Source organism: Hemiscyllium ocellatum, unplaced genomic scaffold, assembly GCF_020745735.1.
Source record: "Hemiscyllium ocellatum isolate sHemOce1 unplaced genomic scaffold, sHemOce1.pat.X.cur. scaffold_144_pat_ctg1, whole genome shotgun sequence".
Classification (NCBI taxonomy): domain Eukaryota; kingdom Metazoa; phylum Chordata; class Chondrichthyes; order Orectolobiformes; family Hemiscylliidae; genus Hemiscyllium; species Hemiscyllium ocellatum.
Genome location: NW_026867776.1, coordinates 762,557 through 834,645, shown reverse-complemented (window position 1 = coordinate 834,645; position 72,089 = coordinate 762,557). Strand labels below are relative to the sequence as shown.

The window sequence follows — 72,089 nt, the reverse complement described above, 5'->3', positions numbered from 1 at the left end:
AATTGAAACATATAAAATAATGAATGGAATGGATAAAATGGAAGTATCGAGTTGTTAGGACAAGAGGGCATCACCACAAGACTAGAGGCAGCAAAATTAAGACTGAATTGAGAAGCAACTTCTTGACCTCTATGGAATTCATTGCCCAGGGAAGTAGTTGATGCTAGTTCAGTAAACGCTTTTAAACTAAGTTAGATTTTAATAAAAGAAATAATTAATTAAGGGGCACGGTGAGAATGTGGGTAAACATTTCTGCATCCAAGAAATGATCATCCATCATGTTATTGATTGGTAGTGCAGGCTCGAAGGGCAGGATGGTCTTCTCCTGTACCTAGTTCTTATGTTATACATTTCCTCCCTCACTCGTGACTTGGAGGTGTTGGTGTTGGATTGGGATGGACAGAAGTAAAATTCACAGAACACCAGCATAATGGTCAACAGATTTATTTGGAAGCACTAGCTTTGTTGTTTCTTCATCAGGTGGTTTTGAGATGATGTCGTGTCATTTTTAGCTTTTGTCCCTCACTCTTGTAACTTAAGAACAGCAAAAGCCTCAAAGCAGTGCGCATGCTCCAGACAAAAATGGGCCCCGGGGATTGATGTCAGCGGCGGACCAATGGAAAGGCAGGGACAGAGCTGGAGGACCTGGCCGGGCAGTTGGTCCTCCGACCAATCGGAATGAACGAGGGGTGGAACTAGACTATACCACGTGATCACCCTCGCGGTCGGTGTGGGATGTGCGGGCGGAGGGCTGTCGGTAAGGAAAGAAATAAGCAGCAGAAAGCGGGAGGGAAATGGTGTTGGTCTGAGCTGAGAGGTTTTACAAACATTTGGTGCACATCAAAAAACACAAATTTGAAACTTAATCTCGTTTTTGTAGTAAACGGGAAAAGCCTCTTCGAGTGATCGGTCCGAGTCAGCGCCGCCATCTTTATTCGGGGCAACGATTCACTGGACACGTGCGGCCGCCATCTTTGTAGGGGTCAAAGTTCAGAGGGGTGTATGTGCAGCTCTCCCTGACAGAGAGTCATAGGGCAGGATTTACACAGAGCACATTCACACCCAGGGAAATGGATTTTTGTTTTTCTCTGGATTTGTTTTGTCATGCATTGTGGGCGGCACGTTGGCACAGTGCTTAGCACTGTGTGGAGTTTGCACATTCTCCCCGTGTCTGTGGGTTTCCTCCGGGTGCTCTGGTTTCCTCCCACAATCCAAAGATGTGCGGGTTAGGTGAATTGGCCATGCTAAATTGCCCGTAGTGTTAGGTAAGGGGTAAATGTAGGGGTATGGGTGGGTTGCGCTTCGGCGGGTCGGTGTGGACTTGTTGGGCCGAAGGGCCTGTTTCCACACTGTAAGTAATCTAATCATTTAAATGATTTGGATGTGAATAGAGGCAGTACATTTAGTAAGTTTGTAGGTGACACCAAAATTGTTGATATTGTGGACAGTGACAAAGGTTATCTCAGAATATAGTGGGATATTGATCAGATGGGCCAATGGGCTGGGGAGTGGCAGACAGGGTTTAATTTAGATAAATGTGAGGTGCTGCATTTCAGAGCAAGACTCACACACTGAATTGTAAGGTCTTGGAGAGTCTTGCGGAACAAAGAGACCTTGGAATGCAGGTTCACAGTTCCTTGAAAGTAGAGTCACAGGTAGATAGGATAGTGAAGAAGGCATTTGGTATGCTTCCCTTTATTGGTCAGAGCATTGAGTAAAGGAGCTGGACGGGGCATTGGTTAGGCCACTTTTGGAATATTGTGTGCAATTCTGGGGAAGGAGGCACATAAACTTGAAAGGTTTGAGAATTATTTTTCAAGGATGTTACCAGGGTTGGAGGATTTGAGTTGCAGGGAGAGGCATAATAGGCTCTGGCCATTTTCCTTGGATTGTCATAAGCAGCGGTGTGATGTTAAGGAGGTTTCTTAAATCATGAGGGACATGGATAGCGTATAAAGACAAGGTGTTTACCCTGCGGTGGTGGAGCCCAGAACTAGAGGATATAGGTTTAGGGTGTGAGGGGAAAATTCAACAGGAGCCTAAAGGGCAACAAAGATTGTAACATTTCAAAGGCATTTGAATAGGAAGGGTTCAGAGGGATGTCGGCCAAGTGCTGGCAAATGGGAATAGATAACGTTAGAATATCTGGTTGGCATAGACAGGTTGGACTGAAGAGTCTGTTTCGGTGCTAGACATCTCTGACTGTGGGATCAGAAAAGTGAACACAGCTCGGATTCATCTCTGAGCTCCTTGATGTCCACTTGTTCACTATCTAGCTTCCTCAGTGTCTCGTGTGTATTTTTGCTCTGTGTAGTATTTTACTATTACGTTCACAGAACTTTTTGTAAATGAATTGTCCACTGCTGCCCGGCTCCTGATCATATGCTTAGTTATCAGGTTTTTCTTTTCTACAATATCTTTGACAGTCAAGAGTTCTTTTTTACCAATAAGTGAGTGGACTTTCCTTCCATTTCTGACGATCAAATTCTGCACCATTTTCATTCCCTATAATTCATATTGCACTCCCGGAAACATGATGTGTATTTCTCCTTCCACAGATACTAGTGATCAAGGCCAAAGCCCTGTTGCCTGTTGAGAAGGTGATGTTTGACTTCCTTGTACTGCTGCAGTTGGTGTGGTGAAGGTGCTCCCACAACGTGGTTGGGTAGAAGACATTACAGGTTATTCACTCAGCGATAGTGAAGAGTAGAATATATCTGTACAAATCAACACGTTTTTAATTTCACAAAAATATTGGGAACCTTTGACATCAGGCCACAGCTGGAGAATATTTTGTCCGGTGACCAAAACCTTTGCGAAATAAGCAATTTTTCAGAAATGACTTAAAGGAAGAAAGCAGATCTTAGAGGGTAGGAATTCCAGACCGTATTGCCTTGGAATCTATAGAAACAGTCACCCAGCTGAACTCAAAAATAAACACATCATTGGGAGTCTAAACTAAAATGAATTATTGAGATGTGAAAGGATATCTGGTGCATGGAGATAGGAATGATTACAGCCAGGAATTAAATCAAGGGTGTGAAAGTAAATTGTTGTTGCTTATAATTGGGAGCCTTTTGATGGATCAGCAAGTTCTGGTACAAGTGAACACTTGGGCGGTAGAGTTTTCAATATTCTGGAGATTATAGGGAGGGTGAATGTGGGATGCTGGCCAGGAGTGGGTTTACATAATGAAATCTAGAGTTAACAAAATAAATGAATGAGAGTTTCAGTAAGTGAGCTGAGACTGCGGTGAGGTCAGGTGATATCACTGAAGTCAAAATAGTGGTCTTGTAGTGGGACTGGGCTACCGCCCTCGCCTCCCCTCTGGAATTCATCTGTTTGTCAGTTTGTGAATCAAGTCTGTAATAAGATCAGGAACTGAGTGGCCCTGGCAGAACCCAAACTGGGTGTCACAGAAGGTTATTGCTGAGCAGCTGCGTGACAGCACTGTTGATGACACCTTCCATCACTTCACTGCTGAGCGAGTGTCGACTGATGGAACGAAATTGGCTGACATAGCTCTGTCCTGTGTTTTTGTGTTGAACATCCCTGGGAAATGTTCCACAATGTCAGTAGGTGCCAGTGATGGAGCTGTACTTGTCTTAGTGAGCAACAAGTTCTGGAGCACAGCCATCAGTATTATTGCCACGACGTTGTCAGGGCTGATACACTACTTCTCCATTTCTTGATCTGATTTGAAATAAGTTTTCAACCAATTCGATTCACATCTGTGATGTCAGAGACCAATGCAGAAGGCTCATCCACTTGGCACTGCTGGCTGAAGATTGCTGCAAATGCTGTTGTCTTGTCTGTTGCTTGAATGTGTGAGACCCCTCCATCAGTAAGGGTGGGGATATCTGTGATGCTTCCTGCAGTGAGTTGTTTAATTGTCCATCACCATTCCTGACTAGGTATGGCAGAACTGCAGAGCTCAGATCTGATCCATTGGTTGTTGGATCACATAGTTCTATTTAGTGTTGCTTGTGCTGTTTGGCATGCAGGTTGGGTAGCTTCACCAGGTTGGCACCACATTTTTAGGTATGCCTGGTATTGCTCCTGGCATGCCCTCTGGAACTCTCCTTTGAATCTAGGGTTGATCCCCTGGTTTGATGTTAATGGTTGAGTGGGGGATATACCAGGCCATAAGATTTCAGATTGGGCTGGAGTTCAGTTCTGCTGCTGTTGTTGGTCCACAGTAAAGCAGAAGTTGCAGTGTCAAGAGGGCTGATTTTGTGGTTATACTTTCCAGCGCATTGGTTCAGATAATGTGGTCCATCCAGTTTCATTCCTTTGTTGAGACTGTGCAGTGATTAATACAATGAGTGATTGGGTGGGCCACTGTCAGGAATGCAACTTTTACAAACAGGTTTTGTGATTTACACATAAAAGAAGTGAAACTATCATGGTATTCGAACAGATAAAAGACTCAACAGACAATCAAGGTATTTTTCAATGTATAATTTCAGTTACACCACAGTGTAAATTTTTGCTCTAAATTCTGTGTCTTAGTATTGTGCCCTCCACAATCACCTGATGAAGGAGCAGTGCTCCGATAGCTAGTGTGCTTCCCATTAAACCTGATGGACTATAATCTGGTGTTGTGTGATTCTTAATTTAGTATATGACAGCACTACTAACAGGACTGCATGTAAACAGGTTCAGTCCAGTTAATCAATACATTCGGAAGGATTTCCTCCAAGTTTGATGATGCAATATTAGTCAAAACCGTCAACTCCAACCTGCAATGTTGCTCTTAACAAAAACTTCAGGCTGACAAAGCTCCCCACCCCACTGCAATGTGGTAACCAGGCCCGGCCCAGGAACTGGAACTGGGACACTTGTGGACTGTGATCTCAAAGGAAGCGAGCAAACACAATTCTGACAGATTAGTCCTCAAAGATGAGTAGCAAGTTTGAGACAAGGCAGGTGGTATGCCATCTTGCATTTAGCTTAATTGCATTTCTTATTTACAGTCGTGTTTTGCAAAGTATAAAGAACTATTTTTTTCCCATGGTTGGGGAGTTTTATCCCAGTTGATCACAGTTGCTGCCTCTCGCTCCCCAAGTCAAATCATAGAATCTACAATAAAACAATAAACTGCAGGTGCTGGAGATCTAAACCCCAGAAACAAAGTGCTGGAGAAACTCAGCTGTTCTGAGGGCATCGGGGAAGAGAAAAAATGTTACATTTCAAGTTCACTGACTCTTTGTCTGAATGGACAAAAGATCATGAGACTTTGAACTTACAATGTTTGATTCCCCTCAGAGATGCTGCTGGACCTGCGGTTCTCCAGCACTGAGCTTTCTATATTGAACTTTAGTATTTTTCCTATCTGTTTTGTAAATAATCTCCAAAGGTGAAAGGTTCATTGCGAACATGAGCATAGTGCCCACACTTGAGTTACACAAGCACGCCTCAGTTTAAAAACAAGATTTACTTCAAAGTAACATTCCATTTCAAAATTAGCCAAGTTACACCAGTAATAAAGCTCATCCACCCAATGGGGCACTTCAGCACAACATCCTGCAGTGTTGTACACAGCCAGCTTTACCAAAGAATGATTACATGTCACAAAATTGAAGGCCGAGAACATGTCTATTTAAAGGAGCTGAAATCAAATTCTCAATTTTTGGAAGGCTTTTTGATCAAACCTGATTGAACATTTAAATCTCAAAGCATAATCTTTGCTTTTTTAAACCAGGTTTGTGTGAAAGATCCCACATCTTGCTAAAAGTTCAGTTCGGTCTGATACATAGAGCCAAAGGTCAAACAAACATCACATGTTCCATTCACTTCTACAAAAGGCTGACATCACATTTCTTCAGGATTTAAAGAAGTCTATAAATTGTTTGTAAAATCATGTCACATTCAAGAACTGGACAATAAAAGTCACTGTATGCAATAAGAGTGAAGCCTGTGACAGCAGATTTAGCTTTGGAGGGCAGTGTGTGCGCTTTCTAAATTCTGGGAGCACTTTGGGAGACTGCTCCCAGATGGTGATAGTGAGCATATCTGGAATGCACTGTTTAGATTTGGGAATCCTTGGGAGACGATCTGTAGTTTCAATAGTATTCGGCTTGTGTTGTTGGTGTACAATAAGAAATTCATAAAGTTATTTATGTATTGTTGTTGACTAGTTGAATGGTATTCAAATCTGCCAGTTTGCCTTCAATAGTGTGAATGCATCTATTGTAAATATTTGGAATATTCCAGAACTGCCCAGTGCTTGGCAAATTCAGGGGGGACAAAAATCACTGAGCAATTTCAAATTAAGAATCCAAGAGGACTTAACCACTGAAGTATTCAATTCAAATAGTTAAATGGAGTGCTCACATTTAAAATACCTCTTATCCATAGGAATGGATGGACTGACAGAATTGGGACCAAATTCCTAGCTGGGGAGTGTGAAATGTGCTTTGATAAAGTCACCTGCATTTACCAACAATAATTTGGCAAGCTTGGAAATTTAAAAAACAATACGAGCTTCATTGCTGCTCCAGTCGGGTCCCAAGCTGTGTGAAAACAATAACAATGTTCAGGTTTATTGCATACACTCTGAAACACGTGTTCCTTCTCCAGATCCTGCAAGTTTCCCCAATGAGCATAGTCCATCCAAATGATGTTGCTAACTTTGGCCAACTCATTTCTTTCCTAGCCTCTATAGCCTGAAGAGTGACTAGAAGCAATTACTCCACATACGTGGGAACATTACCGACAAGGATGTTTTCCTTCAGAATTGACTTCCATATATTCAGTGTCCAAACAGATAAAAAGCTTGTTATCTTTTATAGAGCAATGATTCAGTGGGAGTAAAACACTAACCTTTTCTTGCTTAACAATCAAGCTGCCTAAATTTTTTTTAGATTAGACTTACAGTGTGGAAACAGGCCCTTCGGCCCAACAAGTCCACACCGACCCGCCGAAGCGAAACCCACCCATACCCTTACATTTACCCCTTACCTAACACTACGGGCAATTTAGCATGGCCAATTCGCCTGACCCGCACATCTTTGGACTGTGGGAGGAAACCGGAGCACCCGGAGGAAACCCACGCAGACACGGGGAGAATGTGCAAACTCCACACAGTCAGTCGCCTGAGTCGGGAATTGAACCCGGGTCTCAGGCGCTGTGAGGCAGAAGTGCTAACCACTGTGCCACCGTGCCGCCCAACATGAACACTTCTTAATAGTTCACCAGATCATAACAAAATATTTTGTGCAAAATAAATCACACGATACATAGTTATTCAGAGAACAAAACAAGTTTGTTCATTGAAGAACCCAGAGGAAAAGGTCATGAAATAATATGTTTCATATACCTCAATCATCATTTCAAGTGCATTCTCTGCATAAATTTTCCTTTTCCTCCTCGAAGTATTCAACTTGTTGAATAATTGAGAGAATGAAGTCACCGTTGTACAATACATAATCAGACCCTTCAGTCCAACTTGCCCATGCTGACCGGATATCCAAAATTAATCTAGTCCCATTTGCCAGCATTTGTCCCATATCCATTTTAAACCCTTTCTACTGATTATCAGTTTATTTTACTTTATCAGCACTTGAAATACTGACATTTTCTTTTCTCCCAACATTGGTTAAAGAAATCATAACTTCATTCATCCAAGTTAATTTTGTAATCTTTCACAAAGAAACAAGTGAGAACAACATACAGCTGAGTGCAAACCAAAATACTGCAACTGCGCGATATCTGGGAACACTCTAAAGGTGAGGCACTCCAAAGTAACCTGCAGTCTGGCCAAATTGCAGCAAAAAGCTGTTCAATTTTATCTGCAAACTATTGAATGCAAAATCCTCCTTGCCCAATAATGAGGCAGCATTTTGGGATGTCATTTTTAAAATATATTATTTTCAAAGTTACTCACAACTAAGAGTGATCACTTGGTGCTGTCTGCACAACACAGTACGAAAAGGAATTAACAGAAAACAAATTAAAAGCCAAATTCAGAGTCACGAATTCATTGATATTGCATGTGTCCAGCATTTATAAGTAATCAATTTTTAAAAATAAATACATTTACTAGCTACATTTGAATACAGTCAAGTTTCTTACTGAACAGTGACAGGATTGGACAGAGTCCGCATGGATTTAAGAGAGGGGAATCATACTTAGCAAATCTACTGAAAGAATCTACAGAGTCGAATATTAAAGTAAGAAATGGCAGGACATTTAGAAAAGCTTATCATTAAACATGGTAGACTGGGTTTTGTGAAAGAGAAACTATATTTGACAAATTTGCGACAGTTCATTGAGGAGATAACAAGAAGAGTTGATAAAAGGCAATTCAATGATGTTCTGTATTTGGATTTTAAAAATGCAAATGATAAGGTGCTACGTAAAAGGTAATTGCACCATTTAGAAGCTCATGGTATCGGGGTAATGTATTAGCATGGATTGAGGATTGGTTAACCACACTGGCTGTTGCTGAGCCCTCACTTGCAGTTGGTCAAAGCACAGCAGGCCAGGCAGCATCTCAGGAATAGAGAATTCGACGTTTCGAGCATAAGCCCTTCATCAGGTGAAGGGCTTATGCTCGAAACGTGAATTCTCTATTCCTGAGATGCTGCCTGGCCTGCTGTGCTTTGACCAGCAACACATTTGCAGCTGTGATCTCCAGCATCTGCAGACCTCATTTTTTACCCTCACTTGCAGTGCTGTATACAATGTTAGCTCCCATATTTAATAAAGGATAAACCAGCATCAGAGACCATTCAATTAGCTGCTTCGAGCATGAAAGGGTTGACCTATCAAGAATAGATAAGCAGGGGTGATCTTATGCAAACAAGATTCTGTGGAGCTTGACAGGGTGCATGTTGACTAGATCTTCTAGCACCAGTGAAGTCTCAAACAAGGGAACATTTTTTTAGATTAAATTTCCAGTGTGGAAACAGGCCCTTCGGCCCAACAAGTCCACACCGACCCGCCGAAGGAAACCCACCCATACCCCTACATTTACCCCTTACCTAACACTACGGGAAATTTAGCGTGGCCAATTCACCTGACCCGCACATCTTTGGACTGTGGGAGGAAACCGGAGCACCCGGAGGAAACCCACGCTGACACGGGGAGAACGTGCAAACTCCACACAGTCAGTCGCCTGAGTCGGGAATTGAACCCGGGTCTTCAGGCGCTGTGAGGCAGCAGTGCTAATCACAGTGCCACCGTGCCGCCCACATTCATCTTAGAAAAAGTAAAGAATTTTTTTCTCTCAGTGAATGGCTAGAATTTTCTCACCCAAATTTTTGTGAAAGTTAAACGTGGGAGGGGAATGGTTGGGTTATTCTTCGGAAGGTCAGTGTGGCTTGTTGGGCTAAAGGGCCTGTTTCCACACAGTAGGGAATCTGTGATTTTATCTCAAATTATTTTAAGAGAGGGGAGATAGATTTTTGAAATATTGAGCAGTTGAGGGCTATGCGGATCAAGCATAAAAGAGGTGTTGAGGTCTGGGTTGGCCCAGCCATGATCTGATAGAATGGGGGAACAAGCTGAAAGGGATGAATGCCCTACTCCTGCTCCCGATTCCTTGAGGCTCCATTTCATGTTTTTTGTCTCCAAAGAAGAGCGTAATACAATGTGCTAAAGATCTCAGATGTTGTGAAAATGGGGTGTTTATGTACTGATTCAGATGGCATTGATTCATCAATCACAGCTATACAGTCATGAGGAGGAAGGCAATTCCCTCCATGAATAAAGAAATTCACCTGACCCGCACATCTTTGGACTGTGGGAGGAAAACGGAGCACCCGGAGGAAACCCACGCAGACACGGGGAGAACGTGCAAACTCCACACAGTCACCAGAGGCTGGAGGACCGAGCGGGCTGTTGGTCCTCCAACCAATCAAAGTGAATCAGGGGCGGAACTAGACTAAACCACGTGATCACGCTGGCGCGCGGCGCAGAGTCGCTGTAATGAATGCTCGGGAAGTTATGGAGCAAAAGGATAGGTAAGGTAAGGAATAAAGAGGGAAACGGGAGAAAAACTGTATGAGCGGAGAGTTTGTGCAAACAAAATGTGCACGTCGGAAAACACAAATTTTAACGTCCCAGTCTCGTGCTTGCAGTCAGCGGGGAATTGTCTCAGCGCGGAGAGAGAGCGCCGCCATCTTTATTCGGGGAAACGATTCACTGGACACGTGCGGAGCCGCCAGCTTTGTAGGGGGCAAGGTGCAGCCAGGCGCATGTGCAGCCTTTCTCTGGTACAGAGTCATTGGGCAGGATTTACACAGAGCACATTCAAACTCAGAGAAATGGATGTTTATTTCTGGATTTGTTTCATCATTCAGTTAAGTTGTTTGGTATCGTAAATGAGTTTGCAGGTCATACAAAATTGGAGGGATTTTGGACAACGAAGAAGGTTACCTCAGATTACAATGAGATATTGATCAGATGGGGTATAATTTAGATAAATGTGAGGTGCTGCATTTTGGAAAAGCAAATCAGGGCAGGACTTATACACTGAATGGCAAGGCTCTGGAGAGTCTTGCAGACCAAAGAGACCTTGGATTGCAGGTTCATAGTTTCTTGCAAGTCAAGTTGCAGATAGGATGGTGAACAAGGTGTTCAGTATATTTTCCTTTATTGGTTCAAGCGTTGAGTATAGGATGTGGAAGGTCATGTTGTAGTACAGGTCATTCGTTAGGCCACTTTTGGAATATTGTGTGCAATTCTGGCTTGTCCTCTATCAGAAGGGTGCTGTAAAACTTGAAAGGTTTCACTAAAGATTTACAAGGATGTTGCTGCGGTTGGAGGATTTGAGCTGCAGGGTGAGGAATAAAAAGCTAGGGCCGTTTTCCCTAGAGTGCCATTTTGAGCAGAGGTGTTATGGAGGTTTATAAAGTCATGAGGGGCATGGACAGGATAAATGGACAAGGTGTTTCCCCTGGAGTAGTGGTGTCCAGAAGTAGAGGGCATTGCTTTAGGGTCAACAGGGAAAAATTTCAAAGGACAACTCTTTCATGCAGTGGATGGAATGAGCTGCCAGAGGAAGTGGCGGAGGCTGGTACAGTCAAAACATGTGAAAGGCATCTAAATAGATATATGATATGATTAGGAAACGTTTACAGGAATATGGGCCAAGTGCTGGCAAATGAGAATAGATTAGGTCAGGATATCTGGTTGTCATGGATGAGTTGGTCCGAAGGGTCTATGTCGGTGCTCTACATCTCTATAACTGTGGGATCATAACAGCTTTGGGGTGGCATGGTGGCTCAGTGATAAGCACTGCTGCCTCACAGCACTAGGGTCTCAGGTTTAATTCCAGCCCCTGGTGACTGTCTGTGTAAAGTTTGCACATTCTCCCTGTGTCTGCGTGGGTTTCCTCCGCGTGCTCTGTTTTCCTCCCACATCCAAAGATGTGCAGGTCACGTGAATTGGCCATGCTAAATTGCCCATAGTGTTAGGTGCATTAGTCAGAGCAAAGTGGGTCTGGGTGTATTACTCGTTGGAGGGTCGGTGTGGACTTGTTGGGCCGAAGGGCCTGTTTCCACACTGTAGGGAATCTAATCTAATCTAATACTGCTCTGATTCACCTCTGGGCTCCCTCATGACTACTTTGTCAATATCTAACTTCCTCAGTTCTGAGCAATGGGTGTATTTTTGATCTGTTTAGTACTTTACTATTACTTTTATAGACCCTTTGCAAATGAGCTTTTCCCTGCGGCCCAGCCCCTGACCATGTGCTGCTCTATTATCAGATTTTGTTTTCTAGAATATCTTTGATAGTCAAGAATTATTTATTCCAATAAGTGAGTGTATTTTCCAGCACCACTCTAATTGAGACTTTGATCTCCAGCATCTGCAATTCTCACTTTTGCCACATACAATCAGCATGAGATTTCCTAGCTGCTAGTGCTCAGGGCCCAGTGCACTCACCCCTGAACCTGTCGGTGAGTTATTTACACAGTTATACATTCTCCAGCAACACTGAGTCCTAGCTGAAATAAACTGGTAAATTGACTATCTGCACTCAAATTCCCTGGTGATACAATCCTCTGAGTGATAGTCTGCAGAGAACAATGGAATCCATGAATCCCCATTGCATGGGTCAGGGTCAATGATAAAAGTTTCATTCTTTCAAAAATGGCAACTCCTCAATTCCTGCATCTCATAAAACTGCTTAAAATAAAGAACACTCGAAACGAAGGCTTTGATGAGGTGAGCTGTGGTCAGTCTCTAGATCTGGATGTTACCAGATGCAAGAAGAGTGCTTTCTACCAGAGCATCACTAGGTCAGTGTCAGGCACATAGAGAGAATGGGCAAATAGATGCATATCTGAATTCACACCTCCCAGCCTGGGAACCTGAAGCTGTGCTCATCCATTCCGGTAAAGATCTCTAGAAACAGGACATCAGAGCCAGAAGACCGGAGGTTTCCTATCGTGTTGCTACTATTTAAGGAAGGCAGTAAGGAAAAGGCAGGGAACTATAGACCAGTGAACCTGACATCGGTGGGCAAGTTGTTGGAGGGAATCCCGAGGGACAGAATGTACGTGTATTTGGAAAGGCAAGGACTGATTAGGGATAGTCAACATTGCTTTGTGAGTGCGAAATCATGTCTCACAAACTTGATTGAGTCTTTTGAAGAAGTAACATGGAGGATTGATGAGGTGTGCGGTATATGTGATCTATGTGGACTTCAGTAAGGTGTTCAACAAGATTCGCCATGGGAGACTGGTTAGCAAGGTTAGATCTCACGGAATACAGGGAGAACAAGCCAATTGGTACAGAACTGGCTCAATGATAGAAGACAAAGAGTGATGGTGGAGGGTTGGTTTTCAAACTGGAGGCCTGTGACCAGTGCTGGGTCCAATATTTTGCATTGTTTACAAATTTGATTTGGATGTGAGCATATATAGTTAGTAAGTTTGCAGATGACAACAAAATTGGAGGTTAGTGGTCAGCGAAAAAAGTTACTTCCAATTACAATGGAATCTTGTTCTGATGGGCCAATGGGCTGTGAAGTGGCAGATGGAGATTAATTCAGATGTATGCAATGTGCTGCATTTTGCGAAAGCAAATCTTTGCTGGACTTATACACTTAATAGTAAGGTCTGACAGAGTGTTGCTGAACATAGAGATATTGGAGTGCAGGTTCATTGCTCCTTGAAAGCAGAGTCGTAGGTAGGTAGGATAGTGAAGGAGGCATTTGGTAAGCTTTCCTTTATTAGTCAGAATACTGAGTACAAGAGTTGGGAGGTCATGTTGTGGCTGTACAGGACATTGGTTAGGTCACATTTGGAATATTGTGTACAGTTCTGGTCACCTTCCTATCGGAAGGATGTTGTGAAACTTGAAAGGGTTCAGAAAAGATTTACAAGGATATTGCCAGGATTGGAGGGTTTGAGCTATAGGGAGAGATTGAATAGGCTGGGGCTGTTTTCCCTGGAGCATCGAAGGCTGAGGGGTGACCTTATAGAGGTTTATAAAATCATGAGGGGCATGGAGAGGCTAAAGAGACAAAGTCTTTACCCTCAGGTGTGGTAGTCCAGAACTGGAGGACCATAGGTTTATGGTTAGAGGGGAAGATATAAGTGAATGAAGGGGCATTTTGTTTTCATGCAGAGGGTGGTACATGTATGGAATGAACTGCCAGAGGAAGTGGTGAAAGCTGATCCAAAGACATCTGGATGGGTATATGAATAGGAAGGGTTTGCAAGAATATGGGCCTGCTGCTGGTAGGTGGGACTAGATTGGGTTGGGATATCTGGTCAGCATGGACGGGTTGGACTGAAGGGTCTGTTTCCATGTTGTACATCTCTTTGACTCGAAGATCGGCTGAACGGTTCAATCAAAAATGATCTGTGGCTCAAATCATAACATCCTTCATGTCCCACAACCCATTCTTGGTCCCATCCTACAGGCTCTATGAATCCCAGCCCCTCTAACATCCTGCAGGATCCACATCCCTTCCTACATTAGTACCATCATCTAGGCTCTGCAGCCCTTCCTACCTCTGTAACATGGCCCAATCTCTACAACTCTTCCTTCCTCTGCAAAGTTCCCCATAAGGGCACTGAAGGCCAGTGGCATTTACAGAGTTAAGGAGGGATATCGGAACTGGAGGATTTGCAGGCATTAGGAATATAGGGACTTGAGGTTTCACCGTTTGAGTGTTGGAGGGACCATAGGACGTTACAAAGATAGAGATAGTTTGAGATTGGAGGATTCTGCAATAAAACTTTACAAGGTTCAAGGCAGGATTCTTAGCAGTGTGCACAAACAGAGGGATCCTGTGTCCCTGAAGTTACCACCCAATTTGAGAGGGTGTTAAGAAGGCGTATGGTGTGTTGGCTTTCATTAGCAGATATGGCTAAGACCCTAAACAAATTTTTCACTCCAGAACTTACTGTGGACAAAGACTGGGGAACTCAGGGACCACAATTAGAGTTCTCTGCAATTCCAGTCTCCCTGCTACAGGAAGGAGGTTGTGAAACTTGAAAGGGCTCAGACAAGATTTACAAGATGTTGCCGGGTTGTTACTGAATAAGCTGGGGCTATTTTCCCTGGAGCATCAGAGACTGAGGGGTGACCTGACAGAGGTTTATGTAAACATGAGGGGCATGGATTGGGTAAACATTCAAAGTCTTTTCCCAGGGTTTGGGGAGTCCAAAACTAGAGGGCATAGGTTTAAGGTTAGAGGGGAAAGGTTGAAAAAGGGACAGCCTTTTCATGCACATGGCGATGTGTGCATGGAATGAGCTAAGAGAGAAAGGATAACAGAGACTGATACTATGACAACATTTAAAAGGTATCTGGATGGGTAAATGGATAGTAAGGGTTTAGAGGTACATGGGCCAAATGCTGGTAAATGTGATGGATTTATTTAGATCTTCTAGTCAGCATGGATGAGTTGGACCGATGTTTCCATGTTGTACATCTCTATGACTTGAAAAGAGGGCATGTTATAGAAGAGATGGTGCTGGAGGTTTAAAACACAAAGGTATGGAAAGCCACAGGACCTGATTATGTGTATCATAGGACATTGAGGGATGTTAGGGAAGAAATTGTGGAGCTACTAGCAAGGGTATTTGTCCCATTGACAGCCATGTGTGATGGGCTGGAAGGCTGGAGGGTGACATAGTAGACAGTGAAGGAAGATGCTACGATTACAAAGGGATCTTGATGATTTGGGTGAATGGGCTGAAAACCTGTAGATGGAATTCAATCTGAATAAATTCAAGGTCATGCACTTGGTAAAATAAACAAGGGTAGAGCTTATACAATTAATGTTCGGGCCTCGGTTAGTGTTCTAGAGCAGAGGGACCTCTGGGTTCAGATACATGATTCTTGAAGTTTTCATCACAGGATGGATAAGACAGTGCTTGGCATGCCTGACTATTGCACAGTCCATCGAGTGTAGGATTTGGGACATGATTATGATATTGTACGGACATTGGTGAGGACTCTTCTGCAATACTCTGTCCAGTTCTGGTCGTCCAGTTATAGGAAGGATATTATTAAGTTGGAGAGGGTTCGTATGAGATTTACTGGGATGTGGCTGGTTATGGAGGTTTTCAGTTAAAAAAGAAAGGCTGGATAGGTTGGTATTTTTTCATTGAAACCTGAATGTTGACAGATGACCTCGTAGAAGTTTATAAAATAATGAGGGGGATAGATGGAGTTAATGGGAGTTGTCTTTTCCACTGGACAGGGGAGTTTCAAGACTAGAAGCTACATTTTTAAAGTGTAAGAGGAGAGTCATTTAAAAAAAAAACACATGGGGGCACATTGTTACACAGAGAGTGGGTTGTGTGTGGAATGAACTTCCCAAGGAAGGGGTGAATATGGGGACAATTACAATGTTTAAAATACATTAGGATTAGGACATGAAAAGGAAAGGTTTGAAGGGATATGATCAAGTAACAGACAGGTGGGATGAGATCAGTTTTAGAGTATTGTTAGTGTTAACCGAACAGTGCGGTATGACTCTCTGACTATGATTATAATGTCGTGTCATTAATTAAGAAAGGCTGCAAGAGAAAGCCATGGAACTACAGACTGATGAGCCAGACATCAGGGTGGGTCAGTTGTTGGAGGTCATTCTGAGAGGGAGGACTTACATGCGTTTGGAAAGATATGGACTGATTACAGACAGCCAGCATGGCTTTGTGCTTGGGAAAACATACCTCACAAACTTGACTTGAATTTGTTCAAGATGTGACCAAGAAGATAGACGAAGGGAGAGCAACAGACGTTGTTTCTGGCTTCAGCAAACCATTGGTCAGGGTGTAGCATGATACATGGGTTAGTAAAGGTAGATCATAAGGGGTCAGGGAGAGCTTACCAACTGGATTCAAAATGGGATGACAGAGGGTGGTGGGAGAGGGTTGTTGTTCAGACTGCAGGCCTCTGACCAGCAGTGTGCTGTAAGGATTGATGCTGGGACCTCTGTTGTGCATCATTTACATAAACTATTTGAGTGAAAATATAGGAGTTCCTGTTAGTATGTTTGTGGATACCAAGATTAGTGGAAGAGTGGGCAGGGAATATAGTCATCGAAGGGGATGTTAATCAACTGGGCCAGAGGGTTAAGGAATAAAAGATAGAGTTTAATTCAGGTATTGAATTTAGTTCAGACAAACCAGGGAGGACTAAAACAGTTAATGGTCGGCCCCTGGATAGTGTTGTTGAACAGATTGAGACCAAGGGCTGCAGTTACATTGTTCCTTGGAAGGGGCATCACAGGTGGACAGGGTGGGGAAAGCAGCATTTGGCACACTTGTCATCATTGGTCAGAGCATCGAGTGCATGAGTTGGAGATATTTGTAACATTGTCATCAATATTTCCTGGGCAAAGGAGGCCACAGGGTGACCTTATAAAGGTTTATGAAACAGTGTAGGGCCTAGGTAAGGTGTATTGCCAAGGGTAGGTGAGTCCAAAGCTAGAGGCATAAACGTGAGGTGAGAGAGCAAGGATTTAAAGAGGGAGCTGAGGGGCAACATTTTCCACAGAGGATGGTGCATAGACGGAATGGACTGCCAGAGAAAATGGTAAAAACAAGTACAATTACAACATGGAAAAGACACTTGGGCAGGTACATGGAGAGGGGAAGGTTTGAAGGGATATGGGTCAAACTCAGGCAAACGCGACTCATTCCATTTTGGAAACCTCGGCTGAAGAGACATGCAGCACAGAAACAGACCCTATATCTCCAGTTATTGGAGGAGGAGACTACCGAGACAAGGCATGTTGTAGAGACTGAAACAAGTTAGTGATATGGATGGTCATCTGGACTGGAGGTTTCAAATATGTGAAGTAATTGGTGAGGGGAGAGGAGATGACAGAGATAGGAACTGTAATAGGTGTTAGAATGATTGAAGACACTGGTCCACAAGACGAGCCATAGATACAGTGTTGGAGAGGGATTAGGGAACAGAAAGATCCCAGGCAGCATTACCACCCTCTTGTTGCAGGCCTGCTTTTCCCTCTGTTGTTCTGATGCTCACCAAGACAGTACACACCTGGATTGAAAACTGGGAACTCCCAATGCTGTCTCAGTACAAAACAAAACATAAAGTAAAGGTGGTGCCTGAACCTGGGGTGTGTCTGTACTGTGCTCGCCCTCCGCCACTATATCTATGTCATGTCTTGTTAGCTGACGTTTGGAGCCCTCTCAATGCTCTCTGCACTGGAATGATCTTAGCTGAAAATGTGTTGCTGGAAAAGCGCAGCAGGTCAGGCAGCATCCAAGGAACAGGAAATAAGCTTATGCCCGAAATGTTGAATTTCCTGTTCCTTGGATGCTGCCTGACCTGCTGCGCTTTCCCAACAACACATTTTCACCTCTGATACTCCAGCATCTGCAGACCTCACTTTCTCCACTGGAATGATCTTACCTGGCAGTAGGATTTATTGAAGGTTCCCGACCTCCCTGACCTTTGTCTCTCTGGCTGACAAACCGTCTTCCCAACCAGCAGTTGGCAAGTCTATTGAATCAGGAACTCCTTGAGTACCTGTCGAAGACACAGAAGTAGGCACAATGGGAAATTAGACTGATGCTGTGAGGGCTATATGTGTAGAATGGCACTGAGCCCACAGAGATCTGGAAAATCCCAGTCTCCAATCCTGGCCTGTGCTGCCTCATCTCCCTGGAGTGGAGAATTCTGTTGGCTCAGAATCTGGAGTAGCTTCAAAAGTGAGAGATGCTGACAGAGGCAGCTATTAGACCCACACGGTGAGGGATACCACATGGAGAGATACTGAGTGATATCACCAGCGATCAGGATTAAACAATTGTGCAGGAATTAAGGGTTTTGATTCATGTTGCAGTGGGATGCACAACCTGTGAAAAGGTGAAGTGATAACCTAGTGGCATTATTGTGAGACAATTTATCCAGAAACTCAGCAAATGTTCTCTGGGCACAGGTTCAAATCCCACCATTGCAAATGATTGAATGTGAATTAAATGTTTCATGTCTTTAGTGAAGTAATCTAAGCTGGGACTGGGATATCACAGGTATTACAGAACAACAGCTGAGGGAGGGACAGGACAGGCAGCTCAATGCCTCAGGGGACAGATGCTGTAGGAAGGACAGAAGGGGAGCTGAGAGAGGAGGAGAGCTGCTGGTTCTGACTGGGTGAAACATCACAGCAGGGACTGAGAGAGGATATTCCTGCGGGATCGCCCAATGACGCTGTGTTCATGGAATTAATCAATAACAATGGGTCTTCCCTTTCTTCTGATTGTTCTACAGACTCCGACATACCTGCCCTCCTGAACATTATTTGGAGATGCCGGTGTTGGACTGGGGTGTACAAATTTAAAAATCACACAACACCAGGTTATGGTCCAACAGGTTTAATTGGAAGCACATTAGCTTTCGGAGCGATGCTCCTTCATCAGGTGATAGTGGAGGGCTTGATCGTAACAAGAATTTATAGCAAAAATCTACAGTGTGATGTAACTGAAATTATACATTGAAAAATTGATTGTCTGTTTAGCCTTTCATCTGTTAGAATATAGTGATAGTTTCACTTTCATGTGTAAATCACAAAACCTTTTTTTAAAGTTGCATTCTCGGTTTAGCTGTTAACAATGGTGAGAGCTAGACAATATGTTGAAGGTGTTAGCCCCCTGTGTTCTCTGTCTATGTCCTGATGTTTAGATTGATTCTAATCTAAAAAGTGAGATAAGAGTTTTACGTAAATCCATGCAGTTTTTGAGCTCAGAGTTCTACATGAATGCATGCAGTTTTTGAGCAAAGTACAATTTAACTCTGCAAGTACAAATTCACCCCACAAACTATTTGTGTGCATGTGAGTCTTTGTCTGTCTGTGTCTGTCTGTCTGTCTGTCTGGGGTGGGGGTTGTGAGTGTGAGAAAGTGTGTGTGTGTAGTGAGTGCAGAGTGTCTTAAGTCTGTGAGTGGGTGCGTGTGGGAGTGTGTGTGTCTATAAGGGTGTGTGTGGGTGTCTGTGTGCACATCTGTATGTATCTGTGTCCGTGTGTATGTGAGAATGTATGTGTGTGTGTAGGAATATCTGTGTGTGTGTGTAGTGCAATGGTGGTCACCTGTAATGTGACATGAACCCAAGGTCCTGGTTGAGGCCCTCCCTATGGGGACCGAACTTAGCTATCAGCCTCTGCTCGGCCACTTTCTTCTGCTGCCTGTCCCAAAGTCCACCTTGGAGGATGGTCACCCGAAGGTCCGAGGTTGAATGTCCTGGATCACTGCATGAATTTATATAAAACTCTTATCTCACTTTTTACAATAGAATCGAGCCCTCCACTATCACCTGATGAAGGAGCGTCACTCGGAAAGCTAGTGTGCTTCCAATTATACCTGTTGGACTATAACGTGGTGTTGTGTGATTTTTAACTCCTGAACATTGACCTTCTCAAGATGGCAGTCCTGAGCCCTGCGCTCCCCCTTCCCTCAAACAAATGGTGGCCGTGACCTGGGCCGCTTAACCTGATCAAAGACCGCCATCTCTTTACCTGAGCCTGGAGGGTCTTTGATCAGGTCTTTGGTTGGAGGGGCAGGGCTCAAGGGCAGAGGAGCGGGAAGTGGAGGAGATGTGGTGAGAGCATCGTCGATCACGTCTGGGGGGAAATTGCGGTGTTTGAAGAAGGAGGTCATCTGGGTTGTTCAGTATTGGAACTGGTCCTCCTGGGAGCAGATGCGGCGGAGACGAAGGAATTGGGAATATGGGATGGCGTTTCTTACTCTAGTTGTGTAAATTGATTGGAAATATGTACTTTATCAAATTTAGGTTTCAACTACTTTTTAAGATCTCACATTGATTAATGAAAGATGTTTAATGCTCCATTATGGAGTGAGAATGATCAATGGTGAAAACCGTTTGCTTTCTGACCAATCATTCCGCGAGAATGCTTTGACTCCACTCCTCACCCACTCTGGTTGGAGGACCGGCCGCTGCTCAGTCCTCCAGTTCCGACCCTTCCTTCCAGTTGCAGAGTTTCTAATCCAAACTGCTAAATCACCCTCAATTCCATGCCTCTGAATTTTCTCCAACAGCCTACCATGTGGAACCTGATCAAAGGCTTTACTGAAGTCCATGTATACCACATCAACTGCCCGACCCTCATCTGCATGCTTCTCAAAAAATCTCAGAGGTTTGCGAGACATGACCTGCCCTTGACGAAACCACATTGATTATCTGAAATCAAATTGATGTTTGCAAGATGATTATAAATATTATCTCGTATAATCCGTTCCAAATGTCTTTGATTGGACCTATTCCCACCATAATCATCATTTTATTCCTCACATACCTATAGACAATTTTAGAGTTCTCCTTTATTCTATTTGCTAAAGACTGCTCTTTGCTCTTCTTAACTCTCTCTTTAAATCCTTCCTAGCTGATCTGTAACTCTCCATCTCCTCATCTGAATCATCTTGCCTCATCAACACAAAAGCCTCCTTATTCTTCTTCACAAGAGATGCAATTTCTGTTGTAAACCATGGTTCCCTTATCTTATCACTTCATCCCTGCCTGACAGGGATATACCTATCAAGAACTTGCAATATTTGTTCCTTAAACCATCACTACATTTCCATTGTCTGCATCCCATGCATTTTGCTACCCCATTCTATGCATCCTAATTCCTGTCAAATCGCATTAGAATTGTTCTTGCCCCATTGATGACTCTTGTCCTGTGGCATGTACCTGTCCCTTTCCATCGCTAAACTAAACGTATCTGAATTATGGTACTCTGTCTCCAATGTGCTCACCTAAAACTATATCAAACACCTGGTTTGGTTCATTATCAAGCACCAGATCCAATGTGTTCTCCCCTCTTGTCAGCCCTTCGACATATTGTGTCAGGAAACCCTCCTATACACACTGGACAAAAACTGATCCATCCAACGTACTCGAGTTATAGCATTCCCAGTCAATGTTGGGGAAGCTAAAGTCCCCCATAATGACCACCCTGGTACTTTTGCTCTTACCCAGAATAATTTTGCTAATCCTCTCCTCCACTTCCCTGGAACTCTGTGGAGGCCCATAAAAAAAAACTCCAAGCAGTGTGACCTCTCCTCTCCTGTTTCTAACCTCAGCCCACACTACCTCAGTAGACAAGTCTTCATCAAAAGTTCTCTCAGCTACCGTAATACTATTCTTGACTAACGTGACATGCATGGACCCATTGCAGCTTTCAAACTCCATGAGGCAGCCATACTCTCTCTGACAGACAGACTCAGTCTGGAATCTCCTCTGTCCTTATACACTGCCTGCGCTCTTCTATTTTCCCTTTGCATGTTCCCTTTCCAACCCACCCCACATGCATCAGTCCACAATTGGAGTTGTCAAGGACAGAAGTCTGCGGAATAGTCTCCCTAACCTTCTCTATCCTCCTTTAAGATGTATTTTAAAATCATTCTCTTTAATCAATGTTTTGATCATCCATGAAGCACCTTAGGAGATTTGCCATTGTGAAAGATTCCATACAATGCAAGTAGTTATTGTTATTGCTGTACATGAGGGAGAAAAACAGGAATGATGCATTCAAAATTCTAACAAGAAAGTCACTGATAGGCATAGTGTGCAGGCCACCAAATAATAACGTCACATTGGGATGGGCAATAAACAAAGAAATAACTAATGCCTCTAAAAATGGTACGGCTATTATCATGGGTGATTTTAATCTAAATGAAGATTGGTCAAACCAGCTCAGTCAGGGTAGCCTTGAGGAGTTCATTACGTGTAACTATGATAGTTTTTTTTGACCAGTATGAAATGGAACTGACAAGGCAGCAAACTATCCAAGATCTGGCCCCTGTGCAATGAGACAGGAATAAATAATTACCTCAGAGTTAGGGATCCTCTTCGAAGAAGTGATCACTGTATGGTTGAATTTAGAATACATATGGCAAGTGTGAAGGTAAAATCTAATACCTGGGTCCTGTTCTTGAACACGGGGAACTACAATCAAAAGAGGGAGAACCTGGATAACGTAGACTGGAAACAAAGATTTTATGGTGGGACAGTTCATGAGGACTGGAAGATTTTCAAAGACATTTTACAAAGTGCTCAGCAAAGGTATATTCCAGTGAAAGGGAAGGACTGTCAGAAAAGGGATACTCTGCGATGGGTATCTAAGGAAAGCAATCAAATTGAAAGAGAAGGCATACAAAGTGGACAGAAACAGCATGAAACTAGAACGGGGAAAACTTTAAAGGTCAACAGAAACCCACAGAAGACCGACAAAGAAAAGTTAAGTCGAACATGAGAAAAATAAACTAGCACAGACTATAAAGACAGATAGCAAAAGTTTATATTGAATGAGAAAAGAGTGGCTGAAGTAAACGTTGGTCCTTTGGAAAATGAGAAGGAACATTTAGTTATGGGATATGGCAGTGGAGGATACTAATATCTTTCCAGTAATTAACAAAGAGACAAAGGTAGGTGACGATTTGGAAACTATCATTATTAGAGAACAGCTAGTGTTGGAGGTAATTGAGCTGATGATAGAAATGTCTCATGAAATGCACCCCAGGGTATTAACACAGATGCCAGGAGAAATAGCAAATGAACTGGCAGTAATTTTCCAAAATTCACTGGACTCTGTGGCAGTCCCAGCAGATTGGAAAGCAGCAAAAGTGACACCACTGTTTTAAAAAGGAGGTGGACAAAAGATGGGTAATTATACACCAGTTAGCTTCTTCTCTGTAGTGGGAAAGATGCTTAGGACTATTATCAAGGAAGAAATAGCAGGAACTCGATAGAAATTTTCCCATTGGACAGACATAGCATGGGTTCATGAAGAGCAGGTCATGCTTCACAAATCTTTTGGAATTCTATGAAGACATTTCGAGCAACGTGGACAACGGGGACCCAGTGGATACGGTGTACCTGGATTTCCAAAAGGCCTTCAACAAAGTGCTATGCAAGAGGCTGTTGCATAATATAAGGGGGCATGGCATTAGGGGTAGAGTATTAGCGTGGATAGAAGATTGGTTGACTAACAGGAAGCAAAGTGTGGGGATAGATGCGTAATATTCTGGCTGGCAATTAGTGACTAGTTGTGTGCCTCAGGGATCAGTGTTGGGACGGCGATTATTTAGAAATGATACAGATGATTTGGAGTTGAGGACCACATGTAGGGTGTCAAAGTTTGCATGTGACACTAAGATGAGTAGCAGGATAAAGTGTGCGGAGGACTGTGAAACTTTGCAAAGGAACATAGATACATTGAGTGAGTGGGCAATGATCGGTCATATGGAATACAATGTTCATAAATGTAATATCATACTGTTTGGTTGGAGTAACGTTAAAAAATTCAAGATTATAACTTGAATTTTTAAAAGTTGCATTATTTGCTAAGCAGAGGCACCTGAGTGTCCTACTGCATGAAGGTTTTCACCAGGTACAACAATCAATTCAGAAGGCAAATGAAATTTTGTCCTTCTATGCTGAAGGGATTGTGCTCAAAAGCAGATGTTATGTTCCAGCTGTATTGGGTGCTGGTGAGGCTACACCTGGAGTACTCCATGTAGTTTTTATCTCATTAGTTGAGAAAGGATGTACTGGCATTAGAGGAGGTAAACTAGGTCGATTCCAGAGTTGAGGGGGTTGGCTTAACAGAGACCGAGTAGATTGGGATTATATTCATTGGAATTCTAAAGAATGGAAACGTATAAAATAATGAATGAAATGGATAAAATAGAAGTAGAGAGGATGTTTCCACTGGCAGGTGAATCTAGGACAAGAGGGCATCGACTCAAGATTAGAGCCATCAAGTTTAGAACTGGATTGAGGAGGAAGTTCTTAACCTCAATGGAATTCATTGCCCAGGGAAGTAGTTGATGGTAGTTCAGTTAACGTTTTTAAAGCTAAGGTAGCTTTTTTCAAAACAGAAATAATTAATTAAGGAATATGGTGCGAACATGGGTAAATGGTTCTACATTCACGAAGTGACCAGCCATGATCTTATTGAATGGCAGAGCAAGCTCAAAGGGCAGGATGGCCTTCTCCTGTTCCTAGTTCTTATGTTATACCTTCCTCCCTCACTCGTGACTTGGAGGTGCTGGTGTTGGATTAGGATGGACAAAATTAAAATTGACAGTACACCAGGTTATAGTCCAACAGGTTTATTTGGAAGCACTAGCGCTGCTGCTGCTTCATCAGGTGGTTGTGTGTTTTTAACTTTGTCCCTCATGTAACTTATGAAAAGCAACAAAAGCCACGAAGCAGTGCGCATGCTCCAGCTAACAATAGTCGCAGGATGATTGATGTCAGCGGCGGACCAATGGAAGGATAGGGGCGGGGCTGGAGGACCTGGCTGGGCAGTTGGCCCTCCGACCAATCAGAATGAATGAGAGGCGGGACTTGATTATACCACGTGACCATCGCGGAAAGGGCAGACGTGCGGGTGGAGAGCTGTGGTAAGGAAAGAAATAAACAGTCGGAAGCGGGAGGGAAATGGTGTTGGTATGGGCTGAGAGGTTTTGCGAACATTTGGTGCACGTCGGAAAATACAAATTTGAAACTTACAGTCTCGTTTTTGCAGTAAACGGGAAAATACCTCATCTCGCGATTGACTCGTGTAAGTGCCACCATCTTTATTTGGGGCAACGATTCACTGGACACGTGCGGCCGCCATCTTTGTAGGGGGCAAAGTTCAGAGGGGAGTATGTGCAGCTCTCCCTGATAGAAAGTCATTGGGCAGGATTGACATAGGGCACATTCACACCCAGGGAAATGGATTTATTTTCCTCCGGATTTGTTTCGTCATTCATTTAAATGATTTGGGTGTGAATAGAGGCGGTACAGTTAGTAAGTTTGCAGGTGACACCAAAATTGTTGGTATTGTGGTCAGTGATAAAGGTTGTCTCAGAATACAATGGGATATTGATCAGATGGGCCAATGGGCTGGGGAATGGAAGATAGGGTTTAATTTAGATAAATGTGAGGTGCTGCATTTTAGAAAAGCATATCAGCGCAGGACTCACACACTGAATTGTATGATCTTGGAGAGTCTTGCTGAACAAAGAGACCTTGGAATGCAGGTTCACAGTTCCTTGAAAGTACAGTCACAGGTAGATAGGATAGTGAAGAAGGCATTTGGTATGCTTCCCTTTATTGGTCAGAGCGTTGAGTAAAGGAGCTGGACAGGACATTGGTTAGGCCACTTTTGGAATATTGTGTGCATTTCTGGTCTCCCTCTTATCAGAAGGAGGCACTGAAACTTGAAAGGTTTGAGAATTGATTTTCAAGGATGTTGCCAGGGTTGGAGGACTTGAGTTGCAGGGAGAGGCTTAATAGGCTGGGGCCATTTTCCCTGGAGTGTGATGTTGAAGAGGTTTCTCTAATCGTGAGGGGCATGGATAGCGTAAATAGACAAGGTGTTTACCCTGGGGTGGTGGAGCCCAGAACTAGAGGATATAGGTTAAGGGTGAGAGGGGAAAATTCAACAGGGACCTAAAGGGCAACAAAAATTGTAATATTTCAAAGGCATTTGAATAGGAAGGGTTCAGAGGGATGTCGGCCAAGTGCTGGCAAATGGGAATAGATTAGGTTAGAATATCTGGTTGGCATAGACGGGTTGGACTGAAGAGTCTGTTTCAGTGTTAGACATCTCTGACTGTGGGATCATAAAAGTGAACACTGCTCTGATTCGCCTCTGAGCTCCTTGATGTCCATTTGTTCATTATCTAGCTTCCTCGGTCTCTGAGTGTATTTTTGCTCTGTTTAGTATTTTACTATTACGTTCACAGACCTTTTTGTAAATGAATTGTCCACTGTTGCCCGGCTCCTGACCATATTACAGAGGAGGTAGTACTGGATGTCTTCAATCGTAGCAAGGTGGATAAATCTCTGGGACCTGTTAAGGTGTATCCCAGAAATTTGTGGAAAGCTAGGAAAGTGATGGCAGTGCCCCTCCATAGATGTTTATATTGTCATTGGTGACTGAAGAGGTGCTGGAAGGCATGTGCCATTATTTAAAAAGGTGGTAAGGAAAGGCCAGGGAACAAGAAATCAGTGAGCCTGAAGTCAGTGGCAGGCAAGTTGTTGGAAGGGATTCTGAGGGACGGGATACACATGTATTGGGAAAGATGAGAAATGATGAGGGATAGTCAACATGGCTTTGTGTGCGAAATTCTCTCTCTTACTTGATTTTTTTTTGAAGATGTGACAAAGATGATTGAAGGCAGACTGTGGACGTTGTCTATATGGACATTGAACAAAGCAGACTGGTTAGTATGGTAAGATAACATGAAATGTTGGGAGAACTAGCCATTTGGATACAAAACTGGCTTAAAAGTAGGAGGCAGAGGGTGGTGAAAGACTGTTGCTTTGTGGACTGGAGGTCTGTGAGCAACAGTGTGCTGCAGAAATGGATATTGGGTCCTTAAATAATTGACTTGGATGTGAATATATGAGATATGGTCAGTAGGTTTACAGAAGACACCAAAATTGGAGGTGTAGTGGCCAATGAAGAAGAATAGTTCAGAATGCAACAGGATCTTGACCAGATGGGCCATTGGGGCGAGGAATGGCAGACTGGGTTCAATTTAGACAAATGTAAGCTGTTGGATTTTGGAAAGGCAAATCAGGGCAGGACTTATACACTTAATGGTAAAGTCCTTGGGAATGTTGCTGAACATAGAGACCATGGAGTGCAGGTTCATTGTTTCTTGAAAGTAGAGTCGCAAGTAGGCAGGCTAGTGAAGGTAATGTTTGGTATGCTTATTTATTGGTCAATGCATTGAGTGCAGACGCTGGGGCGTCAGATTGTGGCTGGACGGGACATTGATTAAGCCATTTCAGGAATTCTGTTTTAAGCTTGAAATTCCCTGTTCTGGAAAGGATGTTGTGAATCTTGAAAGAGTTCAGATAAGATTTACAAAGACTTTGCTAGGGTTGGAGGATTTGGGCTACAGGGAGAGGCTGAATAGGCTAGGGTTAATTTCCCTGGAGAGTCAAAGACTGAGAGGTGACTTCATGGAGATTTATAAAGTCATGAGGGACATGGATAAGGTGAACAGCCAGGGTCTTTTCCCCCAAGTTAGGTGGGTTCAAAACAAGATCACATGGGCTTAAGTTGAGATGGCAAAGATTTAAAACGGATCTAAGGGGCAAAGGTTTCAAGCTGTGTGTATGGAATGAGCTGTCAGATGATGTAGTGGAGGCTGATAAAATTACATTTGAAAGGCATCCGATTGGATACATGAATAGGAAGGGTTTCCAATGATACGGACCAATTACGGGCAAATGGGGCTCCATTTGTTGAGGATTCCTAGTTGGCATGGACAAATTGGACCAAAGGTCTGCTTCTGTGCTGTACATCTCTATGGCACTAATAAATGAAAATAAGTTGTGTTCCTCTTTTGTGGAGAGCTAGCAGAAGCACAGATAATTGTCCTTGGAGCTGAGAAGTGATTTTAACCAGGTGCAAATTTGTTTCTAGGATATTAAATTTGCAGAGAGAGGGGAAATGTTAACAATGTCACAATTTTAGTAACTATTTTCATGTAATTGGCAAGTAATATGTGAACATTATTTTATTCAGTAAGTTCTGAGCATCTGGAACAGTCTGAATGGCAGCTGGACAGACTCAGCAGTTATTCATAAACAGATTGGAATTTTACATTTTAAGGGAAGATTTGGGGGGCGATGGGCAAATAGGAAGGGAATTTGGACAGATGTGCAGCATCTCCGGAGGGAGAGAGTACAGCCCCAATGGGCTGAATAGCCCCCAGTCCCCGTGCTCTGTGACACTGCCCCATTGACTGTGAATATTGAAGCTCATCCGAGGGCAGAGAGAGGGAGGATCCCACCACTCACCTCACAACGGGCCCCGGATGATTGATGCCAGCGCAGGCCAATAGGGGGCAGAGGGCAGTACTGGAGGACCAGGTCGTACCAGTTTGTCCTCCAACCAATCGGAGTGAATGAGGGCATCCTCAAGGCTGGAACTAAAGGAAGGCACATATCACAGAGATTTGAGAAACTGGAGGACATGAGATAGGGAGCGTTCTGTGGCTGGTGAGGAATTATATAAATAAGGAAGAGTTGTGAGGCTGGATGAGGTGTCAGTGATCAGGAGCGTTGTGAGGATGGAGGAATTTAGAGTTAGTGAGAATTAGTCATAATGTTATACAGCAAGGAAACAGGCCCTTTGGTCCAACCAGTCCATGCCAACCATAATTCCAAACTGAACTAATTGTACCTGCCTCTGCTTGGTCCACATCCATCCAAATATTTCCTATTTATGTCCTTATCTGAATGTCTTTTAAATACTGTAATTGTATTCACAGCTACCACTTCCTCTGGAAGTTCATTCCACGTGTCTAAATTGGTTTTTTTTTAAACCCTAATGTCTTTTCTCAAATCTTTCTTATTTCTTCTCAAAATGAATGCACCCGAGTTTTGAATCCCCCTCTCCCCCGGCTATTCACCTTGTCTACACTCTTTCTGATTTTATAAACCTCGAATAAGGTCACCCCTCAACCTCGTGCACGCCAGTGAAAAAATTCCCAGCCTATCCAGCCTCTCCTTAGAACACAATCCCTCCATTCATGGCAACATGCTGGTAAATCTCTTCTGAACCTGCTCCAATTTAATAATATCCTTCCTATAACAGCACAAGGCCTCCCCAGTGTCCTGTACATCCTCAACATAACGTCCCAACTCCTGTACTCAAAGGTTTAAACAGTGAAGGCAAGCATGCTAAATACCTTCTTAACCATCTACATGTGACACAGACTTCAAAGTTGTGAAGCCCTCGGTCTCTCTGTTCCCATATCACTACTCAAGGCCCTACTTTTATTGAGTGTAAGTCCTGCCCTCATTTGTTTTGTCAGGATGTTATATTTTGCATTTATTCCAATCCAAAAAAATTGAGTATAAAGGCAGTAGGAGTATAATTAAGAGGGAGATCAGGAGGCAAAAAAGGGACGTGAGATAGCTTTGGCGAATAGGTTTAAGGATAATCTAAAGGGCATTTGTAATCATTGTGATCTCCTCTGGAGTAGAGATGACCTGCATAAGAAGGATGGATTGTACCTGAATTGGAAGGTGTCTAATATCAAGCAGGGAGATTTGTTAGATACTTGGGAGGCATTAAACCAGTGAGGGAGTGGGTGTAAATCCAAGAAGATAGTGAGAAAGGAGGTACAGTTCAGAAGTCAAATAGTCAAGGCAGGCAAGGGCAAGGCACAGAATGAAGTCAGACTCAGCAGTTGCACTGCATTTACCTCCACGCACGAGGTCTGACACAGAAGGCAGATGAGCTCAGGGTATGGTCTTGAACATGGCACTGGGATATTATCGCAATTTCAGAGGCATCACTCAGGGATGGGTAGGACTGGCAGCTTAATGTTCCAGGGTATAGATGCTATAGCAAGGATAGAAAGGGGGACAAGAGAGGAGGGGGGGTGGCATTTTTTATTCAGGATAGCATTATGTTTTTGCTGAGGGAGGATATTCCTGGGAGTACACCTAGTGAGGTTATTTAGGTGGAACTGGGAAATAAGAAAGGGATGATCACCTTATTGGTGTTTTCTGCATGGATTTCGTCTGGATCCTCTGGTTTCCTCCCACAGTCCAAAGATGTAGGTTGGATTATCCAGGCTGAATTACCCACAGTGTTCAGGGATGTGCAGGTTGGGTGGATTATCCAGGCTGAATTACCCACAGTGCTCGGGGATGTGCGGGTTGGGTGGCCCTGGGAAATGCAATGTTACAGGGGGACATTAGTATCTCTGCGTCAGTATCAATGTGTTGCGCTGAATGACCTGCTTCCACACTGTTGGGAGTCTCCGATAATTCTACTAGTTTTAAAATAGTTACAGAAAATAATAGACCAGATCTACAAGTTAAGGTTCTGAATTGGACAAAGTCCAATTTTGATGGCACAAGGCAAGAACTTTGGCCCCTCCAGCCTGCTCTGCCATTCAATAAGATCAGGGCTGATCTTTTCATGGCCTCAGCTCCACATTCCTGCTCTCTCACCATAACCCTTAATTCTTTCCCTGTTTACAAATCTACATTTTGCCTTAAAGGCATTCAAATGCTGCAGTCAGCAGGGAACGCCACAGATTCACAACCCTTTAGCTGAAGAAGCTCCTCCTGATCTCAGTCCTAAATCTGCTCCACCTTATTTTGAGGCTATCCTCTGTAGTTTGACCCGCCCTCAGTGGAAATAGCCTCCCTGTTTCTGTCTTATCTCCTCCCCTCATAATTTTATTTGTTTCCTCTCCAACCTTCCATTCTTCTAAATTACAATGACTATAGAACCAGGTTTCTCAATCTCTCCACATACACCACCCTCTCAACTCCCAACTCAAACTAGTGACCCTCCTCTGTACTCTCTCCAGTGCCAGTACATCCTTGCTCATATAAGGGGACCAATCCTGTACACAGTACTCCAGGTGTGGCCTCCCCAGCACCCTGTACAGCTGCAGCATAACCATCCCTCTAGCAATGAAGGACAATATTCCCTTCACTGCCTTAATTACCTGCTGTACCTGCAAACCAGCTTCCTGTGATTCATGCACAAGGGCACCCAGCTCCCTCTGCACATAACGGACTCATAACGGCACACAAACCAACAGCCACGCTCAGACAACAACTTCCTAGAACAAAGGAGCCAATACCCAACATGAGCAAAACTAATGTAGTTTATAAAATACCATGCAAGGACTGCACAAAACACTATATAGGACAAACAGGAAGACAGCTAACAATCCGCATCCATGAACACCAGCTATCCCTAGTAGCCACACACTCAGACAACAAGCAACATGAATTTGACTGGGAAAACACTACTATCATAGGGCAAGCCAGACAGAGAACAGCCAGGGAATTCCTAGAGGCATGGCATTCATCCACAAACTCCATCAACAAACACATCGACCTGGACCCAATATACCAACCACTACAGCGGACAGCTGAAACTGACACCCGGAAGCGGCAAGGACAGACCACTATAAATACCGGAAGGAACATCAAAGAAACGCTTCGCAGGAGGCTCCACAGCACTGATGATGTCTCCTAGCCAGGGGACGAAACGTTTGCAACTAAAACTTCCAGCTCGGCGAACAGAACCACTACAACAAGCACCCGAGCTACAAATCTTCGCACAAACTTTGAACATTTGTTAGAATATTATGTGCAGTTCAGACCTGCCTCCGATCAGAAGAGTGCTGTGAAACTTGAAATGTTTCAAAAAAGGATGCTTTTAGGATTTGAGGTTGGAGGCTGGGGCTGTTTTCCCTGGAGTGCCATAGGCTGAGCGGTGATGTTATGGAGGTTTATACTATCATGAGGGGCATGAATAGACTAAATTGTACAAGGTCTTTTCCCTGGAGTGGTGGTGTCCAGAAGTAGAGGGCATTGCTTTAGGGTGAGTGGATAAAATTTCAAAGGGGCCTAAAGGACAACTCTTTCCTGCAGTGGGTGGAATGAGCTGCCAGAGTAAGTGGTGGAGGCTAGTACAATTAAAACATGTTAAAGGCATCTAAATAGACACATGATATGATTAGGAAGCGGTTACAGGGCTATGGGCAAAATGGGAATGGATTAGGTTCGGATACCTGGTTGGCATGGATGAGTTAGACCGAAGGGTCTGTGTCGGTGATATACATCTCTGACTGTGGGATCATAACAGCTTATACTGTTCTGCTTCATCTCTGGGCTCCCTCATGACCACTTTGTCAATATCTAGCTTCCTCAGTCTCGAACAATGGGTGTATTTTTGGTCTGTTTATTATTTTACTATTACTTTTACAGACGTTTTAGTAAGTTAATTTTTCACTGCCGCCGAGCCCCTGACCATGTGCTGCTTATTAATATTTTTCTGGAAAATCTTTGACTGTCAAGAATTCTTTTTTCCAATAAACATGTGTATTTTCCTTCCATTTCTGACGATCAAATTCTGCACCATTTTCATTCCCTGTAATCCGTTTTGCACTCCCTGAAACATCATGTGTATTTCTCCTTCCACAGATCCCAGTGATTAATGCCAAAGCCCTGTTGCCTGGGGAGAGGGTGATGTTTGACTTTCTTGTACAGCTGCAGATTGTGTGGGGAAGGTGCTCCCACAATGTGGTTGGGTAAGAGACATTACACATTATTCATTACAGTAACAGTGATGATTTGAAGATGATGTCCAAATCAAGAACAGTTGTAATTTTATTGTCCTGCTTATAATTTCACAGAACTATTATTGGGAACTTTAGACATCAGGCCAGAGAAGGATGGTATTAGGTCAGGTGACCAAAAGCATTGCCAAATAAGCAGGTTTTAGGAATATCTTAAAGGAGGAAAGCAGACCTGTGAGGTTTTAGCTGCGGATTTCAGACCTTGTTGCTTTGGCAACTGTAAAAGCAGCCACACAGGTGAGGTAATGAATTAACAGATCATTGGGAGTCTCGAACAGAATGGGTTGTCGAGGTCTCAAAGGGTGTGAGATACAGCGAGCTGGGGATGGTCACAACCAAAAATTACATCAAGGGTGAGAATTTTAAATTGAGGGATGTGGGCCGGATGCTGGCAGGTGAGACTAGATTGGGTTGGGATATCTGGTCGGAATGGACAGGTTGGATTGAAGGGTCTGCTTCCATGCTGTACATCTCTGTGGGTCTATGTTGTTGATTATGAATAGCAGCCTTTTGATGGATCAACAAGTTTTCGAACAAGGGAGTACTTGGGCAGAGATTTAGTTTTTCTTGAGATTACAGGGAGGTTGAATGTGGGAAGTTGGCCAGGAGTGTGTTTGGATAATGAAGTCTCGAGATAACACAAGGTGGGTGAGAGTTTCTGAGCTGAGGTGAGGGTGGAATCAGCTAGAAATAGTGGTGTTGGAGTGGGACTGGGCTGTCCCCCTCACCTCACCTCTGGGATTCAGCTGGTTGTCAGGTTGTGAATCAGGGCAGTACCACAATCGGGAGCTGAGTGGCCCTGGTGGAGCCTAAAATGAGTGTCACTCAGCTGGCTGTTGCTGAGCAGCTGCTGCTTGGTAGCCCTGTTGATGACTACTTCCATCACTTTACTGCTGATCGAGTATGGACTGATAGAGGGAAATTTCCTGGGTTGGATTGCCCTGTGTTTGTGTTGAACATGCCTGTTCTACATTGTTGTTCGATGCCAGTGCTGAAGCGGTACGTGGCTTGGTGGATGGCACGTTCTGGAGCACAAGCCATCTGTACTATTTCCAGAATATTTGCAGGACCTGTAGCCTATGCACTACTTAACCATTTCTTGATGTTATTCAAACTGAATTGATGTGAGAGGCCCCTCCATCAGTAAGGGTGGGGATACCTGTGATGCGTCCTCCAGTGAGTTGTTTAATTGTCCATCGCTGTTCACAATTGGGTGTGGCAGAACTGCAGAGCTCCGATCTGTTCCATTGGATGTAGAATCACTTAACTCTATTGCTTGCTGCTGATGCTGTTTGATATGCACGTAGTCCTGTTTGGTAGCTTCACCAGGTTGGCACTTTGTTTTTAGGTATGCCTGGTGCTGCTCTGGGCATGCCCTCCTTTCCTGTCCATTGTGATGGGTGAGAGCGGGATTTACAAACCCATGAGATTACAGATTGTGCTGGAGTACAGTTCTGCTGCTGTTATTATCCCACAGTGCCTCAGAGGTACCCAGTTTAAGATCTAACATCTCTTCAAAGTATATCCCATTTAGAATGGTGTTAGTGCCACTCAACACAATGGAGATTTTTCTTAACTTTAAGGCAAGACTTTGTCTCCAAAAGGAATATGTGATGGTCGCTCGTACCGATACTGTCATGGGCAGATGTATCTGCAGCTGGTCAATTCATAACAATGAGATCGAGTATGTTTTTCCCTCTTGTTGGTTCCCTCACCACCCACTGCAGACTCAGTTGAGCAGCTATATCCTTTAGGACCTGACCAGCTCAGTCAGTAATTGTTGCAGAGCTCTCCCTCCCCATCATCCCTCTCCATTGCTCCACTGTTACTCAGTTATCAAACTGCTGACCACATTCCCACTACTCGATTAGGTGCAGCTTCCTCCAATGAAACATTATAATGGTTAAACCCGTTGCCTGACAAATTCCTTTTCCTTACTGCTGAGCCCCTCCCTCTCCCTGGGAACTCTGAGGCAGAACTACACTCTTCGTAATATTGCTCTCATATCTGTAACCCCAAGGTGACCTTCTGATCAGGTATCTACACAATCACTAACACCAGGAATTCCAATCTCTGAAACGTTGTTTGTCTCCTCCTCCCCCCAGCTCCATTGCTACTGAAACCCCTTACCGGCGTCGGTGTCGCCTTAAACTTGATGAATCTGAAGCGGAACCCTTGATTCCGTGACTGACCCAGAATCTGGTTTCAGACTCCCCCATGATGGGAAACATCCTCTCACGATTTATCCTGTCAAACTCCTTAAGTGTCTGGTGGTGGGGTCTGATTGTAAGTGGTGGAAATGGCAGAGGATGATGTGTTGTATCTGGGTGGAAGGTAAGGACTTAGGGAGGGTTCTATCCTTGCAGTTGGATGTGTGGGTTTCAAAGGCAAAGATGCTGGACGCGGAGGAGACACTTTCAATGGTATTAACAACGTGGGAGAGAAAATTGCAGTCCTTGAAATACGGGGCCATTTGGTATGTTCAGGCTTTACTGGAACACTGCAGTAAGCACGAGACAGGGATGTTGGCCAGGGAACAGGCTCGTGTGTTAAAGTGACAGGCAGCTGGAAGCTCGGGGTCTGTTTTTGCAGCAAAACGTAGATCGTCGTCTGCCATTTCCATTACCACCACTGAAATGCTGCCAGACACCAGTTCCTGTCCCCTCCATTAACAGCTATGCACAATCCCAGCCTGCTTATAATCCACTCCTTTGTCTTTCCAAATGTACTGGTCTCTCTTTGGGTTCTGTCCCTGCCCATTATTTACTCTTTAGCCCCTAACTCCTGCACTACAAAGATCTGCAGGTTAGTTGAATTGGCCAAGCTAAATTTCCCATAATGCTCAGGGATGTGTAGGTGAGGTGCATTAGTCAGGAGGAATATACAGTAATAGGGTAGGGGAATGGGTCTGGGTGGGATACCCTTCGGAGGGACGCTGTGGACTTTTAGGGCCGAATGGCCTGTTTCCACGCTGTCAGGATCCTAATTTTCCCAGCTCCCATCGGTTCTGAGGAAGGGCCACTGGACAGATTCCTGTTCCCAGATGCTGCCAGACCTGCTGAGCTTTCCCAGCACCTCCTGCTTGTTGTTCCTGATTGACACCATCCATCCACCTTCCGGGTTTGATTCAGGCAGGGGGAGGATCCCACCACTGACCTCACAATGGGGTCCAGCTGATTGATGGCAACTTCGGACCAATAGGAAAAGGTGGTGGGACTGGTGGACCAAGTGGAACCAGCTGGTCATTCAAACAATGGGAGTGAATGAGGGGCGTGGCCAGTGGGATGACACGTCACCAGGAACTCCGCCTGTGCAGAGCCACGTGACTCGGCCGTTGGTGAATATGGGAGAGGCAAACAGGGAAGCTGAGAGTGGCCTCGGGGAAAGGGAGATAATGAGTCACCTTTGACTGGGAAGTTTTAGTTTCACTCTGTGCGGGTCGTTAATCTGAATTAGAAACTCTTTCCCGAGTTTGCAGCAGATGGGAAAATGGCTGCGGCCCTCAGGTGGTGATAGGTCCTGGGATATGGCCGCCATCTTTATTGGGGGCAAGGTACAGTGAGGGGCATGGACATGTCCTCTTCCTAGGATGGGGCGGGTGTGTACCATTTAAAGAGAGGCATTTACACATCAAGCACATACCAAGAAAAAAGTATGTCTTTATATTCTTCCTGTACTGACTGAGTTTTGTTTTGTGAATTCACTTCATAGGATATTAAATCAGAATAATTGAAGTTGGGATCTAAAAAGCAAGTTTTTACAGTCAATGGATTCATCAGGATCTGAATATCATTGGCATTTAACTGTGGAAGAAGAAAGGTTTGTTCTATTTGTGGGAAAATATCTCCAATGCTTTTGTAAAGCAGAACGATGTACAAAATCGTGGTTGGATCACCCTTTGGATGTGTGCTCTGTTCTGGGCCCTGCAAATTTATCCAAATAATACCTCATCTCTTTGTAAGAACTCTCAGATTAGACCCAATCACCCACTTCATGATGTTAACCTGTAAACTTCATATTTTCAATTTCCTGCAAAGTTCCCATTGAAAGTCCTTTTGGACTCAAATTCCAGTACCTTTTCAGGTGGAATGTTTCAGATTCTGACAACTGTCTGTTCATTCAGAAACTGCTGAGGTCCATGTTGACTCTGGGGTTACAAAGGGCTGAATTGAAAGATGAGGTGCTGTCCCTGAGCTCCCATTGAGATGCATTGGAACAGGACAGGAGGCTGAGGGCAGTGTAGGTGTGAGCAGGCAATGAAAATGACAGGGCTGCACTGTGAGGGCTGCTTGGCTCAATGAGTGTTCTGGAGTTAGATGAAAACAGAGCGAGGGGAGACAGGGAGAAGGTGAAGCTGAAACTCAGTTTTAGTTCAGGCCGTTCAGAAATTCACATGGTCCCAATGGGAACAGTCAGTTTTTAAGTGATACCTGCGGAGTATTTGTTAACAGTTTTTAAAGTAGTTTTCCTGAGGGCAGTTGAGTGTTAACCACATTGCTGTGGGTCTGGAGTCACATGTAGGCCAGACCAGGTGAGGATGACAGTTTCCTTCCCTACAGGACATTAGTGAACCAGATGGGTTTTCTAACAATCGACAATAGTTTCGTGGTCATCATTTGCCTTCTCATTCTAGATTGTATTGGATTCCGATGCCACCATCAGCCATGTTGGGATTCTAACTCTAATCCTCGGAGCATTGCACATGTCCCTCATCTGGCAGGAATACCATAAAGCCATTGCCTTCCTTTTTAGCAATGTTTAAAAGAATGTTCTGTCATTCTACGTGAACAATGTGAGATAAAATACTGCAACGTCCATGTGTCGGCGTCTCCAAAAGGTCAATCAACAGATTTGTTTGGGGGCGAAATATTTCACTTTTTTTGGTGGGGTGGGGGGAAGTTTATTAAACAAAAATGAATCTAAATAAAAATCTGATGCCACGGAAATGTAATTTCTGAAGGCGGAGGGGGATTACAGAGACAGGGAGAATTGTGGGGCCAGAGGGGGATTGTTGTCCAAACATCACTGTGGTGTACATGGACTGCAGCATTTCAGGGAGGCGGTTAACCACCACTTCCTCCAAAACAAGTAAAGGGGGCCAATAAATACTGGTCTGGGCAGCAAAGGCAACCGCCAGTGAATAAAACCAAGCAGTGACCTCTCTGAGCTGACTTGCTGTGAAGTTAATGGAGTGGGCAGAGAAGAGAAACAGTGACATTTCACAGCTGCCCTCAGAGAGACCTCACCCTTGGAAGTACTCAGAGCCAGGGATCAGCTCAGTGAGTTTCAGTCTCTTCAAACATCAATCTTAGTCAGTTTTATTTTATTAAATCTACAATCGTGAGTCAGGTGAGAATTTCTTTTTAATGTCTTACGGTGTCTTGATTAAATGTTTAAGATATAAAACGTAAGCATTAAGTTATTCTCGGGCAGTATTTTTCGAGCAGTAAGACTGTGCCTTTGTCTTGGTCTGTAGGTTGTTAAGGCAGAGAGATGGCCTGTTGTAGAGTGGCCTACTGTTCCTGTCGGATGTGGGAGATTAGGGAGAGTTTCAATGATCCCGATGATTATGTCTGCAGGAAGTGTGATTGCAAATCCTATTGGATCACATGGATTGGTGGAGGAGTGATTAAAGGCAGTGAGGAATTCAAAGGAGCCGGGGGGTGTGATAGGTGGCAGTCTCAGGATTGCAGGATACTGCAGATACAGTCAGGTAGATGGGTTACCTCCAGGAAAGCTAGGAGGGGTAGGTAGGTACTGCAGGAGTCTCCTGTGGTTATCCCCATCTCAGACAAGGATACTGTTTTGGAAAATGTAGGTGGTAATAGACTTTCAGGGGAATGTAGCACTGGCAGCCAAGTTACTGGTAGTGAGACTGGCTTCGAACATAATGTGAGGTATATCCAGTTCCACACGATCGATGGTGATATGGGACTCTCTAGTCAGGGTCACAGTCTGCCGTTTCTGCAGCTGACAGTGAGGCATCAGAATGGGGTGGTGCTGCCCTGGTGTCAGTGTCTCACAGAGGGAGCAGAATATTCTCAAAAGGGATATTAACCATTGGGAGGACATTGTACATTGGTACCAATTGCATAGGAAGGGGAAAGCATGGGGTCCTGACGAGCAGGGAGATTTGCTAGTGCCACTTGGGAGGCATTAAACCAGTGAGGGAGTCAGGGTAATCCTAAAGAGATAGTGAGAAAAGAGGTGAGTCTGAGGCTGGTACTGTTCACCGGTCAGACTGTCAAGGCAGGCAAGAGCAAGTCACAGAATGAGGTGGGACGGACCAGTTGCACTGCATTTATTTCAGTGCAAGAGACCTGACAGGTCAGGCAGGTGGGCTCAGGGTATGGTTTTGAACATGGCACTGGGATATTACAGCAATTACTGAGGCATCACTCAGGGATGGATAGGACTAGCAGCTTAATGTTCCAGGGTATAGATGCTATAGCAAGGATGGAAAGGGACCAACTGAGCAGGGGGAGAGGTGTTTTTGATTATGAATAACATTATAGTTGGGCTTCGGGAGGATATTCCTGGGAGTACGACCAGACAAGTTATTTGGTTGGTACTGAGAAATAAGAAAGGGATGACCATCTTACTGGGATTGTATTATAGACTCTCTCCCAATAGTCAGCAGGGAATTGAGACAAAATTTTACCAGGAGACCTCAGTTATCTGTAAGAATAATATCGTTGCAATGATAAGGGGTTTTAACTTTACCAACATAGCCTCGGAGTGCTGTAGTGTTAAGGGTTTGGATGGAAGGGTATTTGTTCATTGTGTACGAGAACATTTCTGATTCAGTTTGTAGGATGTACCTACTAGAGAAGGAACAAAACCTGACCTGTTTTCTTTATTCATTCACAGGATGAGGCTGTCACTGGCTCGGCCAGCATTTATTGCTGCGTTTACCCAGAGGGCAGTTAAGAGTCAACCACGTTGCTGTAGGTCTGGAGTCCCATGCAGACCAGACCAGGTAAGGATGGCATTTTCCTTCCCTAAAGGTCATGAGTGAACCACATGGGTTTTTCCAACAATTGACAATGGATTCCTGTCGTCACTAGATTATTTTTTCCAGATATTTATTGAATTCACGTTCCAAAATCTGCCGTGATGGGATTCAAACCTTTGTCCCCAGAACGTTATCGGGGTCTCTGGATTAACTGTCTAGCGATAATTTCACTCCGTCATCACTGCCTCTTAGGAAATGAGGCAGGGAGAGTGACTGAGGTATCAGTGGGGCAGCACATCAGCACCGAAGATCCCACAGTATTGTGGCTCAGTGGTTAGTGCTGCTTCCTCAGCACCAGGGACCTGGGTTTGATTCCAGCCTCGGGCAACTGTCTGTGTTGGAGTTGGCACATTCTCCCCAGTGTCTGTGAGGATTTCCTTCGGGTGTTCCAATTTGCTCCCACAGTCCAAAGATGTGTAGGTTAGTTGGATGAACCACGTTAAATTTCCCATAGTGAGTAGATGCAGTATATGAGGTTTTGGGATGTGCAGGCAAATCTCTGCCTGATGTGAAAAGATCATTTTGGGGTCTTGGACAGAGGTCAGAGGGAGGTGTGGCTGCATCTTTTACACCTCCCATGGCGGTAAGGGATGGTCAAGGGTGTGGAGTGTGGGTTGGTGGGAGGGTGTGGACTGAACAAGGAAGGCACAGCCGGACAGGAAATCCATCTCTTGGGAAAGGTAAGAAATTATCAGGGAGAGTCAATGTGGCTTTGTACATGCACAATTGTGTCTCACTAACTTGAGTGAGTGTTTTGAACTGACAAAATTGATTCAGCCAGGCAGTGAATGCTGGTTATATGGACATTCAACAAGGTTCCACAAAGCAGACTGGTTAGCAGGGTTAGATAACATGGAATGCAGAGAGAGCAAGCCATTACAAAACTGCCTTGAAGGTAGGAGACAGAGGATGATGGAGGGTTGCTTTGCGGACTGGAGGCCTGTGAGCAACAATGTGCTGCAAGGTTGGATATTGAGCCCTTAAATAAATGACTTGGATGTGAATATATAAGGTATGGTCAGTAGGTTTACAGAAGACACCAAAATTGGAGGTGTAGTGGACAGTGAAGAAGGTTAGTTCAAAATACAGCAGGATCTCGGTCAGATGGGCCATTGGAGCAAGGAATAGCAGACGGAGTTCAATTTAGATAAATGTGAGCTGTTGTATTTTGGAAAGGCAAATCAGGGCAGGGCTTATACAATTAATGGTAAAGTCCTGGGGAACATTGCTGAACAAAGAGACCTTGGAGTGCAGGTTCATAGTTCCTTGGAAGTAAAGTCACAGGTAGGCAGGGGAGTGAATGCAGCATTTGGTACGCTCCCCGTTATTGGTCAAAGCATTGAATGCAGCTGTTGTGATGTCATATTGTAGCTGGACAGGGCACTGATGAAGGCCCTTCTGGAATTCTGGTTTCAGTTCCAATCTCCCTGTTCTTGGAATAATGTTGAGAAACTTGAAAGGGTTCAGAAAGCATTTGCAAGGACTTTCCTGGGGTTGGACGGTTTGAGCTATTGGGAAAGGCTGAATAGGCTGGGACTATTTTCCCTGGAGAGTTGGAGGCTGAGAGGTGTCCTTATAAAATCATGAAGGGCATGGATAAGGTGAGCAGTCAGGGACTTTTTCCCAAGTTCGGTGGGTCCAGAACGAGAGGGTACAGGCTTAAGGTGAGAGGGAAAAAGAGTTAAAACGGATTTAAGGGGAATCTTGTTCATGTTGAGGGCGTTGCATGTATGGAATGAACTGCCAGAGGAAGGGGTGGAGGTTAGTACAATTGCAGAATTTAAAAGGCATCTGATTGGGTACATGAAGAGGGAGGTTTTGGAGGGATGAGGGTGAACTGCTGGCAAATGGGACTCCATTAACGCTCTCTGTTATTGGTCAATGCATTGAATACAGAAGCTGGAACGTCATATTGTGGCTGGACAGGATGTTGATTAAGCCACTTCAGGAATTCTGTTTTCAGTTTGAATTTCCCTTTTCTGGGAAGGATGTTGTGAAACTTGAAAATGTTTGGACAAGATTTACAAAAACGTTGCCAGGATTGGAGGATTTGGGCTACAGGGAGGGGCTGAAGAGGCTGGGGCTATTTTCTCTGGAGAGTCAAAGACTGAGAGGGGACTTCATGGAGATTTATAAAATCATGAGGGGCGTGGATGAGGTGAACAGCCGGGGTCCTATTTCCTCAGGTTAGGTGGGTCCAAAACTAGAGCACATGGGTTTAAGTTGAGAGGGCAAAGATTTAAAAGGGATCTAAATGGCAATGTTTTCAAGCTGAGTGTGGTGTGTGTATGGGAGGGGCTACCAGATGAAATAGTGGAGGCTGATAAAATCACAACATTTAAATGGCTTCCAACTGGGTACATGAATAGGAAGGGTTTTTAATGGATACAGGCCAGTAGATGGTAAATGGGAATCCATTAGTTTCGGATTCCTTGTTGGCCCGGACGAATTTGACTGAAGGTCTGTTTCTTTGACCTTAATAAATTAAGATGCATTCCTCTCTTTTGTGCAGAGCTAGCTGAAGCACAGATAATTAACCTTGGAGCTGAGAAGGTGAAGCAGTGATTTTGACCTGGTGCCGATTTGGTTCCAAGGTCTTGAATTTGCAAAGAGAGAGAGGAATTGTTAACCCTGTCACAATTTTTAGTAACTACGTTCAAGTAATTGGCAAATAATACAAGGTGAAAATGTGAACACTATTTTACTCACTAAGTTCTGAGCATCTGGAACAGTCTGAACGACACAGATTCAGCAGGTATTCTGAAACAGACTTGGAATTTTACTTTTTAAGGAAAGATTTGGGGGGCTGTGGGCACATGGGAGGGGACTTGGGACAGACTTGTAGCATCTCCAGAGGGAGAGAGTACAGCCCCAATGGGCTGAATAGCCCCCAGCCCCAGTGCTCTGTGATACTGCCCCATTCACTGTGAATGATGAAGCTCATCCCAGGGCAGAGAGAGGGAGGATCCCACCACTCACCTCTCAATCGGCGCCGGCTTAATTAATGGCAGCTCCAGACCAATAGGAGGAGAGTCTGTGTTGTCCTGCAGCCAATGGGAGTGAATGAGGGGTGTGGCCAGCAAGACGACACCTGTCCATGAGCTGTGCAGGTGCAGTGTCACTGGGTGGGGGTGGGAGAGACAGCAGAGACTGGGACAGAGGCTGTTGGACCTGAATTACAAACTCCCGGTAAATTAAAACCAAAAGAACTGCAGATGCTGTAAATCAGAAACAACAACCAGGAGGTTCTGGAAAAGCTCAGCAGGTCTGGCAGCATCTGTGCAGAGAAATCAGAGTGACCAATTCAGATCTGGTGTCCTTTCCACAGAACAGATGTTACTGAGGGGAAGAAAAGGTCAGTTTATGTTCAGAAGATAGTGTGTGGGAGGATATAAGGAGTAAAGGATAGGTGGGGATATAGTGAGAAGAACGGTTGGATAAAGGAGTGGATAACGATCTGGCTGGGGAGGGTGACTCGCTGTTAATGGAGACTGTTAGTGGCTAACCATAGGTAGTGTGTAATGACAGGCTGTGAGAAACACACTGGTGTGTGGGGTAGGGGGCTACGACATGAGGTTGTTAACCTAACAGTCTCCAGTGTAAGCTGTTGCCCACCTATATCACTCCACGATTGGAGCTTCCGAGGACACAAACCTTTGGAATATCCTCCCTAACCCCCTCTGTCTGCCTTAAAGATGTATCTAAAAATTGTTCTCTTTAATCAATGTTTCCATCATTCGTGAAGCATTTTAGGAGACTTGTCAATGTGAAAGGCTCCATACAATGCAGGTAGTTGTTGTTGTTGTTGTTGTCTGACATCAGGAGAAACAGGGATGAGCCCTCTCTCTCTTATACCTGATGAACAGCAGCAAAAGCAGGACGCACTGAGCATGCTCCAGCCCACAATGGGCCTCCGATGCTTGATGTCAGTGGGGGAACGGGGGCTAGAGGTGCTAGTTGTTCCTTCAACCAATCGGAGTGAATGAGGGGCGGGACAATACTCAACCACGTGATAAACTTCACGGACAGCACAGTGTTGTTGTGACCAAGGCATTGGAAATGTGTGAAGGTGCAGGGCAGGGGGAAGGAAAGACATATTGACCAGGAAGAGGAGGAAATTTCCATGGTATGGGATGAGAGGTTTTACAGAACTTAGTGCACATTGTAAAACACAAATTTGAAAATCCCAAATTCTGCACCATTTTCCCTCCCTATAATGCATTTTGCACTCCCTAAAATATCAACTGTTTCTCTCTCCACAGATCCCAGTGATCAGTGCCAAAGCCCCATTGTGTGTGAAGAAGGTGATGTTTGAATTCCTTGTACTACTGCAGTTCGTGTGGTGAAGGTGCTCCCACAATGTGGTTGGGTTAGTGCTGTTACAGATTATTCACTCAGCGACAGTGAAGAGTTGACAATGTATGTGCAAGTCAGCAACAGTTTGTTTTTATCATGTTTATAATTCCACAGAAATACTATTGAGAGCTTCTGACATAAGGCCACAGATTGAGATACTAGGTCAAATGATCAAAAGCATTGCCAAATAAGCAGGTTTTTGAGAACACCTTAAAGGAGGAAAGCAGGTCTGAGAGAGTTAGGGTAGGAATTCCAGACCGTGTTGCCTTGGCAACAGTAGAAACAGCCAGACCGGTGAAACAATGAATAAACACAAATGAGTTGTCGGGGTCTCACAGGTTGTGTGGTGCAGGGAAACAGGGATGTTCACAGCCAGGAATTACATCAAGGGTGAGAATTTTAAATTGTTGCTTGTAAATAGGAGCCTAGTTTTGGTACAAGTGAGCACTTGGGCAGGAGGGTTTAAGGTACTCTTGACACTATAGGAAAGTTGTGTGTGAGAGGCTGGCCAGGAGTGTTTGGATAATTAAGTCTGAAGATAACACAGGGATGGACGAGTATTTCAGTAAATGAGCTGAGACTAGGGTGAGTTGGGTGATGTCACCAATGAAGAAAGTGTGTTTTTGGAGTTGGGCTCCTCCTCCTCATCGTCACTCCCCCTCACCAAATCACAGATATTGTTCCTTGTTCTGTCTGTCTGTCTTTTCTGGTTATGTCTTTCTCTTCCATTCTGCTACAAAGTAATATTTGACCCCACCGTTGTTGCAAAATCCTGCTCCATCCCCACTCTCCCTTTCCTTTCTGAATTCCTTGTATTTGGTGTACCTCCAGGATCTATCCTTGGCCTCTCCTGTTTCTCACCTACATACTGCCAGGAGGTGACATCGTCCAAAAGCACTGTGTTAGGTTTCACATGTACACTGACAATGCCTAGCTCTCCCTCCCCATCATCCCTCTCCATTACTCAGTTATCAAACTGCTCATCACACTCCCACTACGCGATTGGCTGCAATTTCCTACAATGGAATGTTGCAATGGTTAAACCCATTGCCTTCAGTTGCTATTACAAATTCCTTTCCCTTACTGCTGAGCCCCTCTCTCTCCCTGGGAACTGTCTGAGGCAGAACCACACTCTTCACGATATTGCTGTCATATTCTGACCCCAAGGTGACCTTCTGATCAGGCATCTACACTATCACAGACACCAGGAATTCCAATCTCTTAAATGTTGCTTGTCTCCTCCTCACCCCAGCTCCATTGCTACTGAAACCCCTGAGCCGTGTCGGGTGTTGCCTTAAACTTGACGAATCCAAAACAGAACACGTGATTCCACGACTATCCCAGAACCTGGTTCCAGACTCCCTCATGATGGGAAACATCCTCTCAGTATTTACCCTGTCAAATTCCTTAAGAATTCTACATGTTACAATGAGATCACCTCTCATTCTTCCCAAATTCAGTGAGTAGAATCCCAACTTCTTCAGCCTTTTCTTAAAAGATAATCCCTGCAAACCAGGGTTCATCCCAGTCAAGTTTCTGTGAAATGCCTCTGATGAAATGATGTATTTCCTTAAATAAAGGGACCAACACTTCTGTCATTACTCCAGATGTGGTCTGACTCGCTCTTTATAAAGTTCCTCTCAGGTATATACTCCAAACAACTCCCTTTAAACTAGCACAGATGTTGTTGGAAATGCTCAGAAGGTCATGCAGCATCTCTGAAGAAAAATCAGTTAAAGTTTCGGGTCTGGTCACCCTTCCTCAGATACGTTAACTCTAATTTCTTTTCACATCAGCTGCTAGACCTGCTGAGCTTTTCCAGAAACTTCTGATTCTCTTCCTGGTTTACAGCATCTTCAGTTGGTTCGGTTTTCATATCATTTAAACTTGCCATCTCTCCTCTAGAATTTGTCATTTCCACCTTGAAAAAAAGATTCACATTTGTTTGGTCTCCCCGACTCTGGGGGAAAAATATAAACCATGACTAGTCACCCTATCATTGCTCCTCATAATTTTATAAAGTTCGATAAAGCCACCTAAAGTGTCCAGTGCTGCAGGGAAATAGCCTCAGCCTATTCAGCCTCTCCCTATGGTTCAAATGTTCCAATACTGGCAACATCCTAGTAAACTTTTCTGAACTCGTGCAAGTTTCCCAACATCTTTCCTGTAACAGGGAGACTGGAATTGAAAGCAGTCTGGGGATTCCAAAAGTGGCCAAGCCAATAAACTGTACAACTGAAACCCGATCTCCCAACTCCTATCCTCAATGCACTGCCCAATAACAGCTAGCATACCGCACACCACCTTCACCGACCTGTCTACCTTCAACCACACTTTCAAGGAACTATCAACCCACACTGCACGTTCTGTTTGTCTGTCAACACTTCCCAGGAATTGCTATTAAGAGGTTGAGTCCTATACTGGTAACATCTTTCTGAAATCAGGGAGACTACAATTGAATGCAGTATTCTAATACTGGCCTCACCAATGCCCTACTCAGCCACAACGTGACCTCCTAACCCCTATACTCAGTGACAGAATCCCCACAGTGTGGAAGCAGGCCTTTCGGCCCATGAGACCATACCAACCATCGGAACAGCATTCCACCCTAACTCTGTAACCTACCATTACCCAAAGCTAATCCAGCTAACCTGCATGGCTTTGGATTTGTGGGAGGAAATTGAGAGCACCCAGAGGAAGCCCACGCAGACAAACAGGGAGAATGTGCAAACACCACACAGACAGTGGAGTCGAACCAGAGTCCATTTATTGACCAGCGCATTCCATTAAAGGTCAGTGTCCCAAATGCCACATTCAGCACCTGATCTCCCTGAAACCCCACTTTCCAGGAACTATGCAGTTGTTCTGAGCCCTTCAGAGGGAAGTAAGGTGAGGAGGAGAAAACACAAACAGGGTTGAGTAGTAGATCTATAAAATAACTCTCCATCTTCCCCCTCTGTGTTCCCCCCCGTCTCCCCCCACTCTTTTACCCCCCCCTCCTTTGTCGGTCAGTCCTTTGTCAGCCCCCCCACATCGTCGGTCGTGCATCCCCCCCCCTTTGATCTGTCCCACAATCTGTCACACCCTCTGTCAGTCGCCCCCTTGTTGGTCGCACACCCGTCTCTTTTCCCCCCTCTGTCGGTTGCCCCCCCCGCCCTCAGTCTGTTCCCACTCTTTGTCGGTCGCCCCCTCTGTCCCCCCCCCCCCAGTCTGTTCCCCTCCTCTCTAATCCTGTTTTCTGGCCCCATCCATTTCTGTGCCTCCCCTCTCTGTCCCCACCCATTTCTGTCCCAACCCTCTCGATCCACCCACCCTCTCTGTGTACCCTCCCCTCCCAGTCCCTTCCTCCCCTCCCTCCCCCCCCCCCCCCCCCCCCCCCCCCCCCCCCCCCCCCGCCACCCCCGGCAGGGAAAATATCTTGTCTATTTACCCTATCCATGCCCGGCCTGATTTTAAAAGTCTCCTTCAGGTCACCGTTCAGCCTCTGACGGTCCAGGGAAAACAGCCTATCCAACCCTGGCAACATCCTATAATTCTTTTCTGACCCCTTTCAATTTTGAGAACATCCATCTGACAGGAAGGAGACCAGAATTGCATGGAATATTACAAAAGTTGCCGAATCAATGTCCTGTACAGCCGCAATATGACCTCCCAACCCCTATACTAAACACTCTGACCGATAAAGACAAGCAGACCAACTGCCACCTTCACTATCCTAATTTCCTTGCTATTCTACTGTTAAGGAACTATGAAGCTGCACTCCAAGGACACTTTGTTAAGCAGCACTCCCCTGGAACTTATATTAACTGTATACGTCCTGCTAAACTTTGCTTTTCCAAAATGCAGCAGTTCGCATTTTTCTAAACTGAACTCCTCAGCCCATCACCCATCTGATCCAGATCCCCTTGTACTCTGATCTTTTTCCCTGTCTACCACACCTCCCATTTTGGTGTCATCCGCAAACTTATTTATAAGATCTCTTATGTTCACATCCAAATCATGGATATAAATGACGAAACGTGGATCCAGCACCGATCCTTGTGACACTCCACTGGTCACAGGCCTCCAGCCTGAAAAGTACCCTCTGCCTTCTACCTTCGGGCCAGTTCTGTACTCCGTACGATCTAACCTTGCTGACCAGTCTCCCATGAGGAACGCCTTACTGAAGTCCATGTAGATCATGTCCATGCTCTGACCTCAGCAATCCTCTTTGTTATTTGTTCAAAAAAACTGAGTCAGATTCATGAGACATGATTTCCCATGCACATATCTGTTATTAATATCCAGGATTTAACTCTGTACATCGGGGTCTGCGTTACCCAGTTATAGGTGTTAATATTCGGGATGAAGTTCATGTACACCAGCATTTTGTCAGTGACTGTGTATTGAGTCTTGTTAATGTTACCAACACCGGTTTTTGAAACCTTTTGAAAGGCAGTCCCCGTATCCCTTGCCCACCAGGAAATGGTGGCAGTGTCCTTACCTCTGGACCAGGAGGGTCAGGCTCAGCGTTGAGGAACAGCATCTTTGAAGAGGATGATTAGAAAACCTGCCCAAGCCACCAGGCCATACTGTTTCCCAGCTGTCCCTGCCTCAGCCTCTAAACAGAACCTTCCTGTAGTTTCTCTCCTGTCAGACTCTCCCATTGCTCAGTTTGTCCAGGATTCCCTCCTGCTGCTGCACTGCTCCTGTCGCTCACTGACCTGTCCATCCCCCAGTGTCCTCCACATTCATTCATTGTTTACAATCCATTACCCCAGTTCTCCAGCCCATAGAGACGGCTCAATGATTAGCACTGCTGCCTCACAGCACCAGGTACCCGGTTTTGATTCCAGCCAAACCCAGAGTTTGTGCATTCTCCCCATGTCTGAGCGGGTTTCCTCCGGGTGTTCCAGTTTCCTCCCACAATCCAAAGATGGGCAGGACAGGTGAATTGGCCATTCTAAATTGTCCATAGTATTAGTTACATTAGTCAGGGGTAAATATAGGGTAGGGGAATGGGTCTGTGCAAGTTACTGTTTGGAGGGTCGGTATGGACTTGTTTGGCCGAAGGGCCTGTTTCCATACTGTAGGGATTCTGATATATTGGGCAGCAGCTGCTGTCAGTCTCCCGGACTCCTGTATGATCGGGAGTACGTGCTGTAGGAGGGGAGACCAGTGTATGGGCACAGTGCTGGCCTATTGTGGGAGTATGCACAGTGCCTGGGAAGGAGGCTGTGGTTGTGAGGGATTAATCTGTTATTGGCATCTTCCTCCCTCTGGGAGCAGGACCCAGGGGAATGGCCTATTTCCTGGTACCCTGACATGTGATCAGACTATCAGTGGGGCAGCATTTTGCAGAGAGTTATCAGAACTCTTTGGTGAAGATTCAGGGTTTTTATGGAAAATGTCAAGGATGGGCCTGCAATTCGAGTTCTAATTTGGTTCATTTTAGTAAGACAGGTTTTGGCCAGAGTGTGCAGGAAGCAGTGCATGCAGGATGGTTGTCATCAGAGGATTCACCAACAACGCCCCGCGCCCATCCCCCCCGCCCCCCCCCCCCGCCCCCCCCACCCTGCTGGACTCAGAGTCAGACTCATTAATTTGGTTCTTAGTCCGCAGACAAGAGCTAGGAAACTGAATTCAAAGTGAGGAGAGAGAGTGTGAGAACTGGGTGTGGAGGGAAGGGAGTGAGGAGATTGGTTTGGATTTCAGTTCACAGAAGAAAGAGATTGCTCGACTGAGAGTTAAAACTTTGGGAAACATGAAACTACAATTTAATACTATAATTATCTTATAAAGATCCATCCTGTATTAATATGGTGAGTTGTTTTCTCAGTTGTAGGGTACTGAAAGGGTGGGTTTGTGGATGAGAAATTCAAATTGAACTTCATTTTCAGGTCTGATAGTTACTTGATCCGTGCCGATCTGAATATTCATTGGCCTTTTCCTGTGGAAGGAAAGGTGTGTATTCTGTCCGTGGGCGAATATTCCAAATCTCAGTGTGACTGGAAAAACTACTGAGGTACAGCCAAGTCCATGTTAGGGTGGTGACTGTGGAGAGAGAGTTCGTTTGTTTTAGAAGTCTGAAAAATCATGGCATGTTTCCCAGGAACAATTAAGCCACAGCTTTGCTTTGTAGAAGGACAAGTCTTTAATTAACCATACAACCAGAAAGACACAAGGATACCTGCACCATGGGAAACACTATGAAAATGGGATTGTTGTAAAGGAGTTCATTCTCGATCATGGACTGTAATCCATTGGCGTTGTCACGTCGGTTCCAGCGCCGTGGGGAAACACTGGAAATATGATGAATGCAGTGTAGGTTTCAGTTATTAAACTGTAAAAAGTGCAGAACAATTTACAAGGATGTTGTCAGGGCTCAGGGGTCTGAGTTATAGGGAGAGGTTGGACAAGCGAGGATTATTTTTTGTTTAGAGCAGAGGAAACTGAGTGGGTACTGTTCTAGAAGTGTATAAGACCATGAGAGGCATGGATAAGGTGAATGCATTCAGTCTTTTTCCCAGGAAATCTAGGACTGGAGGGCATCAGTTGAAGGTTAGAGGGGAAAGAATAGAAGGGAAGTTGAGGGGCAACTGTTTTACACAGAGGGTGGTATGTATATGGACAGAGCTGCCAGTGGAAGTGGTTGAGGTGGGTACATTAACAACAGGTAAAAGGCATTTGGACAAATACATGGATAGGAAAGGGTCAGAAGCAGATGGGCCAAGTGCAGGGAAATGGGGTTAGTGTGGATGGACATTCTGGTCGGCATGGGCCAGTTTGGGCCAAAGGGCCTGTCTCTGCTGTAGGATGCTCTGTCTCTAACTGCATCTGCTATTTCTCCCACTAACTCTGTTGATATCCTGGGATGTATTCCATCAGGGCAAAGAGACTTATCTATCTTTAGCTCCATTAGCTTGCCCAGCTCTACCTCTTTCGTGATAATGGTTGTTTCTAGTTCCTCACCTTCCTCAGTCTCCTTATCAATTACTGGCATGTTCTTCGTATCCTCCACTGTGAAGACTGACTGCTGTGTACTCATATTCCTAAACCATGCTGGATAGCAACAACTACATTAGCAGAACTCTGAGAGGTCTTCTTTGAGTCTTTATTGATGAGACATGGCAGTTACCTGGATAGTGTACATGCAAAACACCTCCAGGCAATATCAGGTAAAGCCCCACCTGTCCAATGTAAAGCTCCCATTCTTATACCTTTTGTGGTTTGGTACTTTGAATAGAGACTCTCTCTCAGTATTATCTCCATGACAATGGTCAGTTAGAAAGTCTACTTCAGTTTCGCACTTTGTGGTTAAAACATACACCCCTGTGGCTCCCTCAAGTATCTGACAGGCACTTCAGTTTCAGTGGGGCTGTCTATCAGGATTCTGATATGGAGGAGCCGGTGTTGGGGTGGGGTGGGCAAACCTATGAATCACACAACACCAGGTTATAGTCCAACAGGTTTATTTGGAAGTACAAGCTTTTGGAGTGTGCTGTGATTTTTTAACTTGATCAGGATTATCTCTATGGTAACAGTTAAGTGCTTCAACAATTACAGAGACCATATATTTCCCCTTGAGCAGTGTAAAACTGCTATTCCGGCCCTGGGGACAGCTACTCATCACTTTTCTCTCCCAATCCCATCTAGCTTTCTGTTGATCTTTAAAGTTTCTCTAATCTCCTAGTTTCTCCGTGGTCTTTGCCAATTTGTATGCCTTCTATTTAAATTTGATAGACTCCCTTATTTCCTGAGCCACCCATGGCAGATTACTCCTTTTCCTACAGTCCTTCCTTTTCCCTGATATATACTTTTGCTGAGCACTTTGAAATATTCCCCTGTTGTCCGTCAACTTTCCCACGGTAAAGTCTTTGCTTCCAGTTTACATTAGCCAACTCCTGCCTCATCCTATTGTAGTCTCCTTTGTTTAAGCATTGGATCTTGGATTGGATCTAATCTTCCCGCTTTCCAGCTGTGTTCTAAGTTCAACCAGATTTATCAGAAGTCTTCTATCAGATTACGAGGTGAGGCGAAGTTTCCTGGGTGTTTTGTGTTACATTGTCGTATTAAAAGTATAGGATAGATATTCACAACAGAGTATTCTGGACGGTGTGAATGTCCTCACAGTCTAAAACCATAAATCACTGTCTCCCCTCAGTTTAAAATTGCAAAATCATTATCTCCTACACGCTTCCTCACTATCTAAGTTTGGAACGCTAATCCACCTGACTATCCTGCTTTTTCCAAAATCTCCTTTGGTGAAGGTGGTGAGTTTTGGATTCAGCTTTCCAGTTATTACCGTAAGAAGATAAGCACTGGGCACAGGAGAGGCAATGCAGCCCTTCGAACCAGCCCCACCATTTAATACGGTGATGATTGAGCTCACCTCGGTCTCAGCTGGGTTTTCCCACCTGCTCTCTCACCCTTCATCTCATTGTAAATTCAACATCTGTATCTCTTCATTAAATCTGCTCATTGTCCTGGCATCCACCACATTTTGAAGAGGGAATGCCACAGATTTGCAACACATTGAGATAGGTACATTCTTCTTCATGAGAATAGAGTCCCTATTGTGCAGAAACAGGGTATTCATCCATCGAGTCCACACCAGCCTATGATGAGCATCCCATTCAGACCCACCCTGTCCCTGTAACCCTGCATTTCCCTTGGCTAATGGCCTAACCGGCACATACATGGACACTGTGGGAAATTTAGCATGGGCAATTCACATAACCTACACATCTTTGGACTGTGGGAGGAAGCTCGAGCACCCTAGGAAACCCACGCAGACATGGTGAGACCGTGTAAACTCCTCACAGTCGCCTCTGGCTGAAATAAAACCCGGGTTCCTGACGCTGTGAGGCAGTGGTGCTCACCACTCAGCTACATCTGCTTAAAATCTGCTACCCTTCATTAACCTCCCCACCCCGCAATCTATGTTCCTTACGTCAGAAATCAGGTTGTGGAAGTAGATGTCTCAGTAAAATCCCGTGACAGCCCACATGTCCTGTGTGTCTGAATGGGGATCCTATACACAACACCCTCCAGCCCACACCTTTCATTCACTATCCAGAAACATGTCTCCAGTGGCTTCATGGGGGCTAAAACTCCCACAATCCCTGAGGCAGGGACCACACATGTGCGGGGAAGCCCAGAACTGCACATGTACAGAATATGGGCGGATTTTGGAGCATGTGCTTTGGGGTAATTAGCGGAAAGCATTTGACACTGTGATTGGCTGGAGGAGGAACCAATCAGCTTGTAGGATTAACGGGTTGGGGGGGTCAAAGGGTCACCACACCCACATGGGCCCAAGTTCCATCCCCAACTTGTCATAATGCTGGGAATCAACCAATGGGAAACAAAGAAGGATCTGACCCATTCTCCCAGACTGAAGGTTCCTCTTCTGTCCAGGATCTGCCACCTCCCTTTCTGTTTCCTTTTGATTAATTCTGCTGTTACATTATTGACTTGCAGCAACTGAAGGGAAAGGAAGTGAACCCAGAAAGGGTGCAGAGTCTAACCAGGACAGGAAGTGGTGGCATGGATCTGTTTATCAGTAACTCCATGAGAATGGGGGCGGGTACATTAGGGACAGCAGAGGCAGAATGGTGGGAGAGAGTAAGTGGGCTGGAGGGTTACAGCTTTTGCAGAAGAAAGGGAAAGAAGATTTCCAGAGAAGCTAGAATTGTCTGCTCTGAATTTCTAACCTGTACATATTTGTTTATTCAGGGTGCTTGATGGTGAAGATTTGCAGACTGAAATCTCAAACTCATGTGCAGATTGTGATTAAGTTAACCAGCATTTGAAGAACCAAAGATGGAGAATAACTTGGCCAAAATCCTGTACACTCTCCTTCCCAGCATTGTCGGTCTCTCTGCGCCAAATGGACTGTGAATGTTTCAAGACAGCAGCTCACTACCATCTTCTCAAGGGTAACTAGAGATGGGGAATAAATGCTGGCTGAGCCAGTGATGCCCATATCCTGGAAATGGTTTCTATCTCTAGTTGCTGAACCCCAGTTGATGTTACTGCAGGATGATGAGGGATGCTGAGTGTTTCCTCCAGGAGGCAGCACCATCACATTACCCCTGCCTACACCCACACAGTAACACAGCAACATCACTGGAACAAAAGGCAGTGAAGCCAAAGGAGGACTTAGATATAGTTCTTCGAGGTAAAGTCATGAAAGGGGATTGGAACACAGCAGGAACAGGAGACTGAGCTGGATGGTCAGCTGTTTCCCATTGAATGGTGGGGCAGGATTGAAAGGCCGAATGGCCTCCTACTATCTCTCCTGTATGTATATAGCCATGGAGCCCGGCTAGGAAGAAGTAGGCAGGGCAGGGATTCTCCAGGCGAATGCACTTCCACACCCGGTTTCAGTGAGGGATGGTTTGATGGATTTTATTTAACATTTGTCTTTAACACAAGGTTTGTGAATTTGGTTTTAAAATATTGTAGCTATTTATTCCACAATAAATAAAACTAAAAGAAAATAAATGAAACTATCTTAATATAACAGTTTTTAAAATTTCAAACGCCCTGTAAAACAAATCCTGTCTACTCCCGGACACCATCAGTTTCCAGTTACTCAAGCTCCAGGGAAATATTCCCTCCCTGTCTGAACCTTTGGTTTGATTTAACTGTTTTTCAGTTCTGGTTCTGTGAGCTGTGAAGTGTTCTTTATTCCCCATTTCTCTGACCCGGACGTGGTATCTCTCACAGCTGATCAACCTTCCCACCATCAACATCATCACCCCCCATTACCCCATTTTGGTTCACATATAATCACCAGCAGTAAACCACCCATGTATCCAATTGAATATTTATAAACAACGCCCCTTACAGGCAAAGCAAACCATTATAAAAGACAAAGTGGGAAGGGATCAAATCAAAGTAGAGTTGGGAGTGAGGAGGCAGCGATGGAGATAAAGCACTGTATCCACTGCGGTACCCATCTCTATCTAAAGGCAGCGGGAGAATTGATAAAAACTACGTGCTCCTTCTCCAAGGACACCCTGTTGTATCGCCTTTATCCTCAATCATAGAATGGAATCCCGACAGTGTGGAAGGAGAGCATTGGCCCATCAAATCCCACCAACTATCCAAAGAGCATCCCATCTGGAGCACTCCACCCCTGTAACACTGCATTTCCCATGGCTGATCCACAGAGTCTGAACAATCCTGGACACTGTGGACAATTTAGCATGACTGATCCACCTAACCCACAAATCTTTGGACTGTGGGAGGAAACCAGATCACCTGGAGTGGACCCACACTATCCTGGGGAGAATGTGCAGACTCCACACAGGCTGTTGACCAAGGCTGGACTCTAACCTTGTACCTGGTGCTGTGAAGCAGCAGTGCTATAGAGCAATTTAAATCAAAACAGATGACCCCTGCTCATTGATGTTTGTGGAGACTCATTGCCCAGAGAGACATCCTGAGATTCAGAAAGAGACAATATGAATTCAGTCAACTCCTGCCGAGTTAATGTGATTAACAACAACATCAATACTCCAACAGCGTCATCAGACCTCGTGCCTACTCTATCATTTACGATTTTTAACCCATGGGAAGTTTGTTACCAGCTTCGATGACAGCCATAATGCTCTGACCACTTTGACAGAGCCAGTGCTTGTCAGTTCTCATAGTTATCAATAGATTGTATCTAAACAGGATGCCCCACAACAGGAAGTGCACTGACACTCAATGCATGTAAGGCAAGGTCATTTTCCTAAAACCACTCGCGTCTGGCAATACCATTGAATGTATTTTATACAGGAGTCTTTCAGTCTCAATTGCCAGTTCCAGTCCATGAAGCAGCCAGTAACACGCCCCAGTGAATTGAATTCTAACAGCAGCATTGCCCTGGCAGGAGAGATTGAGGAGATTGAAACTGTCTTCTCTGGAGTATCTAAACATGAAACACTTCAAATGAACAAAAATCTTCAAGAGCTCGAGAGAATGTATACAGGAAGGAAGTGCTCCTAGGCTGGTGTGCCTGGAATGAAATAAACACTAACTACGGTATCTTTACCCAGCATCCCCTTTAGCTGCATAAATGTTGAAGATTTATTTGCTGCTCTCTCCATCACTCCCATTTTTCACTGCTGTAATGTTGATGACTGTGCAAATATATAAAATTTAATTTAATCCATCCCAAAGCCTCTCTGTACCTGTGTCTCACTTGTGTTCACCGAGACACTCATTCAATCTGACCTCTTCGTAAACCCTGCCCTGATATTTCCTTAGAGGGCTCAGAATTTATTATTCACAGAATTGTTAAGGTGTAAAAGGAGGCTGATTGGCTGATCAGCTCTCCAAAGGATCAGCTCACGGAAAGCTATTCTTCTCCCTTTACCCCATAAACCTTTCCATTCATCCTCTTCCAGTAACACCGGCGAGTTCACAACTAACCACAGCGATCAGATTTATTTTGTTTGTTCATGGGATCATGGCATCACTTGCTGGGGCAGCATTTGTCATCCATTCTGACTGCACAAGAGATGGTTCAGAGTCAACCCCATTATTCAGGGTCTGGATTCACATGTTGGCTGGACCAGGTCAGGAGTAACACAGTCTCCCAGACCCAATGACCGGAAGAGTCGGTTTCTGGCCTACTATCTTATTTCTGAAATGATAATGAATAATGTTTGCCTTTGAATTAAAAGAGAAAGACGAAAATGTGTTTTATTCTGATTGAGCACATCCTCCTGTGTGTCTCAGTTGTTATTGACAATCTCATTCCCCCCGCACCAGAACCTGTCCCAGAGAGTGTTACAGAAATAGCAGAATGGTCAGCTGCAGCTGGTCACCTGACAGGTCACTGGACCCAAAGGTGCACTCTCCACAGATGCTGCCAGATCTGCTGAATTTTTCCAGCAATTTCTGTTTTTATTTCTGATTTCCCAGCATTTGCAGATGTTTAGTTTTTCATATTCATCTGGTCTGTTGCAGAGGAGTTTATTGATGAAATTAGAGGGTTTTGCAAGTTGTACGTTAGGTCACACATCAGCTATGATCATCATGAATGGCAGAGAAGGGTTGAGGGGCTGAATGGCCTCCTCCTGTTCCAATGAAAGTTATCCATCGGCAGCTTGTGGTAACATTTCCCCTCACTGCTCACTTCACCCTCCATGTTTAACACACTGTTACTGACTGAACAAACCTCCTGTGTTTGAACTAAACCTGCTAATGTTCAGTGGCTCCTCCTGCCTCCTGGGTTTAACTCTCATCATGGAATGCTGTCTTGTATTACTGCGGGAATGCCCACAAGGACTCAGCCTGGAGTCTGTATCCCTGGGATCCACGAACCCCATTTATTTCCTCCTTCCTCTCTCATTCTGGCTATTGAACTCTCAGTTTCAATCCATTCTCTTGTCATGCTCTTCAACATGCCCATGTGGGTGGACTAGAGGCAGCTGGGATTTAACGAAGGGAAATGGGAATTAGGCGGAAGCATGAGGAGAGGTGACAGCAAAGACAGTTCTCATTGTAACGGCAGAGTTTCTCCATGACCCAGTGAGTGCTGCAACACCTGAGACTGTGGGGGAGCCAGATTCAATCAGGGATTTGGGGAAACACTCAGACACTGACCTGTCCATCTGGTGTTAACTCAGACAGAGAGAATGAAAGATACACATTAGATTGCAACTTTGATGATCTGGGGCAATGAAACATGCTTCCGACCTGATGATTTCAACCTCAAATCTCTGAAAGTACAAACACAAAGCTTCCCATTTGTACCAGGTTGTCTCTCACCCTCCTGTTTTCTTGAGAAAAACATTTGGAGCCGTTCAGCCTTTTCTTGTAATTATAACCTCTATGTTCCTGTAAGATTTGTAATGAAACCTTTATTGTTTTCCTGTCCCTTGTGAGTGGTGGCAGCAGCAGAAACAGGTCCAGACCTGTGAGGAATTTCAGTTGGAATACTTATATTTAAAAATTCGTTCTCACCCTCACATACAGTGTGAAATTGAGGTAAAAACAGAAGGAAAGGAGTGAGTGAGAACCCACAGAAACACACAGGCAGCATGTGTACCTGAGCTGAACGAACCAGGCATTAGGAAAATGTGACAGCAATCGCAACCATTTATAATCGCATAATTCTGCAGGTGTAGACAGAGGCTATTCGGTCCATCAAGTCGGTAATTACCTGCTCTCCTACCCTATCCCCGTAACCCCACATTTACCATGGCCAACCCAACGCGCCAAACCTGCACTCTCCAGGCCATGTTAGCACGGCCAATAGAGCAAACCTGCACATCTGTGGGAGGGTCACAAATTACATCCAAATGCTCGGAATTGTGGATGAAAGCTCACAAATACTTGACTGACGCAAATTCTCTGTTTCCAAAATAAAATCTGGGGAAAACTGCAGCCAGAAAGATTTCCCATTATCTCTGGAGGAACAGAATTCAAAATTTGTGCCATTGACCCGGGGGGAGTGAAAGTTACGGTGGTCAGGGAACTATCAGAAATGTAATAGGTTGTGAGTAGGTAGGTGTGAGACAAGGACAGAAAGGCAGTCTGTCACATAGGCGAAGGCAGGAGAGATTAAACAGCAGAAATGGTAGTCCCTCAAGGCCAAGGGGAATAGATTTAGGGCTGGGAAAGAAACAAGGAAACAAGATATGCAGCTGCCAAAGAAATACTTTGAGAAAATAGGTTATAACAACATAGAGGACAGCGTCTACAGTCTGAAATTGTTGCTCTCATTGGTGAGTACAGAATGCTGTAAAGCCTGAGTCATTCTGTCACAGCCAACACATGGAGGATGGGCCAAGTGGCTTTGATCTGTGCTGTAACTTTCTGATAATTTTATTCTGACATTTGGAGCTCAAGTCTAATGATGTTTAACTTCTCAAATTGGACTGGAGTTTAATATTCTGGAGAAATGTCAAATAAATCACATTTATCCCATTCTGCAGAACTTAGTCCATTGCCCTGCACGTTCCAACATTTCAGTTCCATCCACGTACTTTTATTCAAATGTAATGCTGGTAACTGCCTCTGTCACCCCATCAGTGAGATCCTGCTCGCCACCATCTCTGAGGGAAATAAATTCTCCTTTCCTCTTTTTTTCTGAGAATTATCTTCAATCTAAAACCTCTAGTTCCTGATGGCTCTGTTAATGAATAGCTGCTTCCTATCCATTCTACCTGGATTCCTCAGCATTTCATCACATCAATTAAATCTCAGTTCATCTTCCTTGGGAACCCCCCCCCCTCCCCCAACCTATCCAATCTTTCCTCAGAGCAGAAATTCTCCAATCAGAGAAACATTCTGATCAATCTTCTCTGTCCCCTCTCTGGTGTGATCACATCAATCCTGGAATGTGGGGACTAAGAGTGAGTGCAGTACTTTAGCCGTGGTCAAACTAGTGTTTCAGTGTCACCTCCGTGTTCTTGTGGTTGTTGCTGATACAAGAAGTGTCCTGGTTTTCCCACATGGAACTGAATGTGCACTCCATGGGGCTGGGATTCCCTACCATGTGTTTGTTTGTTAACTAATCCTAAATTAACTTCACATTTCAGATACCCACCAATAAATTTCGTCCATTATACTCAAGTCACCTTACTTTTAATATCTCTTTAAAATTATTACTAACACAACAGGTTTTAATTTGCTGAATAAGTATTCCGGTGTCTTCACTGGTACAATCACTTGAAGATTATCTTTACCTTCAGCTACATGTGGCGAATTGAACACTGATTGTAAACATATTAATATCAAATGGACTTCAGTTTTATGATGATTCATCCAGTCTGACATTCTTGTTGATTAATATCTTGGAGAGAACTGTCCTCAGAACTCCAGCTGTGCTCTGACTTCAATCACAACTGGTTGTGGTGGACTGCAGATCTTAGATCTGTTCCGTTGTTTACTGGATTGTTTCGCTCTGTCTATCACTTGCTGCTTATGCTGTTTGGTAACTTCATCAGGTGAACACCTCATTTTTAGGTATTCATGCTGCTGTTACTGCCATGCCCTCCTGAATTCCCTCAGTTGAATGAGGGCTGATCCTCTGGTTTGATGGAAGGAGGGAAGTTGGGGAATATGCTGGGCCGTGATTCTGTAAGCTTTGTTGGTGTACGACTCTACTGTTGTTGGAAGGCAGGAGCTAAACTCTTGCACTGTAAACCCGATGTACAAGAAGCTACATGCAGTATCATGAACACTGATAGGCCAAGACATGAAATACGAGCAACACTGTACAATGATGCAGGATCACAACTGCAGCAAGGGGAGTTTAAGATCCAACTTGACATAGGAGTAGGGAAAGAAGCAGCTGATCAGATTGTCTCCTTCATAGTCACAAAGAAACTCTGTGAGATTATTGTCCTGTTGGAGGTGAGGATGGAGGAGGTTGGGGAGATGAGGAGCTCTTCAAAGGAAACTAATCTGCCTGAGAGTTATGGGATCGACTTGATTGCTAGGTATTTAACAGAAAGGTAATTGAAACTGTTCTTATCCCCAAAAGATAACAAGACTGATGGTGTTTACAATCATGATCAGAAACAAACCTCAGAATACATGGTTCATAGATGGATGTCAATAGCCCATCAACATCCAGCTCCTGCAATTATTCAGCAAATGTATGTGTGATTAACCAGTCCTGATGTCAGTCCTGATATACCAGAAAATCGCTGTTTACTCGGTGCAGATGGACAGTGATGTGGGGAAGTATTGGCCGAATGACATTGTCTGGACAGTTAATCCAAAGCCCCAGATAAAGTTCTGGAGGCCTGAGTTCAAAGCCTACTGCAGCAGATGGGGGAATTTGAATTAATTTTTAAAAAACTTGAAAATTTAAGAATCTAATGATGACCATTAATCGATTGCCAGAAAAGCCCATCTGGATCACTAATGCCCGTTCAGGAAGGAAGCTGCCATCCTTACCTGGTCTGGCCTACATTGTGACTTCAGACCCACAGCAATGTGGTCGACAGTTCAGAAATGTTGTGAACATTTCCAAAACGAAGTTCTCGATATGCAAAACTTTATGAACTGCCAAAACCGTTGCCCATTACTTGGTGTGAAAAAGAGAAAAAAAATCATCCAACTGTGGGTATGAGTAAATTGACTGGTATCTCAGCAGGATGGATGCCTGAGTGAATCCCTTCCCCCCCCCCCCCCCCCCCACACACACACACAGAGCAGGTGAACAGCTTCTCCCCAGTCTGACTGGTTTGGCCAGTTTCCAGGTGGGATAGGCAAAGAATTCCCTTTTGACATTCCCCACATTTCCAGAGTCTGTCCCTAGTGTGGCTGCACTAGTGTTTTGCCATTTCAGATAAATGCTGGCAGACTGCTATACACACCGTTACACCCTCACCACCCCCTCCATATATATATATATATATACACACACACACACACACACCAGAACCCAGTATAAAGCAGTAAACATTATCTCCTGCTGTGGAAGGACAGACTGTATTGGTCTGAGTAGGAACACTGAACAGATTTACCTAAATGACAACTTAATCGGTGACCACAGCAAGTTAAGCAAGTCCAAATAAAATGCATTATTGCACAGAGAGAGGCCCATCAAATCCAAGCTGGCTCTCTGTAGCAGAATCCCATATTCTCCCTCCTCATATGTCCCACAAACTTTGCAAGTTTATTTCCCTCAGATCTGATATAATTGTTTTTATCAATCATTCATCTTCTCCTCTGCCTGCACCACCATAATAGGTAATGTTCTGCATATTTCTAGCCAATACAGACAGCAGAAACACTTGTTCATGTCCCTCTGTCTCAAAACCTTACATCTGATCTTAATTCTTGTACCATCGCCTATCGAATACAGATATTTTTGTCTGCTATATCTAGGTCTGTTATAATCTTATACAGCTCTATCAAAAATATATTTAGCTTGTTTACTTCAAAGAAAATAGCAATTTCTTCAAATCAATCCAATGACTGCATTGTCTTCATCAGTGAGCCACTCCAGTAAGCCTGTACTCCACATCCTGAAGATCACTCATATCCTTCATTGTTGATGACTATTTTGTTCCACAAATCCAGACGATGCAAGTTTTCTGCACAACAGCAGTAGCTTTATTATCGGACAGCCGGCGAGAGTTTTAAAGCATCTCTAAAGTAGAGACTCTTCTTCATGAATCTCTGCCTTACCCACAGAGACAGTATATTTAATAGGAATTAGACAAAGGCATATCAGTCACATGGGCGATTGTCATTACATAGTTTAAAGCAGGTAATTATGACCTTACAAAGCTTGATGAATGGCGATGTCCTGTGATAACGTATGAATGGATTACAGAAACTGATTATCGTAATGTTCATGATTATGTGTTGGTGGGAAGAGATTAAGGCTGGAGGGTTCTTCCTTCAGTAAATGGGGAATTCACTTACCTATGCTAATATGGAGGGGAGGTAAGACAATGGGAGCTTGTTAGATGATTATAACTGTTATCTCTTATAATCCTTTCCAAAACCTTTCCTACAATGGAAGGAAATCTCACTGGTCTATAATTACCTGGGTCATGTCTGCTGCCCTTCTTGAAAAAGGGCACAACATTTGCAATCCTCCAGTCCTCGGGTACTAAACCCATTGACAATGATGACTCAAATATCAAAGCCAAAGGCTCTGCTAGCTCTTCCATAGCTTCCCAGAAAATCCTCGGATAAACCCCATGGGGACTTGTCTACTTTCACTCCTTCTAGTATTGATAACACCTGTGTGTAACTAACCTCAATCCTTTCTAGTCTAATATCTCGTACCAAGTTTTGTCCTCTACAATATTCCCCTTTTCCTGTGTAAACACCATTGAGAAATGTTCATTTAGCACTTCTCCGATCTCTGCACGGTCCACACTCAACTTCCCACTTCTGTCTTTGATTAGCCCTATTCCTACCCTAATCATCCTTTTATTCTTCACATACCTATGGAAAATTTCAGGGTTATCCTTTATTCTGTTTGCTAAAGACTGCTCTTGTCCTCCCTTTGTTTTTTTTAAAACTCTCTCTTTAAATCCTTCCTAGCTGATCTGTAACTCTCTATTGCTTCATCTGTACCATTTTGCCTCATCAACACATAAGCCTCTTTCTTCTTCTTAACAAGAGATTCAATTTCTGGAGTAAACCATGGTCTACAAACTCTGTCTGTGCCAGTTGGGTCACCCCACAGCCATTGATTTTCCAAAGACAACAATCCAAGATTTTCCAACCTATCCCAATCCAGGCAACATCCTGATAAACCTGTTTCCACCTTCCCAAAACCCTTCACATTCTACCTATAATAAGGTGATCAAAACGGCACACAATACCCCAAAGGTGGCCTGATTCTAGGTTTATATTCACTTCCCTGACAGAAGGAGGCAAGCCCTGCCATCCACCTCCTTCACCACTTTCAGGGATCTTTCAGCTTGCAACTGAAGATCCATCTGTATATCAGTGCTGCTCAGGGCCCTTCCGTTTATTGTATACATTCCTCTTGCTATGTGTCTTCCAAAACGCATCACCTCACACTTGTCTGAATTAAAATATATCTGCAATTTCTCCACAAAACTTTCTGACTCATCTCTTTCTTGCTGTATCCTTTGACATCATTCTTCACGATTCACAACTTCAACAGTTTGTGCCATCTACAAACTTGCTCATTAAATCTTTTACATTTCCAAACTTTTCATTTACATACATCACAAACAACAGATGGCCCAGGTCTGATCCTTGTGGAACAGCACTAGCCACAGACCTCCAGCCAGCAACATGCCCCTGCACAACTGTTGCTGGGAGAAATATCAAAGAGGAGCCTTGAGTTCTGTGATGAGCAGCATGACCAACGTTTATTCAGAGCTCCTTACTAATGCATGATGGGAGAGGTCTCTCTCTGGCTCCCCCAGATAACTCCAGCATTTTGATGTGTTTATTTCATACGTTCCAGTAATATTTTCCCCCTGACCTGAACTCCAGGGTTCGGAATGTCAGCTCGGATATTTCCGTGTTCCCTTTCACAGTCTCTGATTCTCTCAGCCCATGCAGCTGCTTTGCCAGTTCTTTCACAAATGGTTTAACCCTATCCTTGTCATTGCACATCTCCAGCCCTCCCACTACCACACATCTCCAGCCCTCCCACTACCAAACATCTCCGGCTGTCCCACTACCAAACATCTCCGGCTGTCCCACTACCACACATCTCCGGCCCTCCCACTACCACACCCTGTGGCATCTGCATAGTCCATCCAGTCACTAATTCAAAGGGGGACAGCCCCATACCCTTTGCTGGGGTTGTCCTCAGTTTCATTAGGCTGGTGTGGAGTACTCTAACCCATCGCTGTCCTGTCTCTGAGAGAGCCTTAGTCAGACTAGCTATCAGTGTCTGCGTCATTCCTTCTAGTGTCCCAGAGCTCTGGGGGTGGTATGGAGGAATGGGTATTCTGTTCAGTACCAAACAGGGCACATAGCTCTTTAGCTATGTTCCCTGTAACATTTGTCCCTTGGTCATAATCTGCAGGGGAATGCTTCCACCCAATGAGTAAACCTATTTATTAAAACCCAGTAGGACTTCCTTCCCTGGGACTGGGATGGGTGTGTGTGTCAAATCCATCTGTAATTGTTCCCATGGGCCCCTGCTGCTGCCTCCATTTTATCCTGATTGCTTTCCCTGGCTCACATTGTGAACACACTGCACCCCTTCGACAAAACCTTGCTCCCTGTTCTAGGCAAGGATTGTCGTGGATCATCTGCTATTGCATTGTATCCTGCCCCATATGGTTCAGCCCATGATATGTTTTTAATAATGTTTGCCTTATACAGTGTGGTGGCACTGCTGGATCATCCAGACTCTGTCTTGTCCTATTATTGCCCCACCCTTTTCCCATTCCTGTTTCTCCTGTTGTGGGACTGTTTCTGGGAATATCTTTCAACCTTCCTCTCTCACTTCTGTAGCTATGCCCATTGCCATCTCCTCGAATGTCTTCACTGTTTCAGTCAGTATTTTACATACAAGATTATTAAAGGATTCGACATTCTGGAGGCTGGAAGCATGTTTCCGCTGATGGGTGAGTCCCGAACTAGAGGGCACAGTTTAAAAATAAGGGGTAGGCCACTTCGAACAGATTGAGGAGAAACTACTTCACCCAAAGAGTAGTGGGATGGAATGCTCTGCCCCAGAAGGCTGTGGGGGCCAAGTCTCTGGATACTTTCAAGAAAGAGTTGCATAGAGCTATTAAGCATCGTGGAATCAAGGGTTATAGGGATAAGGCAGGAACAGGATACTGATTGAGAATGATCAGCCATCATCATAATGAACGGTGGTGCTGTCTTGAAGGGCAGAACGGCCTACTCCTGCATCTATTGTCTATTCACCCGCCTTCCCACATACTCACTGCCCTGTTAGTGTGGGGTTTCTACTTTCCTGTGAGCTATAATCTTCATTATTGCTGCTTCACTGGGAAAGTTAGCTGCTTCCACAAACTCTCTGATCTGTCCTTCATGCTCTATATGCCCCACCAAGCCCAGGCTATCAATTGGTCATGAACTATACCAAAGGCATGCTGTCTGTCTGTGTATGTGCTGACTCCCTGACCCCTGGCTACTGTCAGTGCTTCTGTTAGGGCTCGTGATGGTTCTGCCATTTCTGGGTAATTCTCGACAAAAGTCCTCCAATAATTGAACAATCCTAAAGTTTGCCTTATCTCCTTCACGGTGTGTGGGTGTATAGTTTTGAAATCATGATCTTTCGTTACACTGGGATTGTCCTCCTTCCTTCCTGATTTGATCGCCCTGATGTAATGTCCCAGGTACGTCTCCCCCTACCTTCCCACGCTCTGTGGGTTAATTTTAAGCTCGGCCTGCCTGATCCAACACAATAACCTGTGTGATATCTGGATATGTTCTTTCTCTCCAACTGAGGTAATGAGGTGCTGGTAAGATTAAATTGACGAACTCCATCAGCCATGTATCGGTGGGATATACTGGAATATTATGGGATCCCTGAGGTAATTGGATCCAGGTCTACTGCTTTCCTCAGACAGTAAATACCAGCTTATTCTGCTGTTCCAGGTCCACAGGAACCCATTCACAATATCAAGGGCTGAGACTGTATCCTGTTGCAATTTTAATCCATTAACTGAAGTGGTGTGGTTCGCTACTGTAGGATACTGTTTAGTGGCGGATTTACTGAGGGAGGTATAATCAATAGTGAGGTGGGATGACCCTTTCGGTTTCTGTGAGTTAGTCTGGGATACTGTTAGTCTGACTATTCCCTGCTTCTCTCACTCTGTTACTGTCACAATGACTGCCTCCTCAGCCCCAGCTTTAATGGGATCCTGTTTGTGTGGGGAGTGAGAGGACCCTCGATCTTTACAGGATCTACAGATAACAACCCACATTCCTGTTTGAGTTCCCCACACTGCTATAACTCTCCAGATTCTCTGACTGCTCCAGTCTCCCTGCAAGGTAACTACTCTGGAAATGTCGCCTCTCCTTTGCTTCCTGTCCCAGGGCCTGGCCAGGTTGTTCCCGTATTACAGTTTGTGTCTCTACATCAATAGTTGTTCGGAACTGTTCTAAAATGGCAACTCCCAGAATGGTCCTTTCCTCAGTTTCACGCTCCCATATCTGAATATATTTTGCCGTATCCATGATCTGCATCGGGACAGGTTTATTTCATCCAGCTTCCTCGATTCCCTCTCCAACTGCTCTCATTTTAGTAATTGAGGAGTGAGGGGCAAATCTGTATCGGTAACTGATATAGATGCTCCTGTATTAATATTATGTTCTGCTGGTTCCCAAGCACAGCATCAATGAATATTCATGTGCCTACATGAACACAGGTGCACACACAATGTGAACATCTAGCTCCCTCTCTCTGCCTACGTTCCTTGGCTATATGCCCTTTCCTGCTTCCCTTGTAACATTGTGGGTCTGGTTCCCCTCCCTGTACTGCAGCTATTCCCCTGTGTTTCTGAGTTTGCCTCAGCTCTCATGGCCCAATTCAGAAGGTGGTTAGAATTATCTCCCACTGGGAGTCCCATGTTTATAATTACAGTTAAATATGGTCCCATGTTATCTTTAAACACATCAACCTATTTCATCATCACAGGTTGGGGGTTGGTAATCCCCAGTGGTCCTTACACACCTTAGGTTTCCTCTCTGTATGATCCTCGATATTACCCTTGGGTCCCTGAGTCACCAAGGTTATTTTAGCCCATTCAGCCTGACCCCTCCCCAGTGTGTCCCTGTAATATCTGTAAATGCCTGGAGCCACTGATCGGCTGTGCACTGGGAGGGAAGCAGCTCACACCCTCACCATCTCATTGCAGAGACATGTTCTGCTGTACACATCGTGGCATCTTGGCCTGACACCATCATCGGTGAGACTGTATCTCAACTCATTTATCTGTATTCACCCAATAAGGCCCATTATTACCATTTCTCTATCAGGCTGGGTGGTCAGTCACCAACATCTGTCGTTCAGCTGGATAAACGGTTCAGTTTGGTTTCTGTCAGTTCCCTTTCTTGCCCCCCTCCCGTCTGTCCATGTTTGAGCTTTGATGCCGAGCGGTGCCACAGACATGGCCTTCTGGGCCTTACAGGGCGGTGGGTCAACCCACCTATTGTCCTCTCTCTGTCCATACGTGGGCGCTTTGTCATCTAACCCGTCCCAGTCAGTGTCACCATCCTCACTGCCTTCTGAGGATAGTGGGAGACTCGGTACCTCCCCCACTGTAACTACCACCTGGCTCTTTGGCTTTCAGGTCTCGCGTCTGAGAGGCACCACCTTCACTTGTTCCTGTTTCCCATAATAACGTAACACATCCTGTCATTCCTGGAATAAAACAGAACAAAATGTAAATTTGGTTTGACTTGAAATATGAGTAATTTGACATTCACTTGACATATCTATAGAAGTGAAAATTCTACTGTGATTATTTAAGTGAATTTAACGTGATCATATGGTGAAAATGATGATAATCAACGACAATGAATGAACTGAATAATATGTGATTATTTGCACAAGTTCTTGCAATGAAAATTCAATTTTATTTTAATGCTTGTCACCCATTACACCATGGGCATTGTTATTAGGGAATAAAGTAATGGAAGGATATCAGAGAAAATAAATAGACTTTAATTTTAGCTTCACTACAATAATGAACCAAAACAATATTTGGACATACGGGTAAACTACATAACAAAGTTTCCATTGTCATTATTACCATGAAAACTATTTTAGTTTGCAAGTTGTTTTATACTAAGAATAATTGGAAATAAATTGTGATTATGAATTGACCATTTAACATATATTTTGAAGAGAGTAATCAGATATATTTTTTGCAGGAAATTAGGAAAGTAAATAAATATGTATATATTGATATTAATAGTTTTAAAATGTTTAGAAGTTGACTAGGATTATTTGATTGAGAGAGGCTGCATGATTATAAAGACTAATTCACCTTTTTCATTGCATTGTTGGTTTCACTAGAATCTGTTGTGGTCTAAGCTCTTGTTGTGTGCAATGGGCTGTCACTAATAGCTTCATTAACCTGCGAGTCTCAGATCAGGTTTCCTTTGTCTGTAAGGCAGTCTGTAAGTGCGCGACACACCTGCTTTTCTGAGGGGAAACAGCGACTCTTTTCAAAGGAAATAAGTGGCAGATCACTGAGAATGGTTTCTACTGCAAACCATAAGCAGGGAAGTGTTTTTCCAAAGAATTCCAATCTTTATCTATAAATCTGATGGTATCTGTGTTTGTCAGTTTGTGGAGGATTCAGCCCCTTTGTTCTGAGCTGTTTTATACAAGCAGTTGGTTCATTAAGTCTTTGCCAAGAATGTTGTTTACTTTCCCCTTTTACTGTGATTCTGCAGGTTAGAATATTCTGAGAGTCAATAATGTCCAATAACTGAACATTGAATGATTTTGACTCTAACAGAGCAGTTGCCTTGTTTTCAGCTAATTATTCATGTTTTTTATTTCCTGGTTGAGTTGAATGTTACAGAAACAGGCTCTGAGCAATGTTTCCATTCACTTGTGTTGGAGTCACTGACAGCCACATGGTCAGTCAGTTTCAGGCTGATGGATCAGTTTCTCTGACCTTGTACATGATGACACTGTTGGAGTATTGATGTTGTTGTTAACCACATTAACTGGGCTGGAGTTGACTGATCTTACATTGCCACTTTCTGAACCTCAGGCTGTCTCTCTGGGCAGTAAGTCTCCAAAAACAGTAATGTGACAATGCGCAAGGATCATCTGTTTTGATTTAAATTGTGATTGTAGCACTGCTGCTTCACAGCATCAGGTACAAGGTTGGAGTCCAGCCTTGGTCAACGGCCTGTGTGGAGTCCCCACATTCTCCCCATGATAGTGTGGGTCCCCTCCAGGTGCTCTGGTTTCCTCCCACAGTCCAAAGATGTGCAGGTGGATCAGTCATGCTAAATTGTCCACAGTATCCAGGATTGTGCAGACTAGGTGGATCAGCCATGGGCCATGCAGTGTTACAGTGATAGCGTGCTCTGGGTGTGATGTTCTTTGGATGGTCGGCGCGATTTGATGGGCCAGTGCTCTACTTCCACACTGTAGGGACTCTATTCTATGATTGAGGATAAAGGCTACACAGCCGGGTGTCCTTGGAGAAGGACCATGTGGTGTGTATCAATTCTCTCGATGCCTTTAGATAGAGGTGGGCACCGCAGGGGATACAGTGCTTTATCCCCACTGCTGCCCCCTCCCCACAACTCTACTTTGATTTAGTCCCTTCTCACTCTGTCACTTGTAATGGTTTGCTTGGCCCGTAATGGGCTTTGTTTGGAAATATTCAATTGGTTACACAAATGGTTTACTGTTGGTGATGATATGTCTAGATTAGAGTGGTGCTGGAAAAGCACAGCAGGTCAGGCAGGATCCGGGGAGCCGGAAAATCAACGTTTTGGCAAAAGCCCTTTTCCAGCACCACTCTAATCTCGGCTCTGGTTTCCAGCATCTGCAGTCCTCACTTTTGCACTGCTGGTGATTATATGTTAACCAAAAGCAAAATGGCATAATGATGATTTTGATGGTGGGAAGGTTGCTGTGATAACATTTCTGTGTCAGGGAAATGGGGAAAAAGAACGCTTCGCAGCTCACAGAAGGAGACCTGAAAAGCAATTACATCAAACCAAAGGTTCAGACAGGGAGGGAATATTTCCCTGGAGCTTGAGTAACTGGAAAGTGATGGTGTCCGTGACAAAAGGGATTTTGTTTTACAGTGGTTGAAAGTTTTAAAACTGTTATATTCAGACAGTTTAATTTATTTTCTTTAATTTTATTTGCTGTGCAAAAAACTTTTACAACATTTTAAAACCAAAATTTACAAACTTTGTGTTAAAGATAAATGTTAAATAAAATCCATCAAACCTTCCCTCACTGAAACCTGTTGTGGAAGTGCAATCTCCTGGAGAATCCCTGCCCACTCCTTCCTACCCGGGCTCCATGGCTATATACATACCTGGGAGATAGCAGCAGGAGGAGACCATTCAGCCTTTCAATCCTGCTCCACCATTCAATGGGAAACAGCTGACCATCCAGCTCAGTCTCCTGTTCCTGCTGTGTTCCAATCCCCTTTCATGACTTTACCTCGAAGAACTATATCTAAGTCCTCCTTTGGCTTCACTGCCTTTTGTTCCAGTGACGTTGCGGTGTTACTGTGTGGGTGTAGGCAGGGGTAATGTGATGGTGCTGCCTCCTGGAGGATGCACTCAGCGTCCCTCACCATCCTGCAGTAACATCAACTGGGGTTCAGCAACTAGAGATAGAAACCATTTCCAGGATATGGGCATCACTGGCTCAGCCAGCATTTATTCCCCATCTCTAGTTACCCTTGAGAAGATGGGAGTGAGCTGCTGTCTTGAACCATTCACAGTCCATTTGGTGCAGATAGACCAACAATGCTGTGTGTGAGTGTTGCAGGATTTTGGCCGAGTGATTCTCTATCTTTGGTTCTTCAAATGCTGGTTAACATAATCACAATCTGCACATGATTTCGAGATTTCAGTCTGCAAATCTTCACCATCTAGCACCCTGTATAAAGGAATATGTACAGATTAGAAATTCAGAGCAGACAATTCTAGCTTCTTTGGAATATCTTTTTCCCCTTTCTTCCCCCGAAGCTGTTACCCTCCAGCCCACTTACTCTCTCCCACCATTCTGACTCTGCTACCCCCTAGTGTACACCCTGCCCATTCTCATGGAGTTACTGATAAACAGATCCATGCCACCACTTCCCGTCCCTGGTTAGACTCTGCACCCTTTCTGGGTTCACTTCCTTTCCCTTCAGTTGCTGCAAGTCAATAATGTAACAGCAGAATGAAACAAAAGGAAACAGAAAGGGAGGTGGCAGATCCTGGACAGAAGAGGAACCTTCAGTCTGGGAGAATGGGTCAGATCCTTCTTTGTTTCCCATTTGTTGATTCCCAGCATTACAATGAATTGGGGATGGAGAGTGGTCCCACATGGGTGTGGTGACCCCCTAACAGATCAATACCAGAAGCAGATGCATCCCTTCCCCAGCCAATCACAGTGTGAAATACTTTCTGCAAAGTATACTTACCTAAAGCACATGCTCCAAAACCCGCCCACATTCTGTACATGTACAGTGCGGGGTTTCCCCACACACGTGTGGTCCCTGCCACAGGGATTGTGGGTGTTGTAGTCCCCAAGAAGCCACTGGAGCCCTGTCTCTGGAAAGTGTATGAAAAATGTGGACTGGAGGGTGTTGTGTATAGGATCCCCATTCAGACACACAGGACATATGGGCTGTCACTGGGTTTTACTGAGACACCTGCTTCCACAACCTGATTTTCTGATGTAAGGAATATAGATTCAGCCAACTGGGGCGTGGGAAGTGAATAGGAGGAGCAGATTTTAAGCAGAGGTGGCTCAATGGTTAGCACTGCTGACTCACAGTGTCAGGGACCTGGATTTGATTTTAGCCTTAGGTGACTGTGTGGAGTTTACACGTTCTCCCCGTGTCTGAGCGGGTTTCCTCTGGGTGCTCCCGTTTCATCCCACAGTCCAAAGATGTGCAGGTTAGGAGGATTGGATATGCTAAATTGCCCACAGTGTCCATGCCTGTGCAGGTTAAGCCATTAACCATGGGAAATACAGGGAATGGGTGAGTCTGA

General features: G+C 44.4%; 1 long non-coding RNA gene across 1 annotated transcript; it reads left to right on the top strand.

Moving 5' to 3' along the window:
- The first annotated feature begins 26,615 nt into the window (after positions 1–26,615).
- Positions 26,616–56,607, top strand: LOC132809931 (uncharacterized). Its single transcript, XR_009642636.1, has 6 exons — positions 26,616–26,683; positions 32,439–32,545; positions 36,305–36,412; positions 39,464–39,572; positions 43,871–43,977; positions 53,682–56,607. It is a non-coding gene; the product is annotated as an uncharacterized LOC132809931 (long non-coding RNA).
- Positions 56,608–72,089: the final 15,482 nt, after the last annotated feature.